At 56.3% G+C, this 67,685-nt stretch overlaps 4 protein-coding genes across 4 annotated transcripts; 3 read left to right on the top strand and 1 right to left on the bottom strand.

The window, feature by feature from the left end:
* Nucleotides 1-17,219: 17,219 nt before the first annotated feature.
* On the top strand, nucleotides 17,220-36,540 carry KIF1C (kinesin family member 1C). The gene is made up of 21 exons (XM_056863593.1): nucleotides 17,220-17,362; nucleotides 22,532-22,608; nucleotides 22,830-23,009; nucleotides 23,667-23,732; nucleotides 23,831-24,009; nucleotides 24,259-24,370; nucleotides 26,350-26,427; nucleotides 26,533-26,598; nucleotides 27,014-27,092; nucleotides 27,275-27,353; nucleotides 27,482-27,627; nucleotides 28,195-28,352; nucleotides 30,087-30,166; nucleotides 30,582-30,657; nucleotides 31,219-31,298; nucleotides 31,431-31,525; nucleotides 31,869-31,952; nucleotides 32,376-32,556; nucleotides 33,482-33,554; nucleotides 34,192-34,833; nucleotides 35,842-36,540. The coding sequence occupies exons 1-21, from the start codon at nucleotides 17,257-17,259 to the stop codon at nucleotides 36,538-36,540; spliced, it is 3,336 nt and encodes a 1,111-aa protein (XP_056719571.1). The 5' UTR covers nucleotides 17,220-17,256.
* Nucleotides 36,541-41,576: 5,036 nt separating this feature from the next.
* PCOLCE (procollagen C-endopeptidase enhancer) lies at nucleotides 41,577-47,930 on the top strand. The gene is made up of 9 exons (XM_056863136.1): nucleotides 41,577-41,686; nucleotides 42,401-42,509; nucleotides 43,437-43,698; nucleotides 45,689-45,813; nucleotides 46,013-46,149; nucleotides 46,385-46,680; nucleotides 46,899-46,970; nucleotides 47,195-47,371; nucleotides 47,761-47,930. The coding sequence occupies exons 1-9, from the start codon at nucleotides 41,577-41,579 to the stop codon at nucleotides 47,916-47,918; spliced, it is 1,446 nt and encodes a 481-aa protein (XP_056719114.1). The 3' UTR covers nucleotides 47,919-47,930.
* Nucleotides 47,931-50,047: 2,117 nt separating this feature from the next.
* Nucleotides 50,048-51,157, top strand: LOC130489796 (membrane progestin receptor epsilon-like). Its single transcript, XM_056863587.1, has one exon. The coding sequence runs from the start codon at nucleotides 50,048-50,050 to the stop codon at nucleotides 51,155-51,157; it is 1,110 nt and encodes a 369-aa protein (XP_056719565.1).
* A 4,654-nt stretch (nucleotides 51,158-55,811) lies between these two features.
* Nucleotides 55,812-66,067, bottom strand: FBXO24 (F-box protein 24). The gene is made up of 11 exons (XM_056863586.1): nucleotides 66,016-66,067; nucleotides 65,679-65,806; nucleotides 64,291-64,389; nucleotides 64,009-64,195; nucleotides 63,474-63,712; nucleotides 60,857-61,118; nucleotides 60,288-60,446; nucleotides 59,378-59,499; nucleotides 58,451-58,582; nucleotides 57,558-57,728; nucleotides 55,812-56,141 (listed from the first exon to the last, which is right to left on the bottom strand). Exons 1-11 carry the CDS (start codon nucleotides 66,065-66,067, stop codon nucleotides 55,812-55,814), a joined length of 1,881 nt encoding a protein of 626 aa, XP_056719564.1.
* Nucleotides 66,068-67,685: the final 1,618 nt, after the last annotated feature.

The following is a 67,685-nucleotide window of genomic DNA, read 5'->3' as shown; positions in this document are numbered from 1 at the left end:
CTGGTGTGCGGCTTGGCTTACTTGCTGGAGCTAGTCATTTTCCTGGCTGGTGGCCCAGAATCAGGCAAGTAGACAGTCCTGCCCAGCCTGGGGAAACTGGACAAGGGTCGCTTCCTTTCTCTGCCTTCCCACACCTCATAAAATGTGAAGGAAATTTCTAAGGGTGGTGGGTCCTAATGATGATGCTCCAAGCATCCCCCTGACTGGCGCATCCTCACCATTAGGCTGAAAGCCAGGTGCTCGTAGCTCATACCCACATCATTTCCTGTGTTTTTGAGGAGGCAGACTACCCCGGGAGGACCTGGGATTGGCAGCAGATAGTGAAAAAGACAGTAGACCAGATACAGGCTGGTGGAGGAAAACTGGCCATGGAGCTGTTTCTGCTCCCCCTCCCTTGTCACTAGGAAAGAGGTTGTGCAGACCCCCATCTGGCAGCAAACAGGCCCGATCCCACTGCCTTGTCTAGCTACGGGGTTCCCAGCACCGGATCTCTGAAGCTTGATGAAGCAAAAACGGGGGGGGCGGGGGGATGAGGATTGGAATCATAAAGGAGAACCGGCTTGTCAGTGGTTATTTTTAGAAGTGTGACCTGTTCTCGGCATTGGATGGGAGAACATAGAAATGTCCCTGAAATGAGGTGGAAGATACAAACTCACTGTGCGGAGAACAGGCTGTGACAGTCTCCTCCTGGGACTATAAAATGGGGAAAATGATCTCTCTCCTTGGACTAACGGAGGTTGATGCCGGAGATCACAAAACTCTCGAGTGGCACAGAACTCTTCATCCAGCACGGTCTCGAATATAGCTGGAGTGTGCGGGGTAGGAAGAGAGAGTGCGCATACCTGGTGCTGGTCACAGGCACTTTTTGAACCTCCCTTGTTTGCAAGGGGAGCCATGGGGACGGCCCTGGTCTGGGGGGCGAAGGCGCGTGGTGTTGGGAGGAACAAGGAGGGTCCGTGGGGCCCTGGGGCTCTTGAGTGATCTGTTGTTCACTTTGTCTGTGGGTGTTCTCTTCCTTGCCTTACAAACTCTTTTTTGTTGCTTAGGTTTCAGAAGAAGGAAACAGTTTCCAGAACCGGTGTCCAGAGGTGGCTTTCCCTTCTAACCCTGCTGCAGGCTAATGTGTTCAGAGGCCATCCTGTCGAGATCCAGATCGTGGAGTGGGTTGTCTGCGGCTCGGGGCCGGCTGCCATTTGGAAGAAAGGTGAGAGGAGGGAAGGGAAACCGAGTCTCTGTGGGGAAATGGGCTGCTTCAGTTACATCAGCCTCTGATCTGTTCTTAGTTCTGGGAAAGGCCCTTTTCATGTCTCTTGGTTGTGTCAGGAGGCTATCTGGAGATGTTTTTTTTTCCATGGTGGAAGTTCATTTCTGGCCGGTTTGTTTATATACTCCACCTTTCTTAGTGAGATTCAAAGTGGATTAACCAGTGTAAGTTAATACAGTTCATATGATGAGACATCTAATAAACAATGTACCAGGAACAGGGTTAGAGACATCTTCATAAGCTCAGCATTTATCATATAAATAACGTAGGAGGCTTTGCATAAGAACAGGTAAAGCAGAGTTATCAGAGGTGCAGTTTTACACCAGAGGTTAGGATACAAAACCATCATTACGCACACACTTGATCGTAGCCATCAGATCGAAAAATGGTAAGCCATACTTCTGCTGTTCTGTTCAGAATGGTTGAAGGTGGCCAGGATTTACCCCCCCCCCTTCAGTGATGGGCAGGATGGAGTCGTATGAGGACTCGCCTGCCTCCCTTCCAGTTGGGGACTTTGAATTGTTTTGCTTCTCAGTTTGGCCTCTTATGCTCACTTGCTCCAGTTAGCTGCAATCAGTTCCTACAGGGCAGTTGGTGTAGGCTTGGCAGCAGGGGTGGGAGGCAGGGGCCAGGGGATCCTCAGTGCAAGCTCTCTGCTTCTGGGAACTGGCCAAGGTGGCAGACCTGACCGACCTCCCCCCCCCACAGCCATTACTTACCATTGGGGAAAAGCCCCTACGTTCACAGTTCTTTTTTAGCAGAGCTCAAAGAGTCTCAGCTCCCTCCTTCCAAACGGCTGTTGAGCTTTTGAGATGTGCAGGCAGAGTCTTCTCATTGGGATTTTCCCTCTTACTTTAGGGGGTGGTATCCTGTCCTGTTTTCATCGGTCCTCCTGATCCCTTCCCTCAGGATTGCTTGTTGATGTCCCTACAGCTGATCAAATTTCTCCTGCTTTGCCAGGAGGTCTCATGCACCCCCCATGGAAAGCTTCGTATCAAGGGCTGAGCTGGCTTGGGAGCTTGCTAGCTGCTGGCCAGGGACTCTATTTTGCACGCTGGCATTCATTCTGGGTTGCTCAATGCAGGGAGGGTAAAGTGCCGCTCAGGAATTGGGCCACTGTTTGTAGGTCAGGGTGTGCTTCAAGCTTTGCCTGCTTGCTGGGTCTTGCTGGCAGTGCAGGGGGGCAGAAGCACTGCCTGCCTGCTTGCTCTACAAGGCAGGTCACAGTCAGATCCATGGCTTCACTGTGTGGGCCTTTCTCCTCCCTCTTTGACCTCCCAGGCTGGCCGTCCCCATGCTCCTTTGTCTACTCCCTGCCTGTCAGTGACCCTGGCCCGTCCTGCCTCTGGGCCCTCTGCAAGGTGTTCTCTCTGGCCGAGTCTTTCTTCTACCGTAGGCAGCCTCACATGAACACATGAAGCTGCCTTCTACTGAATCAGACCCTCGGTCCATCAAAGTCAGTATTGTCTACTCAGACCAGCAGCAGCTCTCCAGGGTCTCAGGCAGGGGTCTTTCACATCACCTTCTTGCCTAGTCCCTTTAACTGGAGATGCTGGGGCTTGAACCTGGGACCTTCTGCATGCCAAGCGGATGCTCTACCACTGAGCCTCAGTGTTCCCCCCTTCCCACCCTGCTTCTGGTTGTCTTGTGTTTGAGTCTGCTCGCCTGCAATGCTTTCCCCAAGCCCTGTATGTGTCACATAAAGACCTGGGGTCATCACAACACTCTGGGCTGCTCTGAAAGTCGCCATTCTTCAGCAAAAGAACTTCAAAAGATGAAACTGTAGAATTCACTGGGACAGGACCTGGGATTCCTTGGCTACGACTGGTTAGTTGGGTTAGCAAGACTTGGGGAGAGTGCTATGTTGCCAGTTCCCACTGTGGCAAACGGTCCCCTTCCTTTTCTTGTCTTTGCATTTTACCAGATTGCCCCTCCCCCTGTACGCCCTGCATTCCGTGCCCTTCCAGCCCCTTCCTCACCTTGTATGCTAAGTGAAGATCTGCTTCACACCCTTGTCAAAGTGGGCTCTGGTCCCTGGCTTGTTACGCTAGAGTTAAATCTTGATCATTTTTAAGACTCTTGCTTGTTTTGCTGTGGCACATGGGCACGGCTCCTCCTCTGGAACAGTGACCTCTGTTGCTGGCGTGGGGTCTAGAAACAGGCCCTAGGAAGATGGTTGCAGGTTGGCTGGTGAGCTGTGTTGGCCGCCCTTCCGCTGGAAAGAGAACTTGTGAACCTCTTAAATGGCTGCTTGTTTTTTTGGATGCCGTTCAAGCATTTGGCTTTTTGCTCTGTGTAAATACTGGGTGTGCCGGTTCTGTCTGCCTGCATTCATGAGCACAGAGGTGGTGCCCAGATCTGGCTCCAGCCACATCCCTGCCTGAGCATCTTTCTCTCTCTCTCTCTCTCTCTCTCTCTCGGGAGGGAGGGAGGGAGGGACTGAGAGAGAGTCAGTCCCTGCTGATGGTTCGTGTGGGAGGTCCATAGCATCTTTGGAGCTCTGCGTGTTGCCTGAAACCAGGACAGACGGGCAGAGGCCCTTTACCGAGAGCCTAGAGCTCTCAGAGTTCTCCCACCTCTTGCCGGTTGGTCTATCAAATGCAGTGCTCTGGATGCAGCCCTGATGCTGGGCCTCTGCCTCAGCCGTGCCGGGCTTGTTGTGAGGACCCCTGTGAGGCACGCTGGGCAAGACTTTCCATTGGCAGCCTTGCCAGCACAAGAGGCCGGGGTTGTGAAGGAATCCCTGGGCATTCATTGGTGTTCCCAGTGTTAGTTTATTTTTATTATATATTTACTTTATTTACATCCTTTCTTTCTCTCCAGTGGGAACCCAAAACAGCTCGCATCATTCTCCTGTCCTCCATTTTTATCCTCCCTACAACCCTATGAGGTAGGTCAGGCTGAGTGTGTGTAACTGGCCCCAGGTCACTCAGTGAGCTTCCATGGCAGTGTGGGGGATTCAAACCGGAGTCTCCCAGATCCTAGTCTGACATTCCAACCACTGCACCCCACTGGGGATTCTGCTCCAAGGTTGCCTGTATGTCTCAACTGCCCTTAAAGAGAGTGAGAGAGAACACGAACCGTGGCTCAGGTGTGGGGGGATTCCTGCTTGCTTCTTCGCATCCTACAGGTTTTGGAGTTGATACAGAATTGCTGAAGAAGAGCTGGATAATATTTCAACTTTCTCCATGCCGGGGTCAAATTCTCAGGCATCCTTGTGCTTGGGATTTCTTTTTTCAAGGTTTAGTGCCTGAGGGCATCTTTTTTAGAGAGGGAAATACTTCTCTGCCTACTGCCTGTGCATCAGAGGTAACCTCCTGGTCACTGCAGGAGAAGCACCATCAGGTAGTCTGGCCCGGTGTGATTCTGTCTACCCTTGAGTGTCTGGCAGGGTCCCTCGCCATGCAGGCCATGCTCTGCTGCAGATTGCCCCCCCATTTCCACTGTCATGTCCTCCCCCTGCTGGGTTGTAGCGCTGTTGACTTGCCTTTTCAAGCAGCTGGACTCCTCTTTGTCGCTTGCCAAAAGGCCAGATCAGTTGTGGGTGGGTGGGTTATGGGGGACCCCATCTGGCTAAACATGAGTGGCTTTATTTGAAAGGGCTGAAAGAGAGGGGCCGTGGCTCAGTGACAGAGCTTCTGCTTGGCATGCAGAAAGTCCCAGGTTCAATTCCTGGCATCTCCAGTTAAAAGGACTAGGGCTGTAGTTGGTGTGAAAGGCATCTGCCTGAGACTCTGCAAAGCTGCTGCCAGTCTGAGTAGGGAATACTGATCTTAATGGAACAACACTAGTTCAGTATAAGGTAGCTTCATGTGTTCATGTGCCTGGTTTTCAAAGCTCGGTAATTTTGTGAGGCAGAATGTCTCCAGAAAAGCAAATGAAAATGAGTTGTCTTGTGTTTACAAGCATCCACCCACTTTCAAGAATATTTTATTGATGTTTGGAGATCATTGCTGGCTCAGATTTGTCTGGGTTGGGGCTGGGGGGGAGTCTGGGTGCCTCCTCTTCGTGTTGGAAGGCAGGTGGGTGCTTTTGCACAGGGCGTGTGTCCTTTTTGGCCAGTAATTAACACTGTCTGATGGCCCAGAAGCCATAATTAAAAGCTTATCAGCAGAGCCTCTGTTGCAATTTGGGTGGCTCCTTCATGCTTCTGAGGCCACGGGAGAGACCAAGTTGACTATCAGCTTATAATGGCTGTTGTTGTCTGCGCATCAGAAAGCGGGCTGGCAGGTAGAGAGCCCTTAGTCTGGGGGCCTCTTTCCAGAATCAGCCGTGGCACCTCAGCTATCTTGTAGTGGTGGCAAACCTATGGCACACATGCCAGAAACTGCACTCTGTGGGCCCGCGCGCCATCACCCCAGCATGCCTCAGCCGCATCGTGCCTCCTCTTCCCATTATGCCTCAGTGGCCCCCAGCGGGGCCCTCTCCAGGAAGGCGTGGGCCGGAGCGGGTGGGCGAATGGCGGGAAGCCCCTGCGCTGGAGTTCAGCCCCTTCTCCTCCTGCTAGTTGACGGCATCGCCCGAGGCCTCAGCGTGGCCAAAAGCCCGCTGGGCTCCCGGCCTCTCCACACCCAGCGCGCTCTCCTCGCCAAGACGCACGTGGCACGCAGCCTGGCTCCAGTCCAGGGACCGCTGCCCCTGCCCCGCTGCGGTCCCTTTTCCCCCTCTTCTCTCTTCAGTGTCCCCCTCCTGCTTTTTTCGCAGGCGCTCCGGGGGCGGACCCACCGCTTTTCTCTACCCCGTCCTGAGAGCTGCCTTGGAGGTGTAGTATTGGGCCGGGCCTCAGGCTGAGCTCGCGTTAGAGCCTGCCTGTTGCTGTTGCTTCCCCCTTCCGTTCGGCCGCCTGGGCTCTGGCTCGCTGCAGCCTGGTTTGGGAGTTGCCGTCGCTCGGATCCCTGGCTAAGCCTTGAGCGTTCGTTACGGCTGGGTGCGCCGCTTACAACCTGAAACCATCGAACTTTAACGAGGGACCCTCAAAAGGGAAACCTTGGATTGCCCTTTTTCAATGGTTTTGCTGGGCCGTATGCTAAAGATCCCTTTTTCAGATTGGCTGTGTCCCTGCCTTCTTAAGTCATAGAATCATAGAGTTGGAAGTGACCACCAGGGTCATCTAGTCCAACCCCTTGCACAGTGCAGGAATTTCTCAACTACCTCCCCCCACCACATACAGTGACCCCTGCTCCATGCCCAGAAGATGGCCAAGATGCCCTCCCTCTCATGAACTGCCCAAGGTCATAGAATCCGCATTGCTGACAGATGGCCATCTGTGTGTGTGTGTGTGTGTGTGTGTGTGTGTGTTAAGTGCCATCAAGTCGCTTCCGACTCATGGCAGCCCTATGAATCAAAGTTCTCCAAAATGTCCTACCTTTGACAGGCTTGCTCAGGTCTTGCAAATTGAGGGCTGTGGCTTCCTTTATTGAGTCCATCCATCTCTTGTTGGGTCTTCCTCTTTTCCTGCTGCCCTCAACTTTTCCTAGCATGATTGTCTTCTCCAGTGACTCTTGTCTTCTCATAATGTGACCAAAATACGATAGCCTCAGTTTAGTCATTTTAGCTTCTAGGGCAGTGGTGGCGAAACGTACAAAGTATGAGCCACGGTTAGACAAATTATCAGCATTCATACAACAGCAAAAACCACATTAATTGTTCAAAAGCATGCCAAATGCAAACTTTTACCTTTCAATAAAAAGTTGTTTGTATCATTGAAAGCTCTGTTATTGTGTTTTTCTTTTAAGACAAAAGATGTTAATGTAGGAGTTGTTTTTTTCTAAACTAAAACCTCAGTATTCAGGTTAAATTGCCATAATGGCACTTTGCGATAAATTTTGGGTTGCAGTTTGGGCACTAGGTCTCTAAAAGGTTCGCCATCACTGTTGTAGGTCATCTCTACTTGTGGAAGATGGAGGAATGACTAGCTAGAGGTAATCTTCTGAAAGGGGCTTGGAAAGAGGCTGCGGAGGGTCTCGAGGCCAAGCCATGTCTCAGCCTCTTGGGACCAGAGGTGCTGGGGACACCTTTGGCTGTTACCGCACTAGGTATTCCCACCGATGTATTAAGAGTTTGAAACTGTTATAAAAAATACTGTTCGCACTTTGGCCCCTTTATCTGTGAAGACGTCTTCCAACCATTTTTTATCCGTGGCATCCAAAAACCCTTTTAAAGTGATGTTTTTTATAACATTTCCAAACTCTTGATACTTCGCTGGGAATACCTAGTGCAGTAACAGCACTTTCTCTGACTGAGTCCCTGGAGACCGGCTAGTCCGAATGGACAACCCTGACTTGGCTTGACCCTGTCTGAGGCTATTTCAGAGGTACTATGCTCAGTACTAGTTTTTGGGCCAAAGTTGTGCTTTGTTACTTATTCTGAGAGGCAGTATGGTGTAGCAGTGACAGTCGGACTGAGATCTGGGAGATCTCTGCTGCACCATGGAAAGTTGCTGGGGGGATGGGGGGGCAGTCATACCCTCTCAGCCTCAGAGTGCTGCTGTGAGATAACATGGAGGAGTGCCACGCAGGCTGCTTTGGGTCCCCACACAACTGGGGGGGGGCAGGAGCTCTTTCTTCCCACTTAGCAGAGTTCTTGGAGCCCCGTGGCTCAGAGTGGTAAGCTGCAGTACTGCAGTCAAAAGCTCTGCTCACGACCTGAGTTCGATCCCAACGAAAGTTGGTTTCAGGTAGCCGGCTCAAGGTTGACTCAGCCTTCCATCCTTCCGAGGTCGGTAAAATGAGTACCCAGCTTGCTGGGGGTAAAGGGAAGATGACTGGGGAAGGCACTGGCAAACCACCCCGTCAACAAAGTCTGCCTAGAAAACGTCGGGATGTGACGTCACCCCATGGGTCAGGAATTACCCGGTGCTTGCACAGGGGACCTTTACCTTTTCCTTTAGCAGAGTTCTGCGCCCATTTGGGCTCCCCTTTGTTTTTTAAAAGCCGTTTCCCACAGCCGCTGTGTGCCTGCAAGGAACCAGAGTCAGAACCTGGACCCAACTCTTTAAACCCCCAAATAAGTAGTTTGGCCCTCTGAATGCCTTCTTCTCTGATTGGCCAAGATTGTGGGGGAGGGGAGGCACCCATCACACGCACTCTCTGGACTCCCCCCCCCCAAAGAAGGCCAAGAAGGCCGGGAGAAGCTCTCTGTCAGCCCGTCCCCTGCCGGCCACATTGGGATTTTAGCTTGAGTCGAACGTGGTGCTGATTTTCTTTTTTAGAGCTTTGTGGACATGGTTGTTTTCTTTTGAAAGGAATGCCACAAGCCAAAAGGACATTGTTATTTCAGGCTCTCTTTGTCTCCTTTGCTTTCCCAGTTGGAATATTTTTGCAGCCAGGGGTGGCCGCTGGTGGGAAGTGGAAAAAAGGCTTGTAGCCGCAGGACGGCTCACAGAACAGAGCTGAAACAACCAATGCTTTAAACATACATGCCAGCGTTTTGGCTGTGAAAATCTGCTGTGGGGAAGTGGGAGTGGAGGGGGCCCTGGGAAAATCCTGGACTTCAAAAGCCAGCAGATGATTTTTTTCCAGGCATAAGGCAAGCGAGAGCAGGAAGGGGAAGCATTCCTGGATGCGCTTGGAAGTTGCAAGTGGGAGGAGGGGTGCAGAGAGAGCCCAGCGGGTGCTACTGCTTCAGGTGTGGGTGACCCTTTAGCCCCGGACTCCTTTCCCTCGGAGGCTTCCTGCCCCATCTGTCCAGGCAGTCTTGCCAGGCTGGGTAATGTGGTTGGCTGGTGCCCGTTTTGTAAAAAATGTGGCCTCCAGCCTCACTTGGAGGACCCTTTAGACTGCTTCTGGTATGTGTTGGCAGCTGCAGATCTGGGTCCAGGCAAAGACACAGGGGGAGGGGCTTGTTCCAAAGGGCCTGCTGCTTAAACTCCTTCCTCTGTGTGTTGAGGGACCATTCTCCCCATCTTTATCAGCCTGGCACAGAAATGGGTGTCGCTTGCGGGGCTAGCCGGGTGAGGCAGGTGGCCACAGGCCAGCCGGCCAGCCCTTCATCCTGAGGGTTGCATTGGGATGTAGGTTGCCAGGTCTGATTGCTGACTGATGATGTTTTATTTTGATGTCAGGATATTTTACTATCTTGTATTTTAAAGATTTTGTATGGTTATTATTGAAGGATTGTTTATTGAACTACTGTGAGTCGCCTTGAGCCTTGGGACCCATGGGAGGGGCGGGGTATAAGTCAAAAATAAAGTGTTGTGTCAAGTGTGTGATCTGGTGCCTTGCAGGGAAGGGGCCAGGGGCCGGGTGGGGGTGGGGGTGGTTCTCCTTGTTCAGGCTCTCAGAATCCGGCTGGGCTGGGCTGACTGCTGTGGCAGAGAGGAGCTCTCGATGCAGGAAGGATCTCTTTGTTGGGATTCCAGTGCCCTTACTCATTTTCACCACATTCTGTCTCTCGCACAGATAAACACACACCCCTCGGCAGGAATGCAGCTCTCTGGCTGGCTGTTCTTTGGCTCCACAAATGAAAATGGGGGGGTCTGACAGGCCTGCGGCTTCCGTCCCGGGTTCTGCTCATTTTTAGCTTGACCAAGAGGACATTTTAAAACATGGAAGCAGACAGTGTTGGGTTTAAGATAGCCTTTCCTTTCCGCCCCTGTGGAGTGGAGGAGTGGAGAATGAAACCCGGTTATCCAGATTACAGTCCACCCCTCTTAACCACTACACCACGCTGGCGCACTCGGAGCCTGGGATGCTGAGTTCTAAGGACATATTCAGTTTCTTACGTGGCCAGTACTTATGATTATGAAACAGTTGCTCCAGCTGCGCAGCTGGAACACCTGGTCTTTGCCTCCTTCCTGTACAAAGTATTTTATGGCCCATCCCAGTCTGGGGCAGACTTCTTGCCCTGTGGTCTTTACTGCCAGTTTCGTGTCTGCAGAGTGACGTGGCCCAGGCCACCTGATTTGCACAGAATTAGAGCATGAGCTGAAGATTTGGAATAGCCTCCTAGATCTCCTCCTCCTCTGGAAGTTTGCACAGAAGAAGAGATGACAAGTCTGGGATGTATCATGGGCGGGGGTTGGGGGCGGGACTCAAGGGCTGTCTTCTGCAGTCAGGTTTCTGCATGGTTTTCAAAATTTATTTGATCTCAGAGTTGGAAGGGGCCACCAAGGTCATTCTAGTCCAACCTCCTGCCAGTGCAGGAACTACTACTATAATATCCCTGAGAAGTAGATATACAATCGATACTTAAATACCTTATGATACCTTTGTTTGATTTACATCTGCTCCAGAGAAGAGGTGAAATAGAGAAGATGAAATCGGTCCCTTTGGGTCTGGGGGTCTGGTGTTGTAGGGGGCCAGGCGCTTTGCATGCAGCGGTTCAGGTTCCAGGGAAGTGCTCTGGAGGAGGGGAGATGTGGGGAAAGCCCTTTCTGAGCCTCTGGCCTTGGAGCATCACTGCCGGGTGCCAAGCTGGAGGGACCAAGGACCTGGCTTTGGAGAAGGCTGCTTTCTGTGTACGGGTCAAGGTGGGAAGAAGAAGAGTTGGTTTTTATACCCCGCTTTTCTCTACCTTTAAACCGGCTTACGATCGCCTTCCATTCCCCTCCCCATAGCAGACACCTTATGAGGTTGGTGGGTCTGAGAGAGTTTGGAGAGAACTGTGACTAGCCCAAGGTCACCCAGCTGACTTCATGTGGAGGAGTGGAGGAACAAACCTGATTTTCCTGATCAGAGTCTGGTGCTCTTAACCACTGCAGCGTGCTGGAGAGTGGTGTGCCCTGCTCTGGAGCCCGGGGTGAGCACTGGCCGGGCTCATCTCTCTTCCCGCCCTGGCTCTGCTGGGGAGCAGCTGTCTTGGCTAAAAATAATTCCTTTGGCGCTGTCAGCAGCCCTCATGTGAGCAAGCGGGTGGGTTTTGCTGTCTCTGCACTGCTCCTGTGATGTCCTTGGGGTCACATGGTGTGAGGAAGCAGCCAGGCCAGCGGGTGTGATGACTTTGAAGGGGTCTCAGCAGTGCAAGGAGGGGGAGGCGGCATCTTCCCACCTCCTTGCCCCTTTCATTATTATTTGGGGGTTGGGGCATGCTTGGTTTTTAAATTAGGGTTCTGTTTATGGTGAATTGCTTATCTTCGTCTCTTTGCAGTCTGCCTCCCCTGTGCCAATTTCCCTTTTGGAAAGTATCAAGCGGCCATGACCTAGATGGCCCAGGGCTAGCCCAGTTTCATCAGAGCTCTTAAGCTAAGCAGGGTCAACATAGTGGTTAAGAGCAGCGAACTGTACTTTGGAAAGCCGGGTTCGATTCCCCACTCTGCCACATGAGCGGCAGACTCTAATCTGGTGAACCAAGTTGGTTTCCCCACTCCTACACATGAAGCCTGCTGAGTGACTTTGGGCTAGTCACAGTTCTCTCCATACTCTCTCAGCCCCACCTGCCTCAAAAGGTGACTGTTGTGGGGAGGGGGGGAGGGGAAGGCGATTGTAAGCCATTATGAGACTCCTTAAAGGTAGAGAAAAGCGGGGTATAAAAACCAACTCTTCTTCTACTTGGATAGGATGCCACCAAGGAACTCCAGGGTTGCTGCTACAAAGAGGCAGGCAGTGGCAAACCAACTGTAAACGTCTGTTGCCTTGAAAATCCCACAGGGTCACCATAAGTTGGCTGTGACTTGACGGCCCTTTCCACCGCCAGAGTGTTAAACGGCTTAATGTAGATGCTGTACTGAAGGGAGGGGTTCATAGCTGACAGGAGAGGATGTCCTTTGCGCCCAGGAAGACCCAGGGATGTTGGCTGTCAGGGCTGGGGAAGCGAAAGCCCTGCCTGAGGCCTCAGAGGGCGGCTGGACCAGCACTCTTCCTTTGTGGAAGGCGTCTACCTCCCTCTCTTTTCCAGGCCAGCTGCTTCCTATAGCTTCTGTGCATTGCATATGTATGCGGTTATGCATAAATCCTACGTCGCTTGGAAGGAGGGGATGCCTGTTGGGGACTGTTTCCATACTCTGACCAGGTGGAGGAGGTCTGGGTGCAAATATGGCTGATGGGGGGGTGCTGTTTGGGGTCGTACTCTGGGGACAATTCTGACAATTCTGCAGTTTTGGAGACGCTCCTGGATTCAGCGTGGTGTAGTGGTCAGAGCGTTGGACTAGAAACGGAGAGACTAGGGTTCAAATCCCCCACTCATGCCACGGAAGCTGGCTGGGTGATCTTGGGCCAGTCACACACTCTTAGCCTAACCTACCTCATAGGGTTATTGTGAGGATAAAATGGAGGAGAATGATGCGAGCCATCTGGGATCCCCACTGGGGAGAAAGGTGGGATATAAATGCAGTAAAGAAACAGGTGTCCCTGGGTGTGCAGATGGCAGCAGTGGTCACAAGGACGTGTTCGGCTAGTGCGTCACCCGTGCCCTTCCCCAGCCTGGAGGGGTCTGGCCACAGTTCTCCCTGCTGTAGCACACGAGGCTCTTTTCAGCACTGCCTTCGAAGAGTGACTGCTGGGCGGGGGGCTCAGAGCCGCCTCCTGGTGAGCTCCTCAGTGCCATTGGCAGTGTGGGCTTGGGGCTCGAAAGCCCTCGCATTTCTCCGGGGCCACCATCTCTCCTGCAAACCTGTCTGGATGTTTGGATCATCCTTGGAGACCCTTCTTCATGTTCCCAAGCCCACTGACAAAATACCCTGTTGAGGCAGGTTTTCGGCGCCCCTCACTATTGGCTTTCTCACGAGACATTTTGGGAGGTCCTTTGGGCCGGTTTTCCCTTTCTGGACAAAGAGCATCTGTGGACTGTGTATGCGTATATTTACCCTGGGGGAGTGGTATGGAGAAGGGTTAAATTGCCCGCTGTGGTCCCACAACTACTATTAGAGGGATTGCAAAATGGGCGGTGGATCTCCTGATTCCCCCTCCAGCTTGCCGGCCTGTTTTTTCTGCTGCTTCTTCTTCTATTGACTGGCTGCAGTCCGCTTGTTGCCTCCAGCCCAAGGGTCTGTTTTGGATGGAAGATGAGCCTCTGAGCTGCGGCAGGCTCTGTTTCCCTCCCGGCTTAGTAATTGCCAGGTGAGCCTTCTTATCCTAGTAGCTCTCCCCTAGGCAGGAACCCCTGCCAGGCATCAGTGGCGCTCACTGCCCCTCCTGGAAAGGTTCACACAGAAGTCCCCTGTGTGTCAAGTTGACCCTGCCCTCCTGAAGTACAGGGGTGACAGGGGCTTGAAAGCAGTGCTGTGGCCCTGCTTTCAATTATTGGCATACTTGGGGCGGCCCAAATTATATTTTCAGTTTAGGCTTGGCTCCCGGCTCGCACAAGTCTAGTGCTGATGAGTTCAGTCCAGGTCTTGTACTCTTCTGGCAGAACCAAAGGACACAGTCAACAGGTGCATGGGTGTGAGAGAGGAGGAGAAGGTGCGCTTTGCGCTTGGCATCTGTTGTGACTCATGGCTGGCCTTTCCTGCCCTACAGCATGCCAAGCACTTGTTTTTTTTCAGATGGCTGGTACAGACTTGCTGGTTCTCTCCACCTTGATGCACGCAGAAACTGTCTTCTGAAGCTGGAGATGCTCTTGAGCGCTGTGTTGTCTGTTATGTGGGTACTGATTTCTCGTGCCTTGACTGGGTGCGTGGAAACAGGGTATGGGGCGAGACGCAAAGGGCAGACTTCTTGATTTATTTTTTATTTCAGGTGACGATTGTTGCCCAGTGTGGTGTAGGTCTGTTGTGAGTCTGCAAGTGACAAAAGACAGACAGGAAGAGTCAGGGGAGGGAATGGTTGGTGTGGTAATTTGTCTCCAGTGGGGACCCTCCCACATACCCTTCTTCCTGGGAAGGAGGCAGTGCGTCCTAATTAGAGGACTGGAGGACAGCTCATGTAACTCCAGTTTTTGAAAAGGAAGTTTCAGAGAAATAATAGAACGATCCTCTTACCTTCTCCCTTGGGTGAATGAGGAGCAAGCATTCGGTAAAGGTCTTATCTAACCCATAGGCAGTTAGTTCGGCAGAGGAGGGGTTGGCACGGCTTCTGCGAAAGACAGTCCTACTTTGCCAGCTTTGAAAAAGTTCTTTCAAGAGAGTCAACCAAGAATGTAGATTGGGATGATCGGGTAGACATAAAATGCCGGGATTTTCAAAGAGATGTTTCCAACCCCCCTGCCCAGAGGCTCCTGAGTAGACTTAGCAATGAAGCAATAGAAGGATCGATGCTCTGGTGGATTAGTAATTCATTCAACTCTGGGAAACCAAGAGTAGGAGGGAAAGGGCGGTTCTCACGATGGAGGGGAGTGAGCTGTGGGGTCTCCCAGACTGCCTTACAACTGGGGCTGTTTAAGGACTCATAAGTGATCTGCAGTCCAGGCTGGCCTTGAGCAGGCCAAGTGTGTGGATGGGGGACCATCCTCGCTCCATCCAAGCAGATCACAATGGGCAGAGCCTAAGTGGAAAAGGGGTCTGGGGGGTCCTGGTGGAGAGCACAGAGAACAGGTTAGTTCCATGTGCAGCAGCAGCAGACAGGACAAACTGTGCAATAGGGAGGATGAGGGCGGCAGTGGAGAGCAAAATCGCCAGAGTGGTCGTGCCCGGTCTGGATCTAGCGGTGGCCTCGCTGGGAATCCTGCATGCAGTTCCGTGCGCCTACCTCAAAAAGGATTTTGCAGAGCAGGAAAAGACTCTGCAAAAGAGCCTCTCGCATGAGCAAGGGCTTGGAGCACCTTCTCTGTGAGGACAGGCTAAGGAGTTTGGGGTGGTTTTTTTTGGGGGGGGGAGATTTCTGTTTAGAAAAAGGTGACTAACGGGGGCATGATAAAAGCTCACAAAATTTTGCCTTGGGTGTTGAAAGTGGTTATAGAGCTGTGGAACTTGGGAGGACATTGGAGGCTCCCTGAGTCCTTTCAGAGGACAAGGGGGGCGTCCCTTCCAGGTCCTGGGTGCAGCTGAAGGGGCTCTTCAGCTGATGGCCCCCAGGGCCATGCCTGGAATGACCTCCTCTCTCTCTTTTTCTCTGGGGGAGTGCTGTGCTGTGCTAGATAATCTTATGGGGGTTGTTAATCCCGGTTGGGAGCTTTGCGTTTGCTGCAGTGGCTGGGTATGGGGGGCGGGAACAGTGAGCCTGGTTTGGCTTCAGGAGCAGACGGGTATTTTGGTGTCCCTTCTGCTCCAACTTAGCCCCAGCCTCTCCCTTCGCGACAGCAGGGAGCTGAGGATCCCTTGAGCTTCGAAGCTGCGCCGCCGAGGAATGCCTGTTGAGATGGAAGGGCTGCTCATACCCAGCAGGGAATGTGCCTTAGCAGGCTTTGGGAGCTGGGTGGACCTGTCGCAGCAGAGGGAAATGTCTGGGGCAGGGTGCCAGGTAGACAAGGAAGGGCTGTGGCAAGTAGTATAATGACTTCATATTTGTGCACATTGGTGTATTGGGCAGAATTCTGCTTCTGTTGGTTGGGTGGCAGGGTGGATATCTAGGCAGAAAGCGAAATCCTGTACCTTGTCCAGGGAGAGCCCTGCTAAGCACCCCTTCCCACTCCCAGCTTGTGTCGATCTCCCAGGTGTGCCTGGCCTTGGGACATTCTGCACTTATCCGGTGCGACTGCCAAGGCTTAGGGCCCCCAGAGGGCAGGCTGCAAAAGAGCACCGACTGTGCTTGGCAGGTGAACGGCAGCTTGGCCAAGTCCTTCGAAGTGTGCTTGGTTGGGCCTTTCAGGAGCTGAGGCATTATCACTGGCTTCAGAATATTTGGGCCTTTGGAAATGGGGCTGTGAGTGGCTTCTGGACGCTGCAAAGTCATTTCCTTCCACGGTTGCTTTGTATGCTGACCCCAAGGAATGCTCAGTGTGGCTCGTAGGAATTTCTGGCGGCTGGTTTTTAAACACCTGGTTGTGTGCTGACATTCTGGAGTTGTCTCAGAACGCAAGGCCCCAATTGCCACTGTTGTGTCATAGCTGTTATTCAAGGTTTGGTTTCAAATGCAAGACAAACGTTTAATTAACACCGTAGTTCTTCCCTGGACTCCCTCCCCTTCTCCATTGTAGCCTTTTAATCATTTATTTAGGATGGGGATTGCAAGACACTTGTTTGAGGTGCCGGCTTTAATCAAAGGTTTCCAGGTGGTCCCCTGCACAGTTATAACAGTGTGCTCTCCCAGAACATGGAACAACAGGGAGAACCAGCACAGACCCCAACCCAGACACTCAGGTGTGCAGCCATACCACCACTGGCAAGTGTGGTTAAAGACCAAGGAAAATCAACACTCCTGACATTTTCTAAGCATAATTACATAAATGATCTTTAAAGCTAACCAGATGTCAAATAACTATCTTAGAATGCTTTTAAAAGCTTTGGAAACCCAATACACTGACACACAGAAATTCACGTATTCTCTTTGACACTCCATTTACAGAAACCTGAGTAACTTTTGTTATGTGACACTTTTTATAGAAAAGGTGACATCCACTGTCTTAGGGAAATCATAATTTTATCTTGAGATGATTCTACAGATAAATGGTTGGTTCTCAGTATGATTCTGTTGAGTCATCCGTAGGTGTGCTTAAGTTATCCCTGAACATGCTTGCTAACTGTTGCAGCAAGATTGAAAAGGCTATAGTTAGCACTTGACTAGTAATTGACTAGTAATCGAAAGACAATAATTTTTCTTTTATCTTTGACTTCATTAATTGGCTGTCAAAAAAGGTGCTGTACTTCTCTGGACTGGCTGGTGAACACTCTACAAAGGGTGTGAAAAGTACACAAGAACAGACATGTAGCGTGAATATCGTGACACCCGTGTCCCCCAGGGGGAGGGTGAAGGTGGTGGACCTGCTTGCCTTGCTTCGGGCTTGGGGTGGAGTGCTTTCTGCAGTGGGGCCCTTGTGTCATTTGCATTCATGGCAAACATTTTAAGCGCTTCCTATTACACAAGCTGAAGCTCTCGGAATAGCTCTGCTTCATGGTTCTCAGTGCAGAAATGTTTGTCGCTTGAGCTGGGAAAATAGTGTGAAATGCTTCACCTGTCTGTTGTATTGTCTCTCCCTCCCCAGCAGGTTATCTCATGGTGAGCTGCTGCTGAATCCGACCCACAATGGCCAGCGCTTCTGTCAAAGTGGCTGTCCGGGTGCGGCCTTTCAACGCCCGCGAAATCAGCCGCGATTCCAAGTGTGTGATCCAGATGCAGGGAAAAACCACCTGTAAGTTACCTCCCCCAAGCGAGTCTGTTCTCATTTGGATTCGAGGCTGGCCATGTGGATGAGCGTGTCTATGTATGTATGAGGGGAGGAATGCCAAATGAAAGGAGTCATGACAGACGCATGTCTTGAAAATCTGTTAAGTCTCTGGCTGGACCAAGGGACAGGAGAGGAATTTCAGTCTGAGCTTCCCCATGTGGCAGCCTGTTCAGCACTGATGAGCTAACCAGGGCTGTGGCTTAGCCAGTGAGAAACGTGTGGAAGGTCCCCTGCCCACCCCCCGGTGATGGTTGGAGAAGACCTTTCCTCTGCCTGAGGCCCTGGAGAGCCACTGCCCCTCTGAGGAGAGTGTGCAGATCTAGCAGGACCATGAGGGCCTGCCTGATGAGGACGGTGCTCACAAGAGTGGGGGGTTTGAACTTTGGTCTCTCGCCTCCTAGTCCAGCACTCGAACCACTGCCCTGGGTTCTGCAGGATGGTCTGGCTTTTCTTTTCCTTCCTTCTCTGTGGGTCTCTGAGGGCCAGTTTAAACACAGAGCTCAGGGAGCAGACTGGTTTCAGACAGATGCTGGCATGAAAGGAGAGAGCTTTTGCTTCACCAACTCTGCCCCAGAGGGTTTTAGAAAAGAGCCAGAGTCCAGTAGCACCTTAAAGACTAACAAAATTTCTGGCAGGGTGTGAGCTTTCGTGAGCCACAGCTCACTTCTTCAGATACATCTAGAATGTGAGTCCATCCACCCTTAAATAGAGACAAGTGAATTAGATACACAATGGCAGTGTACATGTCAAAATCAAGTAAATGGCATTAGCAGGCGTGATTGGATTAGGTGTGATATGCAGAGTGGTAGTAGGCTTGGAGAAATCAGCATTGAATCAGCGTTGATAATGAGACAAGAATCCCAGATCTCTATTAAGTCCAGGAGAATGCATAGTGTATTTGCATAATGAAGCTCAAGACTGGCCTGTCTCTGCCTGTCTCATTACCAATGCTGATTTCTCCACGCCTACTACCCCTCTTAAGAGCCCTGTGGCACAGAGTGGTAAGCTGCAGTACTGCAGTCCAAGCTCTGCTCACGACCTGAGTTTGATCCCGACGGAAGTTGGTTTCAGGTAGCCGGCTCAAGGTTGACTCAGCCTTCCATCTTCCGAGGTCAGTAAAATGAGTACCCAGCTTGCTGGGGGTAAAGGGAAGATGACTGGGGAAGGCACTGGCAAACCACCCCATAAACAAAGTCTGCCTAGTAAACGTCGGGATGTGACGTCACCCCATGGGTCAAGAATGACCTGGTGCTTGCACAGGGGACCTTTACCTTTACCTTTTTACTACCCCTCTGCATATCACACCTAATCCAATCATGCCTGCTAATGCCATTTACTTGCTTTTGAGTTTACACTGCCATTGTGTGTCTAAATCACTTGTCTCTATTTAAGGGTGGATGCACTCACGTTTTAGCTGTATCTGAAGAAGGGAGCTGTGGCTCACGGAAGTTCACACCCTGCCAGAAATTTTGTTAGTCTTTAAGGTGCTACTGGACTCTGGCTGTTTTCTATTGCTAGTGACAGACAAACACGGCTACCCATCGTGATCTATCCCCAGATGTTTTTTTTTAGTGAGGAGAGGGAGATAAAATGGGGGAACACCTAAACTGGAGATGGGGAGTCCTCTTGCAAGGAAAAGAGTTGGTGAGCCTGCATGCTGACTTCATGGAGCCCTCGGACTTGTGTTCCAAAGTGTGTCCTAGAGACACTCTGGGAGGAAGTTGCGACAGGGGGGCTCTGGCCTTGGCTGTGCTCCTGGCTGCTCAGATTTTACAGCTTATCAAAACAGGCCTACAATAACATCTGTGAGCGTGCAGTTAAGTTGAATTAATCTTGCTGCCTGGTAATGGGAGCTGTGGGGAGGGGTGGATTTGGTGACTGTCAGAGTCCCGGTGGTTTTGTGTCAATGTGCCCCTCCCCCCCAAAAAAACTTGTTCTGCTTCAAAGCCTGCAAAACGGTATGCATATGAACAACTTTCTCTCTAAAATCTCATCCCTCCTTCAGTGGAGGTGTAGCTTTCAGGGGATCCTCTACCAGAGAAAGGCTTGGGACTGATCTCTGTCCTTCCTCCCACCCCTACCTCAGTTCTTGTAAACCCCCCCCCCCACACACACACACACATCTTGCTGGGGTGGCTGTGGAAGGAGAGCTGGGCCGCCTCGCCAGCTCTCGGGTTGTTTGTCCTCTTCTATATTTAGCACTGCAGCCGCCGGAGAGGCCTTTGCAGGGGGTGCAGCCCTTTCCCACAGCACTCGCTGAGGCTCCTGGAGTCAGGAAGGGACGTCTCAACCCCCCACCTCCTTCCAAATGCATCATCCCAGATTGTATCCGCCCCAAACCTGCAACTATGGGCGCTATGCCTGGAATGTTTTCCCCTTCCCTGCAGCATGGGCCTGGGAAGCTGCCGTTTTCCTCGAAGGCTTGAGGGTGCGGCTGTGTTTGTCTTTCTCTTCTGACACCTTCCACCATCAGTAAGGCCAAAGTCACACCTAGGGGTTGCCAACCTCCAGGTGGGGCCTGGAGATCTCACAGAATTGCAACTGCTCTCTGGACTACTCAGTTCCTCTGGAGCAAATGGCTGTTTTGGAGGGTGGACTCTATTTGTATACCCCTCTGAAGTCCCTCCCTTCCCCAGACTCTGCCCTCCCAAGGCCCCACCCTCAAATCTCCAGGAATTTCCCAACCTGGAGTTGGCAGCCCTAAGCCTCCCATCTGCCAGCACCAACCACCAAAAGTAGCCCTCTTGGAAGGGTTTGGCTGAGCCTCCATGGCTGGGCTTTTCTCATGCTGTGCTTTTGGGAAACATTTCCACACCCGAGCCTTTTTCTCACACCAGGGGGAAGCTCTTGGAGCAAAGGGGATGTGCACCCATTAGCGGAACAGCTCTGTGGGACCTAGCTCCGTGGCTTTTGCAGAATTAAAGATGTGTGTGGATTGGAACGCAGCTTTTCCTCCCTGCCCTGTGTTAGCTAGTTTTTCAGTTAGGTAGATATGTGTTTCCAAATAGAGACCAGATTCTATCTCACGGAGGAAGTAGTCAAAGACCATTATCGTGGTACAGCCAGTGAAGTACAAAGGCAACAATCCTCGTCATGTATGTGGACTTGCGGTTGGAAAAAGGGGTGCGCTGGTTTCCAGGGGAAAGACTCTAGGGAGGGGTTGGACCCACACAGTGCCTCACCTGGGAAGACCTTTTTCTTGAAGAGACTCTGATCTGACTCCCAAGTGCGTCAACCTCCACTTCTCTTTTCTGAGGGCTGCGAAGATTGCGATGACATGAAGGTGGGGTGTGTGTCCGTTGTTCTGGGCCTTCTGAGGCATCGTCTGGAATTGGGCCCGGAAGATACGAGCTTGGAAGTATTTGCAGGGTCACCCATTCTGAGCAGGTCTCTACTCACTGTTTGACGCATCCGTCTGTCACATTTTTATCATCAGAGGACCTCCGGGTGATGTACGTGGTTCTCCCTCCTCCACTTTATCCTCGCACCAACCCTGAGGAGTGTGTGAGGCTGCAAGCGAGTGACCGGGCCCAGGTCACCCAGTGAGCTTCCTTGGCTGAGAGGGCATTTGGACCCGGCCTGCTCTGACATGGTTAATGGCAGTGCCCTGATTCTGACCGGGTTCTCTGCACCCAGTGGGTCTGCGAGCAAGGAGGTTGTTGGCTGCACCCCAGAGGAGGCAGCACGACCCTGCCCGGGCCCCTGTGTGCTGCTGAGTGAGGCTGCACCCCAGTGACCTGCACATGGCGGTGTGGATTGGCTTTCATGTGACCCAGATGTGGCTTCCTAGTGGGGAGGGATGGAAAGGCGGTTTGGGCCAAGCTGCTCCAAGCCCACCCTCCAGCCTGACTTTGCAGCTTCTATCCAGGAAGAACCCGCCTCAGCGCTGCCAGGGGTTTGCCAGCCAATGCTTTGCCGTCTGGTTCCACAGCTTTTGGCTGCCTGCCCAATCCTGCATGAATGGGACGCGTGTCTCCTGATGAAAAGCATCCCTTCTGTACGAGCTGGGGGTGTGGGGGAAACCCACAGATTAACCCCTGGTGTGCTGCCTGTCCTCGTAGACGAGAGGGATTGTGGACTGCCTGCCCTGTATAGAGCGCCCGCCAGCTCCTTGCAGAGTGGGCCTCTGTGTGAGTTTTCAGCTTGAGCTGTTTCAGGAGGGTTTGCAGGGAACCTGAAGAGTGCAGGGAAGAGCTGGCCTGGCCTGGAGGACTCAGGTGATCTTCTGCAGAAGATCCCCTGACGAAACTGTATGCGAAACGCATAGGGATCTAGAAGGGATAAATAATCCTGCCTTGTGGAAGGAGGCCCCAAGGGTAGGTGCCTGCCCGCCCTGCCCCTTCCTGCCCTTCTATAAATCCGGGGCAGCAGGAGAAGAGGCCCTGCGTGTTGCGGACTGGGTCCTTGAGAGCAGCCCCTGGTTTAATCCCTGGCACCTGCAGTGGAAAGGATCGGGGCACCGCTGATGTGAAAGATCCCAGCCTGAGACCCTGGAGAGCTGCTTCTTGCCGGAGTAGGCTAGCCTGAATGTATGAGACGTGTGTGTGTGCGTGTTTCCGACTTGGGAGAAGGCAGCCTCGTGTGTGAGTCTTGCCACAGTCTTCTGGCTGACTTTGGAGCACTCTCTTTGGCGTTGGTTGGTTGCTAATAGGAAACTCTGCTATGGCTTCTCTGGTGAAGCATAAAATACCACAGTCTGGAAAGGGAAACCACAAGTGCTTCCTCCTAAAGCTTGGCACGGGAAAGGGGGAGTGGGCACGTCTGTCCCAGCCCCACTATTTACCCAGTGAGTTAACCTAGGTTGGCAGTTAATGCTCTGCTTGGGAGATCCATCGTCCCACCATGCTGCTGTTCACCTTCCGTCTTCTGTGCAGTCCCACATTGGGGCTGCGCACGAGCAGGCCAGGTGTGTGCCTGCCTAGAAGACAACTCCGTGAACAACAGTTACAGGTAATTGCAGTACCGTTTTATGGGCACCGTGGATCTCTCTGTCTCTCATAATCACTCCTCCTCTTCTTGCGCGCAAGATGCTTTGCCATTCTTGAAACTGTTATGGGAGGGCAAGCTGCACAGTCGTCTCTTTTCCTCTGGACCGCTTCATGCTCATTGTTCATTTTCCTCTCCTCTCTGCAGGTATCACCAATCCCAAGCAGGCAAAAGATGCCCCCAAGAATTTCACCTTTGATTATTCCTACTGGTCTCATACTTCTGTGAGTGGGGCTGGGCTGGACAGGGGGGCGGGGGAGATGCAGGGTGGTGGTGGTGGTTATAAAGCAGTGTCAGGCCAAGGCCCGGAAGGTCTCACCAGCACGGCAGCTGAACTGGGGAAGGGCGGGGTCTGTTAACTGAACGTGGCCTTGGCGGAGAAGGGGAAATGACAGCTGCAGCCCCCCATGCCCCCCCCCCGGCAATGATGGCCTTTCTCCCCCAGGAGGAGGATCCCAGTTTTGCTTCTCAATGGCAAGTCTACAAGGACATTGGAGAGGAGATGCTGCTTCACGCCTTCGAGGGCTACAATGTTTGCATCTTTGCCTACGGCCAGACAGGGGCCGGCAAGTCTTACACCATGATGGGCAAGCAGGAGTCCGGCCACCAAGGCATCATACCTCAGGTACGAGGGGGGAGGGGGCAGGTGCTGGCAAGGGAGCCGGAGGGCTGCTATCCCCTGGTCAGAAGGGATGCCCCGCCTCATCCAGCACTTGGCTACTTGTTTCAAACCACAAAGTGTGGTGGGGGGGGAGATTGATTTTGGGCTTCTGTCAGGGACCAGTGGGGGAAGAGGGGTCTCCTTTCTGGACAGGGCAACTGTGCTGCTGACTCTAGAGGCTCTTGGCCTCCTGGGGAGACGTCCTCCGTCCTGGTTTGGCTTAGCGGGTGCCTTCCTGAGGTGCACGTGTGCTCTCAAAATGTAAAGCGGAGTCTCGCAGCTACTTAAAGGCTACCAAGTTTTTGTCCTAGCCTAGGATTAGGGTCCCTGAAAGCCGAGGCTAGAATCCAAGCCTGCCAGTCTTTACGGAGCCAGGAAGATTATTTTTGCTGCCCCAGACGAGGCTGGCTGTCCCTCTGGCATCAAGCCCCTGCTCTGCTCATTGTGGCCCAAGTTGACTGGACTGATGGGGGGGGGGAGTGATCTGTCCATTCTCTCGGAGGGCAGCGGACCTCTCTCTTCCTGCTTGCTTTGAGCTTTGCCCCCCTGCCAGCTCTCCTGGGTGCAGTCAGTCCTGCCTTTGGCCCTCCGCCTAGTCTGTTCTGCTCTCTCTCTCTGTAGCTCTGCGAAGATCTGTTTGCCCGCGTGAATGAGAACAAATGCCCCAACCTCTCCTACTCCGTGGAGGTGAGTGCTGGCCCCATCCCCTCCTCTCGTTCTCAGCCCCACATGTTTGCGGAGTGTCCCTTCTGTCACTTTCTCTCCCCGGCCTGCCTTTGTCCCAGGTGAGCTACATGGAAATCTACTGTGAGCGTGTCCGGGACCTCCTAAACCCCAAGAGCCGTGGGAATCTGCGTGTGCGGGAGCACCCCATCATGGGGCCTTATGTGGAAGACCTCTCTAAGCTTGCGGTCACCTCCTTTGAAGATATCGCTGACCTCATGGACTGCGGCAATAAAGCAAGGTTCGTTCCTTTGCTGGCTTAGGGACCCAGGAGTCCTGGTGTTGCTGGGGGCTTCCATTTGGGGCTCTCAAGATTGGCAGCAAGTGTAGGGGTGAGCTAGCCCCCTTTCCTCCCTTATTCCTACATTTGGAGGAGGCTGACCCACAAAACTGTCCTTGTACGTGATGCCACTGTGATGCAGAAGCCACCCATGCCTAGATGGGGCTAGGGGTGTCCCTCATGCCAACGTGTGCCCACGCCTTCTTCCAGGACTGTGGCAGCCACCAACATGAACGAGACGAGCAGCCGCTCCCACGCTGTGTTCACCATCGTCTTCACGCAGCACCGCCACGACGAGCTCACGGACCTGGACACCGAGAAGGTGAGGGGCCGTGGCAGTGGTGGGGAGGGAGAGCCACGCGCTGCCCTGTGGGGAGGAACAAGCACATCTCCAAACTGGACACTGTCAAGAAGTTGAGGTCCCTCAATTTCTTGGGTTTCATTATTTCCTTGGTTCAGGCCTGGAGGCCTATGAGTTTTGTGCTATTGGGAAGTTAGAACAGCAAAATAGTTCCATTTTGAAAGCTGCTTCTGGGGGGGAACAAGATAGGCAACCAGCTGCTTCTCGTTAAACCTTTCTCTCCCCTTTCTGGAATGCAAGGCTGTGCGTCGTCACGGTAACTAATCGGTCAGCCATCATGACGATGTCCAGGTGCAGGGAGTTCTGCAGGCTTCATCACCTGAACACGTCAATTAGTGAGTCAGCATTCTGACCAAGCAATTAATCAACCATTAAATTACTTTCATTTTCTCATTGGCGCTTGAGCTCACGATCATAAAACCAGATCAGTTCTGAGCCTAATTATGCTCGTTGGGGGCACAGCAAGAAGGCTGTGCAGGCGGCATCACAACCCATTTGATTTTGGCTCTTGAGGGGAAAACTGTGGTCAAGCTGACCTTTTGGAGAAACCTTTGGACAACCATTTGAAACTCTTGGATGCTGAAAGAACTCTTGAAACTGGTAACTATTGGAACATTGCTTTTGAGAAGCCTTGCCAAACCTCTTGAATACTAGAAACTGAAATATTGTATGAGTTAGCTATGCTAAATCATTTTGTTATTTTCTTGCTTAAAACTTCATGACTTTTCTTTTCCTGTAACCAGGATAAATCTTCTAAAATAAATCATTAGCCTTTTAAATTGGCTGTGTCTATGACTCTGGGATTTCAAGCCTAAATTTAAGTGCCTTGTGTGTGTGTGAAAACCACCTACCAAAAACCTAAGACAGTTTTGGGAAGTGTGAACAGTCCTGGCTAGGTCTCAGCCTGGCAGGAAAAGTGTCACACGGAATTTGGAGCTTGGCAGGGGTTACTCTGGACCTCTTGCCTGGAGGCTTAACTTTTGATCCAGAGTTGGTGGCAGCTACTCATTGAACTTGGGGTGAAAGCCTGGAGTTTAATTTTTGTCTTTTTGGGAAGCTTTTTGACCAAACCAAAGCAGCCTAACTGGTGGAGGCTGGTTGGAGCTCTTTGACAGACACTGCATTGGCTATTGCCCCCACATTGGCTATTGCCCCCTGCTCCTGGGCAGGCTGTGGCACTCCATTCCGGGAGCTCCCAGAGAAACCCAAAGAGAGTCAGGGGTGGTGGCTTGAGAGCGGGTTTTAACGGGCAAGCCTCAAATCTGTCTCTGGTCCTGAGGTCTCCTGCCAGTGGTGGGCTCGTAGTCTGTGTTGGACATGTTTATGCGCTAGATGGACAGGTGTAGCGGTTTGAGTGTTGGGCTAGGATCTGGGAGGCTTGGGTTCAAGTTCCTGCTTGGGCATGAAGCCTGCTGGGTGACCTAGGGCCAGATGTTTTCTCTGAGCCTGACCTACCTTGCAGGAACATTGTAAGGATAAAGTGGGAGAAGGAAAAAAGCCTTCCTTGCTGTCCTGAGTGCTTCGGAGGAAATACGCGGGAAATGTGTTTAAATAAGTGAACAATCCTGTCCTTCCTCTAAGGAGCTCAGGACGGTGCACATGGTTATCCCACCCCATTTTATCCTCTCAACAGCCCTGCGAGGAAGGTTAGGCTGAGAGAGAGTGACTAGCCCAAGATTACCCAGCATGCTTCCATGTCAGAGTGGGGGGTTTGAACTGGGGTCTCCCATCTGCCTAGTGGCTTGCGAGCGGGTTTTGACTGGCCACACTGGCTCCTGCTGGCAGGCCTTGTGTTCCACTGTGTTTCACTCCTGAGCTGTGCAGAAGGACACTCCATCTGCTGGTGCCCAGAGGGGGAAAGTGGGTCCTGATCCTGGCTAGACATTGTATCATACAACAGGGGAAGGGCTGTCTTCCCCCCCCCCCCCTCCGTCTTCCAGGTCAGCAAGATCAGCCTGGTCGACCTGGCGGGGAGCGAACGGGCAGATTCGTCTGGAGCAAAAGGCATGCGGTTGAAGGTGAGCATACACCTGCAGAATCAAAGGTTGCCATGCTGGGGGGCAGTGGAGAGGTGTCTGCCTGTATATGGGGCAGGTGAACTGTAATCCCCCCTTTTTTTCCAGGAAGGTGCCAATATTAACAAATCCCTGACCACCCTAGGCAAAGTCATCTCAGCGCTGGCAGAGATGGTAAGCAGTGCCCTTTGGCAAGCCACTAGGCCACTTGACAGAATTCCAGGTTCCTCCTAGCTTACTTGGGCAGAAGGCGCTGCAGGTTCAGGGGCAGAACTGTGATGTTGGGCCTCACAAAAAGCTTAGGGAAAGGGGTGGGGGCACGACAGCTCCCCCAGGCACAAAACTGTCCACAGTCCGGAGGAATGCCACGGAAAAGCATTTCTGCGGGAAGGAGGGCTCATAATTTCTCGTAGAGCTCCTCTAGAAGTTGTCACTAGTTGGTGGGTCAGAAGTGTTTGAAATAGAGGTGGGGGCGTTTTGTGTATCTCCCTCCCACTCCTTTCTGCCAGTCCTTTCCAGCTTAGCTGGGTGGTGAGCAGGGGTAGGGCCCTTGACTGTCGGCTCATCTCTCCCCCCTTTGATCTGCCAGCAAAGCAACAAGAAAAAGAAGTCTGAATTCATCCCCTACCGGGACTCGGTGCTCACATGGCTGCTGAAAGAGAACTTGGGTGAGTGGGCTGGAGGCAATTTGGATTGAGGCGGAGACTGGAAATGCAGGGTGGGGGGTGTTGAGCTAGAGAGCAGCTGCCAGTCTGACTAGACAGTATGGGCCTCAATAAACAAACTGTCTGATTCACTATAAGGCAGCTTCCGGTCATTTCTTCCGCCTCTTGTCTTGTCTGCTGCTCAGGAGGCAATTCCCGCACGGCCATGATCGCTGCCCTTAGCCCAGCTGACATTAACTATGAGGAGACGCTGAGCACCCTCCGGTGAGCCTGGAGAAGGGGAGACAGTGGGCATCAAGAATAGATCGCCCTGAGCTGGGGGCTGGTGACCTGGCTTTTCATTGAGCATCCTTGTCTCTTACACCTCTTCCCTGGGCCATCTTCTCTCGCAGTTACGCCGACCGCGCCAAGCAGATCCGCTGCAACGCGGTCATCAATGAGGATCCCAACGCCCGGCTCATCCGCGAGCTCAAGGAGGAAGTGGCCAGACTGCGGGACCTCCTTTGTGCCCAGGGCTTATCAGCTGCCACCTTTGCTGGTACGAGTGGCGACAATGGGGCAGGCTCGGTGCATGCTTAGAAGCACTCTCTTCTTGCTTTGTATGGCCCAGGGCTGAGAGGGAACTGGTGGGCAAAAGAGAGAGGGCCTTTTCAGTGTCAGCCCCGTAATTATGGAACAACCTCCCCAGGGAGGTGTGCCAAGCCCCCCCCCCCACTTTGGATCTTCAGGAGTTAGCTGAAGATGGTTTTATTTTGGACTACATTTGACTAATTTTGTTTTTATTCATTGGAAGTAGTCCTAATTGAGATTTTAAACTGTTGTCTTTCTTGCGTTGTATAATTGTCGCTTTATTTATACTGTAAGCTGCCTTGAGTGCCACCCATTAGAAAGATAGCTAATAAGTGTTCTAAATTAATTAAAGAGCCCCAAATTAAGCCCCTATTAGATTCTTGCAAGCAGAGGCCAAAGACCCGGGAGATCTCTCCCCCCGCTTCTCCCCCCCAGTGTGGGAGATGTTGGGTTTGGTTTCCTTGAGGAAGTACCTTCTTCCCACCGCTGGTCGGATGGGAGGAGGGTGCAGCTTTGGACTCAGTGTGCATTTCAGGTTCGAAGCCCGATGACCCGGGAGGTGGATCCAGCATTCCCACCTCCCCTTTTGCACCCATGGCTGAATCGCCCCTTGCCCTCAATGGGGAATCGGAGCCCTACTCCTGCGCGGAGGACGAGATTATCTGCACTGAGGAGGCCATGGAGAGGCTGCAGGTGAGACCTTCTGAGGGGGTGGGAGGGCTGGAAGCCATCGAGTGCAGCGCCCAGAGGCTGGTTGTCCTGGAGAGCCATGAGAACACCCCACACACATCCCTCTCTTGGAAAAGGAGGAGTGCAGAAGGCTCCGTGCATTGAGAAGTGGCCCGCACGGAGATGAGGGGACGATGGTTGACCTCGTTTCCCAAAGTGGAGGCTACCCTTTGGTAGGTGCCCCACGAGCTTCTGACTGGACTGGAGTCCCTGCTTGTGTTCTGAGAATGCCAGAGGAAAACCTTCTGTCTGGCGCTTCTCTACTGTAGCGATTAAGGTTTTTGCTTGCAACTTTAGAGAGCTGTGAACTGAAAATAACTTAAGGCTTTGCTTTTGGCTGCTATTTACAGTATTATAATTTTTCTTGTTTTATTAAATTAGAAAAGGTTTATACTTTATTTAACTTTTTTGATAATACAATTTTTTTTTGGGACATAGGTTTTTGGTTTTTTATTTAGGTAACTAGCAAATGAATTGACACCTGTTTGAATTTTTTAAACTTTATTAATAAAAGGAAAGGTTTTTTTAATAAACAAGACAGTATAAAATATAGTACTAATATTATTGAACTTATACAAAATGTAATTAAGCAGGCAAGTATAATCAATTCTCCTAACATTATTTTAATTCATATTAAAACTAGTTGTCTGTTAGAATAAATCAGAATTTAATCTCTTATTTATTGTTTTTAAGGAATATCAATTAAGCCAGAAGGATCCTAATACATTACCAAGCAAGGGTCCTTCAGTTTCTGAGCTTCAGTCCAAGGAAATCTAATTTGGTCCTCAAACTCATGCATAGTTATAGCAAAACATATCTATCTGATCAATCTTTGAAGTCACTTATCACAATCATGTGACTATTGCTAAGTACCTGGTTGGCTATCATAATAAGCAAGTCAGCATAAACACATTTGTTCACTTTATCACATGATCAATCCATATCTGAAATAGCTAGATAAAAGACCAGAAGCTATCTCATTAAAATAACCTTTTGAAACTTTCCCAAACTTTCCCAAAAACTTTCTCTGATTACATTAGCTAAAAACTAAAACTGCAAGCAAAGGATAACATAGCTTACAGGTGTCTCCTTGGACCGGGGATGAAATCATTGCTACTACGACTCTACCAGCTGGAGTCTGCGGAATCTCGGACACAGTCCCTCTGCCCTCTCCAGTTAGAGTGGCTCTGGCAGAGAGAGAGGCTGTCTCGGAGAACCTCTGCTGGCCGAGGCAGGTGCTACGGAGCTCAGTGGTTTGCCTTGGTAACAGAGGAAGTTCTTCATCAGCACCATCAGAGCCTTTTCTACTTTCTTGCAAGCTCCAAAACTCGGTGGCTCAGCAGCCTCAGTGGAAGTTCTCTCAGGAGGGCAGAGCCACCCCCACCCACCCCGGGATGTCTCTGGGGGCCTTTCTAGAACGGCAGGCCAGGCGACCTGCCTCCTACCGCAACCTGGAAGCCGGTCCTTCTCGTGGCCCCTCCTGCTCAGGACCCTCCCCTCGGAGGGGACAGGGCAGAGAAAGGCCCTTCCTGGCAGCTGTGGATTGAGCCAGGGGTCATTTGCACTCCAAGCAGGGGCTCGGCCTCTCAGCCCCTCCTCTTCACAAGTGATTCTATATGTGGTTGAAAGGACTTGGTAATGAATGCGGGGTGGTAAGCCCGAGAGGAATTCACCCTGGGTTACTTCTTGCTCTTGTAGGAGACTGAGAAGATAATCGCTGAGCTCAACGAAACATGGGAAGAGAAACTGCGCAAGACGGAGGCGATCCGGATGGACCGGTGGGTGCTGTGGTCCTGGCCATGTCCTACCAAGGCATTCCCCCTGTGTGTGCGTATGCGCAAACAAAAAAGTGTCCCTCCTTCTTAATAGCTGCCTGGAACCAATAGGAAAGGCAGGATATAAATTAAAGAAATTAACAAATAAACTTCAGGCCTTTAAGCCTGTGAAGATGAAGCCAAACGGGCTGAGCAGAACTGGTTGTCTCTGGCCTCAGCCTACGGCCAGGGTCTTCAGCCCTCCAGGCAGGTGGCAGAAGTGTGGTTGCAAAACATGGCCCATCTGCCGGTGCTTGCTTTGCAGAAGAAAACCTCTCTGGGGCAGTCCACATCCGCTCTGGGGGTGCTTTCCTCTGAGCCTCCCTTCTCAGGCATGCCTGTGGGGCTGAGTGGTCACCTCTGCTGTCTTTCCCTGCAGGGAGGCTCTCCTGGCAGAGATGGGTGTGGCTCTACGGGAGGACGGGGGCACTGTGGGAGTCTTCTCTCCCAAGAAGGTAAGCGCGTGCAGCAGGGGTCACACCCAGGCTGTGGCTGCTTTCCTGAGTCAGTGGTGGGGCTAAAGTGTTCCTGATTAATCTTGGGTGCCCCAAAACAGCTCTGACAGAGTGAGAGACAATATCAATTTAGCAGGCTTTTTGTCCAAGATAAATCAAAAGTCTGGGGCCACTTCAGACTAATAACATTTATTTCCAGATCAGCTTTCACAACTCACGTCTTCTGAAAATCCATGAAAGCTCATCTGGAAATAAATGTCGTTACTCTTTTTATGGTGCCCCCACTGGGGGGGGGTATTGTTGCAACAGTCTAACGTGGCTGTCCCTTTGCAGTCTGTTTGGCCCAGGCCTTTTTAAAGCCTTTGTGGTGGTGGTCCCAGTGCCTCAGTTGCTCCCCCAGTGCCTTGCCAGGCATTCTAACATTGTGGTTAGAAGGGTTCTTGGTGGGGGGGAGCGCGCACACGCACACACACACATGAAAGTGGCTCACCTGCAGAGTCAGTCCCCCTCTTGCCTTTCACTGTATCTCCTGCTTCTCCCTTGATCCTGTGTCTCACGCAGACTCCACACCTGGTTAACCTGAACGAAGATCCCCTGATGTCTGAGTGCCTCCTCTACCACATCAAAGATGGCATCACACGGTGAGAACCGCTGGGCTGGGCGGTGAGGATGGGGGCCCCTCGGAGCTGCCCCGACTGCTCCCTCCCTCCCTCTCCACCTCTCCCTCCCCCCCAACCACCGCCCCTTCTGGACCTGTCTTTTTTCTGCTGCAGAGTTGGGCAGGAGAACGTGGACGTCAAACTGACAGGGCAGTTCATTAAGGAGCGGCACTGCCTCTTCCGCAGTGTCACCACAGAGTCCGGAGAAGGTGGGCTGGGGGGCCTGGGGGGCAGGGGGCTGGAGGCTGAAGTGTCTCCAACGATGGCTCTAGAATAATGACATTTCCTCTCCCGTCTCTTGTGCTTGCGTGGAGCAGAGTGATGTGACTGCAGGGGAGTGCGCCAGCAGGTATTAGGTGGTTGGTGGGTCTTGGTAGGGCGTGGGGAGCCATTGCCAGGCGCCTCACTTCCTGCTTCCACTTCTCTCTGAGATGGGGCACGCCGGGGTTGGTTAGCCATAGGGCAAAGGCCAAGTGGACGCAGGTGGTCCTGGTGCCAGGGGATCTTTGAAAGAGTGGTGTTGATCTCCGGCCCCCTCCCCTCCCCTTTCAGTTGTTGTTACGCTGGAGCCGTGTGAGGGTGCAGAGACCTACGTCAATGGGAAGCAGGTGACGGAGACACTCGTGCTGAGATCAGGTAGGGTGTGCAGTGCCAGGTGGTGCTGAGCCCCTGGGCTTTGATGCCTGGAGCTGGGACCCAGGGCCGCGTTTTGCCATCAAGGGTCTGAGCTGAGAGAGGGGCCAGGGTCAACAGAAGGCTTCTGGGTGCTTTCTGGGAGAGGCCCCAGCTTTTCTAATGGACTCACCCGTTCTGCCAAGGGGCAGTGTGAGGCAGCCCCTCGGGTGGCAGAATGTGGGGCACTGAGACAGACAGACTCACAGTGGCGGGCCTGAATAATTCTGGTTCACTTCACGGGAGCCAGTGTAACAGAACAACCCCCCCCCCCCCGGTTGGATCCTCTCCCGTGATGCTGGCATGCTGTCGAGGACTGCCTCCTCTGGGTCGGCCCTTGTCCACTGGTATCCTGTGCCCCTCTGAGCATGATGGTGGTATCTCCAGGGAACCGAATTGTGATGGGCAAGAACCACGTTTTCCGCTTCAACCACCCGGAGCAGGCGCGGATGGAGAGAGAGAGGAACCCCCCCCTCGAGAGCCAGCCGGAGCCGGTGGACTGGAACTTCGCCCAACGGGAGCTGCTGGAGAAGCAGGGCATCGACATCAAGCTGGAGATGGAGAAGAGGCAAGTGGGGATGTGTGTGCGCACACTCACACACGTGTAGTGGGGGGGGGGAACGTGATGGGTGCTGGCCAGGAGAGGGGCCTTCCAAGCAGCAGAACCTGGGTATGAGGCCTTGGCTGAAGGTAACCTGGGCTTGCAGGATGGCCTGGGAATGCAGGCCTTAAAGGCTCCTCACCTGGCCCTGCTGGGAGGTGGGGAGTGGTGCCCCTTCCTGCTTTGGAAAGGGGTGCTCTGACCGGCCCCCACACCCTCCGTTAGCTTGTCCTGCGTAGACCCATGTATGAGGTGATCACGCTGAATGCTGAGGAGAAAACGCGCTTCCTCAGAATGGGGCCTGTGAGCCGGAAGGAGCCAGCCCGGTGTGATGGTTAGGGTGTTGGGCCAGGACCGGGGACTCTTGGGCTCGAAGCTTGCTGGGTGACCCTGGGCCAGTCGTGCGCACTCGGATTACGTGAGAATAAAGTGGAGGAGAGGAGGACCACATAAGCCGCCTTGGGTCCCCACTGGGGAAGGAAGCTGGGGGATAAATGAAGTACAGGAATAAAGAAGCGTTGCTGGTATTGCTTTGTTTTGGAAAACATTTCGGCTGCTTTTCCACCCTCAAGGTTAAAATAGAAAAAAAATCAATTAAAAGCCGCATCACCATCTAAAACGAGCCATCGGCAAAACACACAGCGCCGCCGCCCCCCTTTCAGTCCAGCTGGAAGGCCACCTAGAAGAGAATCGAGGCCCGGAAGGGGCCTGGGGGCAGCCCGTCTCACCTCCACAGGGCCCAACCTCTGCAAGGGCCAGTTCCCGCCTGGCACGGGGGCAGAGCCTGGGTCGTGTTGCCAGTTCCCGCCTGGCATGGGGGCAGAGCCTGGGTCGTGTTGAGGCCTGCCGCCCCTTGCCCTGACTATTTCTGCTCCTCTCCCCCTCCCTTTAGACTCCACGACCTGGAGAACCAGTATCGGCGGGAGAAGGAGGAGGCCGACCTTCTTCTGGAGCAGCAGAGGCTGGTACGGGGGCGAGGGTCGACCGGTCTCCATTTCCCAGGCAGCGGGGGGATGTTCGTTGAGCACCTCAGGGAGGCTGAGTGACTACTTCCGATCAGTGTTCTGCAGGGGGCGGATGTGCCCAGCATTGCTGCCACCCCTGTTTGCTGGCACAGCTGTGCGCCATCACACCAACAGCCTGTCAAGCTCAGGGGTCCCCAGCCTTTTCGAGTTAGTGGGCATGTTTGGAAACCTGACACAGTCACAAAGCAGCTGTTGCAGGAGGAGAGCTAACCACATCATTTCAGGGAGTGAGGTTATATATAACTCGGATTGTAGCCTATTGTTTAAAATTACTTTCTTGTGTACACACAAATATACATATTGAGTTAGCTAAGAAACAGTCAGCTGAGTATCTTCCATATCTCCAGTGGCCAAACAGAAGCTCTGCTGGCCCCACCAGCATGTTCTGAAAACACTCCACGAAAGGCATTGGTGGTGTAGTTGGGGACCCCTGGTCTCGCCAACAGATTGCTGATTCATGCAGGGTATGATACCTGCGCCCCACTCACTGCCCTTGGAAGGCCTACAGGCGGGGGACAGGGGCTCTCTGTGTGGTAATCTGTCCTCCGTCAGCCCTTCCCTCTTCCCTCCCCGGCAGTATGCAGACTCGGACAGTGGCGATGATTCAGACAAGCGCTCGTGCGAGGAGAGCTGGCGCCTCATTTCCTCGCTGAGGGAGAAGCTCCCAGCCACCAAAGTGCAAACCATTGTGCGTCGGTGCGGCCTGCCGAGCTCGGGCAAGAAGCGGGAGCCGTTGCGTGTTTACCAGATCCCGCAGCGCCGCCGGTTGGCCAAGGACCCCCGCTGGCTGACACTGGCCGACCTCAAGATGCAAGCCGTCAAGGAGATCTGTTACGAGGTGGCGCTCAACGACTTCCGCCACTCCCGCCAGGAAATCGAGGCCATGAGCATTGTCAAGATGAAAGAGCTCTGCCGCCTCTACGGGAAGCGGGACCCCAACGAGCGGGACAGCTGGCGGGCCGTGGCCCGGGATGTGTGGGACACTGTGGGGGTGGGCGAGGCCGATGGGACCGTGACCTACAGCAATGCTGGTGGGGGGGCCTCCGATGGCCGAGCCGGTGCCCCCGGGACTGACGTAGATGACCTCCGAGCTCACATCGACAAGTTGACCGATATCCTTCAAGAGGTGAAAATCCAGAACAACATGAAGGATGAAGAGATCCGCTCTCTGCGGGATCGTGTGGTCAAGATGGAGCGGGTTATCCCCATCTCTGCCCAGGTGAGCTGCTGCGACCACCGCCACACTTCCATCATGTGTCCTTGGTGGTTTCAAACTTGGTGGTTGTTGGTGGGAAGTGCCGTCAAGTGACGCCTCAAGGGGTTTTCAAGGCAAAAGACATTCAGAGGGTGGTTTGCCATCACCTCCTTCTGCGAAGCAACCCTGGACTTCCTGGGTGGTCTCCCATCCAAGTGCTGACCAGGGCCAACCCTGCTTAGCTTCCCAGATCTGAAGGCAGGTTAGCCTGGGCTGGGTTCAAACTTGGCAAGAATGAGTCTTCCACAAAGATCTGCAGTCTGATGGTTGCTGAGCAGAGGTCGCCTGTCTTTCCACCTTCTGAGCACCCAAAAGTCTCTTGTGATTTTTTCTCCCAAAACTACCCTTGCAGGTGGTTGTGGGGGGGGGGGGAGGAGAAAGCGTTGCCGAAGCCCCAGAGAAGCAGGCTGTGGAAGCTGGCCCTGAGCATTCCTCCTGGGTCTCTGTGTCTGGGTGCTGGACTCAGACCTGCCCCAGACTCCACCCTCTGCCCAGTTTTACAGCAAGAGAAGCTGAATTCTGCAACAGATCAATAACACGCCCACGGAGTGGGATGGGGTGCTTTGGGGGGAGGGAATTCTCTGACATGTATTATTCCCTTGGGGCAGAATTCCGTTGCTTGCTGGCTTTTGTTGGACGTGGCCCCTTCCCCAGAATGTTGAGAGCTGGGGGCAGAGATTGGGATGGAGGCCACAAAAGGGGGGACCGAGCAGACTCCCATGGAGGCCCAGGGAGCGGCTGTGGCTCTGTGGAAGAGCCTCCGCTTGGCTTGCAGAAGGTCCCAGGTGCCATTTCCGGCCGCTGTAGAAAAAAGAGCAGGCGATGGGCAGGACCTCCGTGTGCCTGAGACCCCGGAAGGCTGCTTCCAGTCAGTGGACAAGACTGCCTTTGATGGGACTGATGATCTAATTCTGTATATGGCAGTTTCATGCGTGTGCCCCTTTCTCTCCCCCCCCCCCCACTTCACCGCAGGAGGACGAAGACCTAGAGAACGAATGGGGCTCCTTGCTGCTTGCCGAAGACCTGGCAGTGGACAGCGAAGCTGCGGAGCAGCCGGGCAGCAAGGAGGAGATGGAGGCAACCTCCTGCTCTGACCGGGTCACCCGCCTGATGGAGAAGGACCCTGCTTTCCGCCGTGGGCGCCTCCGCTGGCTTCGGCAGGAGCAGGCCCGGCTCCAGAACCTGCAGCAGCAGCAGCTCAGCCGGTCCCTGCGCCGCAGCCAGCCGCAGGGAACCGCGCCTGGCAAATTCATCCCCCCGCAGGACTGCAAGCTGCGCTTCCCCTTCAAGAGCAACCCCCAGCACCGCTACTCCTGGGGGCCCAACACTGCTTTCATGGTGGGGGGCGGCGGCAGTGGGGAGAAGGAGCCGGGGGCCAGTGTGGAGGCCCCCCAGCCTCCGAGCCCCCAGCCCGCCCGTCGAGGCAGTCCCCAGCCCCAGCAGAAACGTGCGGCCCGCCCAGCCCGGCGCAACTCCCTGGAGGGCGGGCATCGGGGCCGGCGCGGACAAGGCCAGGAGCAGTACCCAGCCCGCAAGCACAACTACTACCCCCGCCAGCACCAGCCCTACCCCCAGCACCGGCCCGGCAACCCTGACAGCGAAACCCCCCCACGCATGCGCCGACAGCGATCAGCACCCAACCTGCAGCAGGAGAAGGAAAGCACTGTGTAATGGGGGGGGGAGTTGTTAAGCGTGGAGGAAAGGACGGCCCCCCATTCAGCCTGCGTGAACTCAAAAGGACAGGGCACTGTGTTGGGGGGGGGGCAACGGGGATGAAGGAAGAGCGGAGCCTGCTGGGGGAAAGGGGGGAGTGGAGGAAGGGGGGAAGCCAAAGATCCTGTCATGAGGAAGAGGAGGAGGCCTCGTGGCCCCTTTTTGATGGCTGTTGCAGGGAGGGAGCTGGGTGGGGTGGGGGAAGTGGGAAGGATTCTGCAAAGAAGTACGTGGGTGGGGGGAAGTTGTGAGAGCTTGTGTGTTGGCAGTTGTAGGGAATCAGGATGGGGGGGGAGGCAAGATCCTAATGTCCTCCCCCCAGTGATTGCCCTGTCCTGCCTACAGACAGGGTGGGGCAGGCGTGGCTGGTTGTGTGAGTGTGTGTGGGGGAGTGGGGGGTATATCCCTCTTGAGAGGTCCAGTGTGGAGCAGGAAGAGTTTTCTTTGGCTGGAGTTGGCATCTTTTCCTTTCTGTGTGTGGGTACCATGGGCTGGTCGCACGGGGGGCGGTACATTGTCTGCTTCCCTGTCTATGTATGTGTCTTTCAACCTTGGGGGGGGGCGGTACATTGTGGGGGGGGGAAGGCTCAGCAGCTGAGTGGCCCTTGTGGGCTGCACAAGGCAGGGAGGCATTTCTGTGCCCAGAAGGGAAGCCGAATTCTGTCCCGCTCTGGAGTCTCAAGCTGTGGTGACCCCACCAGCCTCAGCCCCCACCCTTTCTGTAGGGCTTCCTCTGCTACAGGGGGACGGCTAGCAGGGGTGTGCGCCGCACCCTCTGCCTGTTCAGTGGGGCAGGGTGGGGGGGCTGAGTTCTGTTGGCAACATCTTCCTCTGTGGTGATTCTGCCCATTCAGATGGTGGTGTGGCAAGCCCCCCCCCCGGTGTCACACACCCCCAGTTGTAATTGCTGTGATGCTTCCAGCTCGCGGTGGGGGAGATCCAGCCCTGAGATGTTGAGCAAGCCACAGTGACGGTTGCCCGCTCTGGGTCTGGCAATGCCTCAGGGAGGGAGGGAAGGAGTTGATGCCGCGGTGCCCCCCCCCCAAGTGGCTTTTCTGTAGGCTGGAGATCAGTTGTAATTCTGGGAGCCCCAGGCACAACTTGTCCCCTCCACACGTGCGTTTTGGGGTGTTCCGGCTGGCTGTGGCTCCGGTGTTGTGTTTATGGCTTCCTCAGAAGCAGGGGGCGCTGGAGTGCGTGGGGGGGGGGCACCTACACACAGGGCTGCAGCATCCTGTCCAATAAAGGTGGCCTCTCTCTGCCTCGGCTGTGCTCGTCTTCCTTGGGGGAATGGGGAGGGGGGCAAGGCAGGGGCTCTTCGGCCAGCGGGGTGGTGGGGACCAAGGAGAAGAGCGGCTGGAGAGGCCCGGCCACATGGAGGAGCTGAGATTTTCTGGCCTTGGTCCTGGCAGGAGGGCCGAGGAGCAGCAGAGTGTCAGCCCAGGTGGGGCAGTATTCAAGGGTTGCCCTTTGGACGGCGGGGGCAGGATGGTTGCAGCCCAGCTGAGTACTTTTCCTGCGGGGAAGAGAGGAGCACAGAGCAGGATTTGCAAACGCAGCCCAGCCTCGAGCTCAGCTGCCTCCCAGAGTTTGCACGCCCCAGTAGCGATAGCTCAGCCCTAAAAGAGCTGGGCAGCCGTTGGGGGCAAGGAAAGCACTCTGCACGTGCCAAGAGTGTGCTTTTTACTCAGCCTTGGCCCCACTCCCTGTTTTATCTTCACAATATCTGCCAGGTAGGTCAGCTGTGAGGCCGACTGACCCAAGAATGCCCATGAGGATCGCAGGAGAATGAGGGTGAACCTGGTGCCCCCTTCCCCGCCTAGTCCAGTTCAAGCCCTCTGGAGGCGGGTATTTGGGCTGCAGACACCAGGAGGCCCACGCAGAGCCTGGGGACAATCAGGCTCCGCCCCCATAGCGAACACTGCTCTCAGGTCCCTGCCCACAACTGTCCCTCCGATCTTGGCACTGCCTCTGCCATTCCCCTATTGGCTGAGCTCTGCTGGGCGCCCACCTGTGTCTTCGTTGATCTCTTCCCCTGCCTTCTGTCTGCAGGTAGACCCTCTGCCCCACCATGCCCTGACTGGTGGACAGCCCTTCGCCACATGCAACGGCCCCAATAACTCCATCTCAGGTCGGCCATATGCCCCTCGGCTGCTGACCCCGTCCCCTCACTATAGCGCCGCCCTCAAGTGGATGAAAGGTGATTTAATAGCCGGCTGGTGCTTAATTGAGCTTGACTGCATTTTGGTGTGTGCCAGTAGGCTGGGGTGAAGCTCCCTTTTATTTTTATTCATTTAATTTATTTAGACTTGGATCCCGCCCTCAATCCCCAGCCCTGGCCCTTGTCAAGCACACTTCTTGGGCTGGGGACCACCATCAAGCTGTTATTTGCAGAGTGCAGTGCTTTTTTTGGGGGGGGGACATACCAGGACAGGAAGTCCTGAAGGTACAAAGGTCCCAGAGCATGTAAGGCTTTAAAGGTGAAAACCAGCACCTTGAACCTGATCCAATAATCCAGCTAGAGCCAGTGCAGTTGATGAAACTCTGGCTGAATACGTTCCCACAGCGGGGTCCCCGTAACAAGCCTCAACTGCAGTGTTTTGTACCAGCTGGAGTTAGTAGTCTAGAAAAGGGTAGCTTGCAGATCAGTCTCCAGGGCAGCCCTACGTAGAGCGAGTTACTGTAATCCAGCCTAAAGGTGGCGGCTGCCTGGATCACTGTGGCTAGATCAGGGCAGGAGAGAGAAGGCACCAACTGCCTGGCCCGGCGGAGATGGAAAAAAGCCACCTTGACCACGGCTGTGACCTGAGCCTCCGTTGATAAGGTGGCATCAAGAATCACCCCCAGAGTCTTGACAGGAGGTGCCGGTGTTAGTTGCACACCGTCTGGAGCTGGGAGCTGGCATCCCGTCTCAGGGCAGCCCCAACAGAGCCACAGGACCTCCATCTTTGATGGATTCAGTTTCAGCTGGCTTTTCCTCAACCACCCAGTCATGGCATCCAAGCACCTGGGCAGTGTGTCCAGGGTGGAGGCCAGATGGCCGTCCATCAGCAGATAAAGCTGGGTGTCATCAGCGTACTGGTGACAACCCAGACCGAAACTCCTGACAAGCTGGGCAAGGGGGCACATGTAGATGTTAAATAACATAGGAGGATTGCACCCAAGGGGTGCCACCACAATACCTCCTCCCCAAGTGCCCCCCTCTGTCCCCGGTCATGGAGGAAGGGCTGTTCCCCAAATTCCGATGCCGCCGGTGAGGCGGTGGTCTAAAAGATTGTGGCCAGCCATGTCAAAGGCTGCTGACCTAGAAGTATTAGCAGCCACAACCCACCCTGATCCAGCTGTCGGCAGAGATTGTCTATGAGGGTGGCCAGAGCTGTCTCCATCCCATGGCCAGGGCAGAAACCTGACTGGAATGGATCAAGAGCTGACATGTCATCCAGAAAATCCTGTCGCGGTTTGGTGACTGCTCTCTCAACTACCTTACCCAGGTACAAGAGATTCGATACTGAGGTAGTTGGTAAGATCACTGGGATCTAAAGATGGCTTTTTCAAGAGCAGACACACCGCTGCCTCTTTCAAAGCCCCTGGGAAGGTCCCTGTGCTACCCCTGGGTTGACCATCTCTCCCAGGGGAGGCCCAAACTACACCCAGACCAGCCTTGACCAGCCAGGGTGGGCATGGGTCTAAGAGGCATGCAGTGGGCCTCACAGCTAACAGGATCCTGCAGCTGAAGTGGTCCAAAAGCAGACCAGAAGATGGGTGGAGGGCCTCTAGTCCCATCACTGTATCAAGGTTGGCAGGGAGGTCACAGCAGAACAACAAGGCTTCATCCGCAAAAAAAGGTCGCAAATGCCTCACAGCTATGGGTCAAATTCGTGGTTAAATGTGGCTGTCCTCCTAGGGACGTAAGAGATCTAGTTATCCTAAATAATTGTGCTGGGCAAGAGCTAGCAGACACGGGGGAGGCTGCTGCCGCATACTCCTGGGCAGCCTCCACCGCCGCCACCTCACAGGCGTTCACAAACGACGTCGCCGCCAAACTCCCTCTAGCTCTCTAAGCTCCCGGTCCATCTTCGGAAGCTCCTCGGTGTACCGGGGCCCCGTTTTCGGCAGGGGTGAAGAGGGCGGCGGGTGCACCTCCATCATTGGGTGCAGAGAGCCGGAGTCCTCCACAAGCACATCTGGAGAATCAATCGCGGCGGGGGGGGGGGAATAAGACCCCGCAGGGTCCTCTGGAATCCAATGGGATCTATGAGCCCCCGTGGGCGAGCGCAAATCAGCTCCTCACCCAAAGAGGGTAGAGTCGGGAAGTGAATCCGACCCTTCAGGACAAAATGGTCCGAGCTTCTTGGCATCAGACCCACACCGACCCCAGGCCCACAGATTGAGTCCGGCGTGCAGCCTGCTTGGCCTTGCTCAAGTTCCTGCTTTTCGGCTCACGCGGCAGAGACACGCGCGTGCAAAACAGCATCCGCTCACTAACCAAGAGAGGCAGAAACAATTGAGGAGCGGAGACTGCCCACCCCCCAGACTGACCCAACACACTGAGGCACCGACCTCAGTGGGGGATGGAAGACTCCGCCAACCCTCAGCTGATGCCTCCTTAGCGAGAAACAGCATCTTGCCCTACTTACCCATATCGATGCCACTCATAAGGGCGGGAGAACGTGTAGCACGTCTGAACGTACAACACGTGTCTCAGAGTCTGAGTCCCTCCCCCTCAGCGCTGCGGGTCGCTTGCGGGGGAGGCTGGGCGGGCTCTCTGCACTCGCTCGGAGCCCCGCTTGCCCGGAGTCCCGCCCGCGACGGCCCGCGGGGTCTGGCCGCCCGGCCCAGCCCGGCCCCCTCGCAGGCGGCCGACGCCTCCTCCCCGGAGCCCCTCCGGCCGCCTGAGCCATTCCTCGCGGCGCGGCGCGGCAGGAGCAGCTGGGACCGCCGCTCGTCGTCCGCCCCGTCCAGCGCAGCGCAGCGCAGCGCAGCGCCCCGCTCCAATGGAGCCGTCCGCCCTCGCCCCGCTGCTGATGCTGCAGCTGCTGCTCTGGCTGCCGCGGCTGAGCCGGACCCAGGACCCCCCGGCCGCCCCCGCCGGCAACCACACCAGGTACCCCCCCCCGACGCCAGTCGCCCCCCTCCCTCGGCCAGCCCCGGGGGGGCGCGCCCTCCGGCACATCTGGAAGGGCTTAGGCTGCGCCAGCTGCCAGCAGCCCAGCCCGCCGAGCGGATTCCCGGAATTCTTGGCCAGGCCGTCCGGCGCTACTGGGAAGGAGGGGGGTGGGGGAGCGCGGGCCCTCCAGGAGCGCGGGGGCGGAGGGCTGCGGCTCGCCTCCGGGGCGCGCGGCTTCCCCCCAGTCCGGCTCTGCTACCCGCCCGGAGTCCCCAGCACTAGTTGGGCCCTGCCTAGGGCGCGCCCTCCTGCTCTTTGGGGCCAGGGAAGCAGAGTTGGTTTTTATATGCTGACTTTCTCTACCACTTAAGGGAGACTCAAACCGGCTTACAATCGCCTTCCCCTCCCCTCAGCAGACACCCTGGGAGGGAGGTGGGGCTGAGAGAGCTCTTAAAAGAACTGTAACTTGCCCAAGGTCACCCAGCTGGCTTGGTGTGTAGGAGCTGGGAATCAAATCCAGTTCACCAGATTAGCCTCCACCGCTCATGTGGAGGAGGGGGGAATCAAATCTGGTTCTCCAGATCAGAGTCCACAGCTTCAAACCACCGTTCTTAACCACTACACCATCCTGGCTCTCCCCGACAGAGGGGGGGCTACAGCTGGCCCCTCCTGCCAGGCCCCACTGCTTCCTCTCTCTGTCCCTCTGCCCAGACCTGTCTTCCTCTGCGGGGGCGACCATACCGGAGACACCGGCTACATCGCCAGCGAGGGCTTCCCCGCCCACTATCCTGCCAGCAAGAAATGCACCTGGACCATTACGGTAACCACCCCTTGGGGAGGGGGGTCAGGGCCTGCAGAGCAGACCAGCAGAGCACTGGGGGTGGGGGCTGCTTGTAGTTTCTGGCTGGGAAAAATAAAGCACTCTGTGCTCACTCAGAAACACTTTGCCGGGATGGCACCAGTGCAGGTTCCCGCACTGGATCCTGTAACCCTCTCCAGAACTCCACACTGGAGGCATAAATGAATCCCTTGTGAGTCTGGAAGCCAGAAGCAGAGTCTGGGTGAAGCTCACAACAAGAGCCTTGGCAGGGGATACGATATGCTCCCCCCCACACACACACACCACTCCCCCAACATGTCATCCTCACATAACAGATGAAGGGGTTTTCCTTTTGTTCTCCATCTCAAAACATGACATAGAATAAAATCATAAAGTTGGAAGGGACCACCAGGGTCATCTAGCCCAACCCCCTGCACAATGCAGGAAATTCACAACTACCTCCCCCCCCACACACACACACAGTGACCCCCTACTCCATGCCCAGAAGATGGCCAAGGTGCCCTCCTTCTCATCATCTGCTTAAGGTCAATTCAATTCAATAACCTTAAGTAGGCATAGTACAAAAGACAGCTCATACAGATTCTCAAGATCAAAAACAGATCGCCTAAGGTCATAGAATCAGCATTGCTGACAGGTGGCCATCGAGCCTCTGCTGAAAAACTTCCAGGGAAGGAGAGCTCACCACCTCCCGAGGAAGCCTCGTTCCACCGAGGAACAGCTCTTAACTGTTAGAAAAAAACTGTTACATTTGAAAAGCCAGCATAATATGGAATGTCATTGGGGGTGGGGGTGGGGTGAGAATTAGGGAGGTCCCCTGCACTGTTTGGGGTTGAGTCTTGATGGGATTCCCTTCCTGTTCTCCTCCACGGCCTGATCCTGGCTCTGACCACCGTCTCGCTCCTCCAGGTGCCGGAGGGCCAGGTGGTGATGTTGTCCTTCAGGGTTTTTGACCTGGAGCCAGACCCCGTTTGCCGCTACGACTACCTGGACGTCTACAACGGGCACCAGGCGGTGGAAGGGCAGCGCCTCGGCCGCTTCTGCGGCACCTTCCGCCCGGGGGCCGTCCTCTCCACCAGCAACCGCATGATGCTGCAGATGGTGTCCGACGAAGGCACCGGTGGGCGAGGATTCCTGGTGTGGTACAGTGGCGGACTCCCTCACGTCAATGGTAAGGAGACCCTTCCTGCCGCTGCCAGGCCAAGGCGCCCCTGGCCCACCACTCTGTGGGGCTCGGGGCCTACGACCCCTCTCACGGAGCACCCAGCAGCCCTTCAGCGCCTTTGCCCGGAGCAGAGGGGATGCTGGGAAAACATGCTTCGTTTCCTGTGGGCCGTTTTATGTTTTGGATTCACGTTTGAATTCAATTAATCAGGCACTTCCTGTGTCTTGACAGCTACAGTTGTGCTGGAAACAAACTCTTTTCTCTTTCCCCACAAACGACCCACCGCCTGACCACGCAGAGCCGGTCGGTGAATTCTAGGAAGCTTTTCAGTATTAACATAAAGCCTGTTTAATCGATAAATTCTGGGGTGGGAAGGTTTTGGAATCTCTTACCGAACAGCTGGTTAAATCTGTAAATTGTCATGTTTCCATTCTGGAATAGCCGAATCCCCAGAGTTGGGCTGTGCCAGTGCCAAAGACTCTACAATTTCCTCCCTCCCATGAAAACGAAGCCCTGATGTGGGAAGATACAGATCAACCCTGTTGAGGCCCCCCAACCCCAATCAGGACTTGGAATGGGAGGAGGTGGGGGGGGTGTGCCAGGCCCCCCCCCATCTCATGTCGTTTGCTTGCTGTTGCCACTCCAAACCCCAATGTCCAGACCATTTTTTAGGGTGCCCATGAATCAATGGAAATGGGGTGCCCCTCATATCGACTCCTGGGGTGGTATGAGACTCTGGGACACACACACCCCTTTCATAAGTGCAGCTGCTGTGCCTCATGGCACAGTCTAGGGGGAAAGGCCAGGATGCTGCTTTGCTGGCTGGGGGTGCCTGCTTGGGAAACATCTCCATTGAATTGACAGTAGGGGAGGCCCAGCGTGAGGGGCCAAGCTGGGGTGACAGGGGGCCTGCTGGTATCTGACACCCCCCCCCCCATGATCCCCTGCCTTCTAGGCCAGGCTGGGCTGTTCCTGCCTTCCCTCTGTCCCCCCAGCTGGTGAAAGCTGGACTCTCCAATGCTGGATCCTCAACTCCCTTGTAACCCATCATTAGCCAGGACTCTGCACTCTCCCAAATTGCTGTTTTGCTGAGCAGCGTTCTCTTTCCCTTGGGGGCCTCCCCCCCCCCAGCTGCTCACCCCCCTCTCCTGCAGGATGCTGGCCCAGCCCTTCCCCCAAGTGCATGCCCAGGGCTTTGATCACTAGGGAAGGGGGAAGCAGCAGGCCCTAACAGCTGACCAGTATCCAGCACCCACACAACAGACCCTGTTGAGGAGGGCAGAACTAAAGACGTGTTTGGTTTGGAGCACTCCATTCCAGAAGAAAGGCTCTGCGAAAGAGCCATAGGCCTGCCAGGGAATGTGCAGCAATTGCCTAGCTTCTATGTGGTGGGAACAGTTTGCACAATTTCGGGTGTTTGTGTGAGTGTCCCAAGAGCTTTGTTATGTTATCTGTGTGCTCTTTTTGCACGTGGGTAAACAGCCTGGCTGTGCGTTTGCCACAGAGGGCGCATCATGCATCTGTTTGTGGGCTTGCTTGTGACAGGTGAGAAAGGCTGCCTTGCGGCCACTGGTTAATGCACAAAGTGCTTCTGTCTGCAGAGATTTCTACACAGGGAGATGGTTCATGGAGGAGGAGGAGCGCATCCTCGAGTTCATACCAAGGTTGTTCACCTGTGGAGAAATCTCAGCCGTTTCTTGCGCGTTTTTCAAACCTAACCTGGAACAGGATGAAGAGCCACACCAAGAGCACTCAGCCCCCCCTGCATTCTGAGAGATTCAAGAGAGAGCAATGGGGGGGGGGAAAGCTAGGCTGCATTTGTCTCCCCGCCCCACCTCCTTGCCACCAAAGCAGGTCCTCATATGCAACCCCCTGCCTGCCTTTCCTCTTTGAACAAGAAGCATTTGCAACGATGGTTTATTCACCTGCACACCTGAAGTCTTTGTCTCTCCCCCCACCCCGTCTCTGCCTCCTCTTCACTTCTTTCCTTTTGCAGAGAACCAGTTCTGTGGGGGGAAACTGGAGAAGCCCCATGGCAGCCTGAAGACCCCCAACTGGCCAGAGAGTGACTACCCCCCAGGCATCAGTTGCTCCTGGCACATCATTGCCCCAAAGGACAAGGTAAGTGTGTGTGTGGGGTGGGTGGGAGCCCAGTCCTGGCCCCTTAGCATGGCCTCCCCACTTTCTCACCCCCCATTCCTTGACAACCCACCCAACCCCCTTCCTTGTGCAGCTGCCCCCCCCCCGGTCATCGTTGCTAGCGCCCCCTTCCCAAAGGCTTCCGGGTGGGAGTTTGATTGTGCATCTCGGCACGCCCCAGGTGATCGCGTTGACCTTTGGGAAGTTTGACGTGGAGCCGGACACCTACTGCCGCTATGACTACGTTGCAGTTTTCAACGGGGGTGACCGGGATGACTCAAATCGGATTGGCAAGTTCTGCGGAGACAACTCCCCCAGGTACAGGTCCACCTTTTGGGGTCAAAACTTACTTGGGTGTCATTTCACAATAACTTTTCATCAGGGTTCCTGGGCAGGGGGAGAACACCTCAGACTCCCCCCCAGGGCGACGAGAGATTAGAAAGCCCAGAGCTCCAGAGAGAAGCCCGGACAGCTCAACAACTGTGTGCCCAAGGGGGGGGGTGTCCCTGGCTCCAGAGGGCAGAAACCCCTTCACTCCTTTTTCTCTCTTCAGCCCGGTCTACTCGGATGGAAATGAACTGCTGGTCCAGTTTGTCTCTGACCTCAGTGTCACGGCCGACGGCTTCTCTGCTTCCTATCTAGTGAAGAGCCGCAACGAGCTGGTGGACAAAGCTGCCCCCGAGCCCCCCAGCCGCGTCTTCCCGGGCACTAAGCCGGGTAGCAGACCCAGCCTTCCCAGGCCCAAACCCACCAGCAAACCAGCAGGGCAGCCCAGACAGCCGCCGGCCCAGAAACCAAAGACGAAACCTCGGCCCAACGGCGCAGTGCCCACAGCGACCAGCCCCCCCAGTGAGAGAGCCCTGGCAGAGCCTGGCTAGTGGGTCTCTGCCCTGGAAGGGGGTTTGAGCAGTGAAGGAAGCGGGGGGCATCCTGGGGTCCTGGCACAGGACGGGGGCCCTGAGCATGTGCAGAGCTCTGTCCCTTGGGAAGCCCAGGCAGGCACTGGGGCGGGGGCTCTGCTGGAAAGGAGGCGTGGTTACGACCCCCTTCTTTTCTGCTGCCTGCAGGTGATGTTGTGTGCCCGCAGCAATGCCGCCGGACGGGGACGCTCCAGAGCAATTTCTGCACCAGTGATTTTGGTGAGATGTGTGGGTGCATGGACGTGCGCCTGTGTGGGGGGGAGTGTGCTTCAGAGACCGGGGTTAGAATTGGCAATGCAGCAAGGCATGCGTGCACGTGAATCCCCCCCCCACTTCTGCCAGCCTGGGTGGCCGCAGCAGCCCCTGCTCCAAGGCAGTTGTCTGGAATGCCCCCTCCCCTCCACCGGCCGTTTCATGGCTCCCTCTTCTCTTGGCTTGTGCAGTGCTCATGGGGACCGTGAAAACAGCCGTCCGAGGTGCTGGGAGCAGAGTGACGGCCACTGTGCTGCTCATGAACACTTACAAGGCCGGCGCCTTGAGTCTCCCCCCAGCAGGAAGCGACGCCTCCGTCCTCCTCCGCCTGGAAGTGCCTTGTAGACAATGCCCCATCCTCAAGAAAGGTGAGTGCAGATCAGGCCACCTGGGAGCCAGCCAGCCACTTCCCTTTGGCTGGTGTGGTGTTCCAGGTCTCCTCTGCAGGCCAACATGTTCGTGGGGATGCCCCAGGGCCTGGGGACGGTCCTAAAGGGTCGCCAAAGGTCAAAGTTGTCGCCAGGGTCCAACTTAATTCTGCCCCCATGAAATTAGCTGGAGAAAAAGACCCACTCTGGAGGAAGTGTATAATCCGGAGGGAGGCAGAGGTGGCGCCTGGCTCTGCTGGAGGCAAGCCTGGGATTGGGGCCACGCCAGGCAGGAGAGAGACCCTGCAGCCACCTGGCTTTGTGGCCCGCGGGAGCCCCTGCACCCCTGGCGCGTCTCTCGGGAGCTTTCCGTGTCTCGTCCCTTGCAGGTGCCAGCTACGTCTTCATGGGCAAGGTGGGTGCTGATGGGCAGGGCCTCCTCCCCCCCGGCAGTTTTGTGGTTCCGTTCCGCCAGCAGCAGCACCAGATCCTCACCAACTTCAGCAGGCGCCCTTGCCCCGCCCCTGCGGCCAGGAACCGGACCTGAGCTCACCTGTAGGCCCTCTCCTCTTGCCCCGCCTCCGGGCCCCACACCTGGCTCACTATATCCAATAAAAGGGGAAAATCCTGCTCCTGGCCTCCTGGCGCTCATTTACCCCTGTCCCCTCCCACGCTAGCAGGGAGGGTCCAGAGCACCACAGCGGGGGGGGGGGGTTTGGCCTCGCTCTGCCTCTGTCCTGCTGTGGGCCTGGCAGATGTGCCTGAGCGGCGTGGCCTGCTTGCCTGCCCACTCGGCATCGCCAGGGTTTTCTCTACCCAGGGCAGAAGCCCACCCCACAGGTAGGGCTTGCTGTGGGAGGGGGGGTGGCTGGCTCTGGAGCTGAGATGTTGTCAAGAAGGGGGGGTCCAGTTCTGTTTGGGCCAGGAAGCGGGATGCCCCACGCTGAGAGGTCAGGGGAGAGTAGCACAGCCCCCCCCCCTCACTGGCAAAGGGGTGGAGGGGAACCACCCGCAAACACACCTGAAGCTGCTGCCGCGGCCTGGGAAGGGGAGCCTCGCCCACCCGCACTGTCGGGGGGGGGCCTTCCCGCCTGGCCAGCAGAGCCCCGCCCCACCCGAAGGGGCCGACGGGCGGGTCTCGGGCGGGCCCCCCGGCTGCCTCGGCGGCGCCCCCGCGGCCTCCCGGTGGCCCGGGGCAGGGGGGCGGAGGGCCGGCCAGGCCGGCGAACCCCCCCCCCCCGCCAGGGAAGCGCGGCGGCTCCAGGCCGGGGGGGGGGAAGGGTGCGAGCGGGCGACCGACAGGGACGGAAAGGCCGTGGGGGCGTCGGAGGGGAGGGGCGGCGCGTCCCCCCGAAAGCCCCCTCCAGCCCGCTCCCCCCGCCCAGCCTAGAGCTCCTGCCCCCAGGTCCCCCCCCCGCTCCCCTTCCCTCCGCCGCTCGCTCCGTGCTGGGGGGGGGGGCTTCTTCGACGGCCGCCTCCACCCGCCAAGCCGCAAGTCCCCGCCGGGCCGAGGAGCCCGAAGCCGCTTCGCCCGCCTTGACGCCCAAGCCGGCCCGCTCGCCACGCCCGGCCGCGGGGCCCGAAGGCCGCCCGCCCTCCTTGCCGCGCCGCGCCGCGCGCCCCCTCGGGGCTGCCGGCGCTGCGGCCACCTGGCGCCCGCGGGGCCGCTCACCGGGGGGGAAGGAAGGAGGACGCCGGGCGGGGGGGGCCGAGTCCGGCCGGCCGGCCGGCTGGCTCCCGCGGCCGCGGCCCCCAGGCGACCCCCGGGCGGGCCGGGCCCTGAGGCAGGGCGGCGAGGCGCAGGGGGCCCGTCGGCCGTCTTTCGCGGGGGGCGGGGGGGGGGCCGGCGCCGCTGCCCAGCATCCAGCCGGCAGGAGGCCCGAGCCGCGCGCGGGTGGCGGGCGCAGGCCGGCCCAGCGCCCCTGCCCGAGCTCGCTCGCTCGCTCGCTCGCGTCCCCCGCCATTGCTCCGGCCGGCCCCCGGGCCGAGGCGGCGGGCCCGGCCTCCTGGGCGGGGCTGCGGCGACGCCAAGCGGCACCTGCAGCCTCCCGGCAGAAGCCCGCCCGGGCAGGTGGCCGCCTCCTCCTCCTCCCCCCCCCCGCCGCCGCCGCCGCCGCCGCCGGGCAGCGCATCCCTCGGCCCCCCTCCCCTCCCCTCCCCTCCCCTCCCCGGCGCTCCCGAGGGCCGCGTGGCGGCGGCAGAGGCAGCAGCGGCAGAGGCGGCGGCAGCGGCGCCTCCCCCCGGGCGAAGCGGGCCGAGCTGTGCCCGCCGGCCGCCTCCGCCCGGCCCCTGGGCACCTGCTCCCCCCGCCCGGGAGGCCCCGGGAGCGGAACGCGCGGCGGCTCCGGCCCGGCGGCGGCAGCCCTCCCCGGCCCCCTCCCCGCGCCGCCGCGCTCCGAGCCGGCGGAGCGCAGGCAGATTTCAGCCTAGCAACGGTGCGCGCGCGCGCGCCCCCGCTCCCCCCCCCCGCAAGGCTGCCCGCCCGCCCGCCCGCCCGCCCGGGCAGCGCTTTTCGTTTTCCTCCCTGAGCCCCCCCCCGCCCCCGCCCCGGGGCGCGGGCTCCGAGGCTGGGCTGATGGCGAGGCTTCCCTGTGGCCCCCAGGCCTGCTCCAGCGCAGGAGGGCTGCCTCTGGGGCTGTGGTGAGGGCCCGCTGTGGGCAGGGGCTCAGCTGCCCCATGGGCGCGGGTGGCCAGATGCCCCGGCGGGCGGGCGGGCGGGGGGCCTTGCTGCTGCGCTCCAGCGAGGTGCCGGCCAGCGTGACGGAGAGCTTCATCCTGAGCGGCTACCGCTGCCCGGGCTACACCTTTGCCCAGTGCCTGCTCTCGGCCTTCCGGCCCACCAACGAGACGGGCAACTTCTGGACCCACTTCCTGGCCGTCTTCGTCTTCGCCTTCCGCTTCCTGGAGCAGTTCTGGGGCGAGGCCCCCGGCCCCCGGGAGCTGCTGGACCCTTTCTACTACCCGCTCTGGAACTACTTCCTGGGGGTCTGCGGCCTCCTGGTCGCCAGCAGCATGGCGCACCTCTTCAACTCCATGTCGCTGCCCATCCGGGAGATCTGCTTCTACGTCGACTACGGGACCATCAGCGCCTACACCGTGGGCTCCTCCTTGGCCTACTTCTACTACATCCATCCGCGAGGAGCCCCGGGAGCACCGGCTCCCGGCGCCACCAACCTCTCCTCCGGCCCCGGGCCGGGCGGGGAGGGCGTCGACCGGCTGTCTGCGCCGGAGGGCCGGGTGGGCGCCTGGTTCGAGGCCTTGTACGTGCCCACGGCTTGCCTCATCGCCCTCTTCTGCACGCTGGCCTGCTGCAGCACCCGTCACCAGTGGCCCCGGTACCGCTACCTGATCCGCACGCTGGTCTTCTTGCTGCCCTTCGTGGTGGTCTCCGCCCCCGTCTTCCACAAGCTGTGGCGGGCTGGCGGGGGCCCAGGGACCGGCCGCTTCTTCCTTCGGCACTGCTTCTGGCTGCTGGCCTCGGGGGTCTTCAACGTCAGCAAGATCCCCGAGCGCTTCAGCCCGGGGAAGTTCGACATCTGGGGCCACAGCCACCAGTGGTTCCACTGCTGCACCTTCATGAGCATCCTGGACGAGCTGCACATGATTCGAGGGGAGATCCAGGAGCTGGGCACGGGGGGCCCCCCGCCGCTGCCCAGGGCACCCACCTTCCTCTCCACCTTTGGAGTGATGCTGCTGCTGCTCCTGCTGCTGGCCGGCATCGTGGGCTGGTTCGGGGCCAGAGCCTACGCCAGCCAGCAGCAAGACAAGCCCAGGAAAGGGGACTGAGGCGGCCCAACGAGACTCGGGCGTACTGATTTGCATGGGTGCTGGGAGAGGCCGAGGCCGGGAGTGCTGGAAACCCGGCCGTTTACAGCTTACACTGGATTTGACTGTGGAGGGGCTGGGGTGTGTGTGTATGAAATGGAGAAGAATGGAATAAATGAGGAGGTCCTGCCCCCACCCTGTCTGTTGGAGGGGGCGGGTGCGCGATGGTAGCTGGGATCCCTGACTCCCTGTGCAAACAGCACTTCTGCAGGGAGTGGAAGGAGAGATGGAGACTGGAGCAGGGCTGATTTTCCAACAGGCAAATTTGTGGCCTTGGGGGGGTGGATGCTGCCAGGCGAGGTCTCCATGGGTGTCTGGGAGGCAGGATGTCAGGTTCTGCGGAGGATCCGGGGCCTCGAGGAAGGGCCTTTCCTTAGGGTTCTGCCTGTGCCCCTAAGGCCAAATCCTGTGGGGAGTCAGAAGTGGGCTGCCTTCTAGGGGGAAGCGGGGCGGGGGAGATTGGGAGTTGAAGAAGGGGCCACCTGGGCTTGGCAGTGGGGTTTGGAAGAGTGGCACGCTGCTGCGTTTCTTCTTTTAAAAAGCAAAACACTCCCCAAGGTCTTCCGAGAAAGTCGCCCTTCTCCTGACCTGCCTCTCTCAGCCCCCTCCCCGCTGTGCGATTCCCAGGCTCACAGGACAGTTTTTAATTCTTCCTAAATATATCCACGCACACATGGCGTTGTGTTTAATGCACAAAAAAGGGGGAGGGGAGAAAGGCGCAGTAAAAATAGCTGGAGTGGAAACTTGTGCCGGTCACCTCCAGACAGGCCCGTTCAGCAGCTGGGGGCCGCCCCGCCCCACCAAAGGACCACTGGCCCCTTCCCTGGCCCTGAGGCCGTAAAGCCATCTCCCCCCCCCCCCACTTGCACAGAGAGAAATTGAGGTCAGTGCTGTGTGGTGTGACAGCTGCAGAAGGTGGGGAAGACGAGCCGGCAGGGCCAGCGGGCCATCCCTTCCTGCTGTCTGAAACTGGCCGCAGAGGGGGAGGCTGCAACCCCCTCCCCCCCGCCACCCTTCCCTCTGGGATAATCCAGGTGCTGATGCTTGGGCTTTAAAAGTGGAGGCCCTGGGGCTGCCCTAGGAGGCCTCTTTTCTGCCCAGGGCGGTGCAGTAATAAGAAAGCCTTTGTGGATGTGCCAGAGATGGACACTTCACCCATCTGATGAAACGAGCTCTGCCTCATGGAGGCTCAATGTAGTTAATCTTTAAGGTGCCGTCTGACTCCTGTTTAGAAGAGGCTCTTAAATTAGGGATGAGTTATGTGTGTGTGAAAAAATAAGGAAAATATTTACACAAAAATCAGGGTTATCCAGTAAAACATGCAATAGGTCAGAGAAGAATGAAAGACAGTCTGTGAAACTCATGGCAGCAGGCTCTTAACAAAAGGATTAGATAAATCTATTGCCGATGGGTCTGTGTTTACCAGACGTGACAGCCAGAAAAAGAGCCTCCCTGTTCCGAAGCAGCGTGCCTCCAGTTGCTGCAGATTAACCAAGAGGGACTAGTAGAAACAGCCCCCAGGCAGCCTCCCCCTGCCCGGGCCACCCTGCTCACAGTGGTCTCCTCTGACTGGCAGAGAGAGGTCTTCTGCAGATGCCCTGGCTGCTGCCGACTTGGGCCCATCCCCTCAGCGGAGCCTGCAGGGCTCTGCCACTGGTCCCCTGCTGCCGGGATCCCACCTCCCCTTTCCCAGATGCAGCCCAGCCTGAGCAGAAAGAGGCGCCTTCTCGAGGTGGGCTGAGCGCAGAGGAGGAGAGCCGGCCGAGGCCAGGTGACCCGGGCAGTGGTCTTCCCCAGAAGCCCCTGAACTTCCAGAGCAGGCGGGGGCTCAGCCAGGCCCCCCTTCTGCTGGTGCAGGCGGAGCAGAGCTACTGCGCTGACTGGTGGGGTTTCGGCAAGCAGAGGAAGGAGACTTCTCCTTTCTGGGGCTAAAGACAGAAGGAGGAACACCCCCCCCACACACACACACCCCGTGTCTGCACTGGGAGTGCATCAAGGTGAAAGTGAAACCCAAAAGCCTCTAGGAGAAGGGCTGGCAGACATTCTGCTCAAGGGAGCCGGTTTGGTGGGGGTGGGGGTCTGAAGCCTGGCAGTGGGGAATCGGGCTCTCAGAAGGAGAAGACCAAACGGATCTGAAGCATGTCGGGGCTGGAGGGGTGGGGCTTGGCCCATGCTCAGAGCCGTTCTCCCAGGCCAAGTCCTGGTGCCACAAAGAATGTCCAAAGAGGCCTTCTGGGTCCGTCTAGACCAGTATCCTGCTTCTCACAGCAGCCCACCGGATGATGACAAGCAGGCGAGGGAGGCAGGTGCACTCTCTCTGAACATGGAGGCTCTGCTGAGCCATTAGGACTCCGATCCTCTGACAGACCCCTCCTCCTCCTCCAGGAGTCTGTCTCATGCCCTTTTAAAGCCACCTAAGCTAGCGGCTCGGACCACATCCTGCGGCAGTGAATTCCTCAGGGCCATTGCTCTCTGTGGAGAAGGACCGCCTCTGCTCAGCCCAGAAGCTGCCTTCCCAGCCCTTTCATTGGGCCCCCACCAGTTGTGGTACTACGGGAGAGGGAGAAAAAGGTCTCTGTACCCATTCGCTCCACCTCATCCACGATTTTATGGGCCGCTGCCATGCCCTCATCTTTTTCTAAACCAAAAACTCCTAAGCACTTCCCTGCAGGGAAAATGCTCGGCCCCTTGGTAATTCAGGTGGCCCTTTCCTGCAACAGGTCCTTGGGCCAAGCTCTAGTGACCCCAGGCCCAATTAAGCCCTGGGGTTACCGGAGAGAGCTAGCAGGATAGCCCTGGAGGAGGGAGGGATGCTTTCTCCCCCTGTGCGATGTACCCAGAGTAACCTCTTTCCCAGGCATCTGGTTGGGGATCCTAGCAATGTTTGTCAGGTGTGGTGAGCAATGCCCCACCTGCCTGCTTCTCCTCTTCTGATGGCCTTAGAGGGAGGAGAACGAGGCCTCTGAACTCCCGAGGTGGCCCTGCCAGGAGTCCCGGTCCTCACCTTCCCTGCTCCGCCTTTGGCCTCCCAAGAAATCTAAACACCCAGCCCACAAAGGCTTTCGGGCAAAATTGCACCAGGACAGGGGCCTTCAGGAACTAGCCTCGCACACCCGCGGAACCCAGCGCATGTAGACAGATCAATGGTTGGGCACGGCAGGAATGGCTGCTCAAGCCTTTCTAGGCCAGAAACCCGTGAGCGACCCCAGGAGATCGAGGGGGGAGACTTCACTGTGCAGCCGAGCAGCGCACGTCTCAGGGAAAAGGGGGAGTGGGGCCTTTGGGGGTTTCTTTCTGGTGCCTGCCTTCGGCTGTTCCTTACAGGCTGTACTTCAATCCCCACTCTGAGGCCTGAAGGATCATCTGGGGCTGCCGCTGCCTCCCCCACCTGCGCACCCTCCGGCCCCCTCTCTTTCTCCTTCTCTTTCCCTGTCCCCTCCCCCCAGTGAATGCTGGGAACTTTGAACCGGCCGAACTCCTGGTGATCCAGAAGCGCCCGCCTGCTTGCCTGCCAGCGTCCTTGGGCACTGGGCAGACTTAGTCCTGGGATCAGAGGGCAGTCCTCCCGGGGCCTTTGGCCTCCCCGTGAGAGACGTGGCACAGCAGGCCTTTTAAGCTGAGCGAGTTTTGAGCTGCTGCGGAGGATATGCGCAGTGCCCCCGGTATCACGTGCGCTAAAACTGGCACCTGGCTGCCCTTCCTCAGACTGCTGCCCTCTCGGTGGGGGAAAGATTTCTTCATTCGTTTCATTTATACCCTCCCGATGAGGACTCGGTGCAGCTTACAGAAACCTCCTCCATTTTATCCTCTCAACAACCCTGTGAGGTAGGACAGTTTAAGGGTGCGTGACTGGTGCAAGGTTGCCCAGCAACGCTCCACAGCAGAATGGGGGATTCCAACCTGAGTCTCCCAAATCCTGGTCTGGCACTCGAACTAGCATTCCCTGGGGGAGAGGCAGGGAGAGAGAGAGAGAGAGATTGCTCTGTGGTCTTTATTCTCCTGACTGTTAATAATTAATGGGCTGAGCAGCTCAATTCAAGTCCAGGAGCACCTTAGACACCAACAAGCTTTTCGGGGTATAAACCTTTGGGAGCCAGAGCTCCTTTCGTCAGGTACCAAAACTCCCTTTGTCAGACTCTCAGAAGCTCCTGCCCTGAAAATCTTTTTGGTCTCTAAGGCGCCCCCCCCCCCACCGGACTTCAGTCTCACTGGCCCACTGAGGACCAACCCGGCTGCCCTATGAAACTCACCATGTGTAGCCATATTACAAATAAAAATCCCCACCCGCACGCTTTATATATACGTGCTCTGAAACTCACTGGCTGGAGGGGATGCTAGAGCAGGTGCGTCAGAGACGGGCAGGCAAGGAAGGGAAGGACTGGCGCAGCTGCGTGGGCACACGAGGGGCATCCGGCCCTTCAGAGGTCCCAGGACGGCCGGTCATCGCTCCCCCCTGCCTGGTCCAGAGGAAGTTGCCGGACATCTGTGGTGCTTGTGTTTTATTTATTCCCAATGGTTCATTGTGGAGTCTTCTCTATCTCTCAATCATAATCCATGATGTGGGGGGGAGGGGCGGTAAGAGGGACAGGAGGAATGGGGGGGCGTGATCCGTGAGCTAGCTGGGAGTCGGGGCCTCGCGGAGTTCAGCTGCTCGCTGGATCATGTCCAAAGCCTCCCAGAAGAAATCCTTCTGGAACGTCATGAGAGGCATGCTGCCCACCGCCTCCTTCATCTTGGCCATGCGCCCCTCGAGCGTTGGGCACTTGTGCAGCTGGCTCAGGTACTCCTCGCATGCCCGGGCGGCCAGGGCCTCCGTGTCGCTGGAGGGCAGCCCTGCCTTGCTGGCGGGCAGCTCGCGGTAGGCGGGCACTTCCTCAATGTCGTGGCTAGACAGCATGTAGAGGCACTCCCGAGTGGAGCAGACGCGGCGGACGCATGGCGGCACCTGCAGCAGTGAGGCAGAGAGTGAGAGGCCAACACAGGAGAGGCCCTGCGTGCCAGGAGGAGGGGAGCTGCTGGGAGGGCAAGCCCCACAAGCCCTGGGGCCCTTTGGCAACTTTGCCTATATCTGCATACATTGCAAAAAGTGGGGGCCCATTTTTCTTGCCCAGTTTGGAGGAGTTGTTGTTTTATATACCAAATGATGATGGTTCCAGTTCAATGGTGCGGAAAGAAACAATTTTGGAATAATTACAGGGAGGGGTGGGGGAGGGGCTGAGTGTCTCCACTTTCTGACTATTAGAAACCTCAGGCAGCCTGGCCATGGACATCTTGGCCTGTGAGGGGAAAAGGCTCTGTTTTTAACTTTAGAAAGCTGCTCTTTGGGGGGGGGGAACAAGACAAAACTAAAAAGGCAAACACAGTCTTGGGCTGCATCAGCAGAAGTATAGTGTCCAGATCACGCGAAGTGATGGTATCGCTTTACTCCACTCTGGTTAGACCTCAACTAGAGTACTGTGTTCAGTTTTGTGCACCACAATTTAAGAAAGATGTAGACAAGCTGGAGCGTGTCCAGAGGAGGGCAACAAAGATGGTGAGGGGTCTGGAGACCAAGTCCTATGAGGAAAGGTTGAAGGAGCTGGGTATGTTTAGCCTGAAGAGGAGAAGACTGAGAGGGGACATGATAACCATCTTCAAGGACTTGAAGGGCTGTCATATAGAGGAGGGTGTCGAGTTGTTTTCTGTTGCCCCAGAAGGTCGGACCAGAACCAACGGGTTGAAATTAAATCAAAAGTGTTTCCATCTAGACATTAGGAAGCATTTTCTGACAGTCAGAGCGGTTCCTCCATGGAACAGGCTTCCTCGGGAGGTGGTGAGCTCTCCTTCCCTGGAGGTTTTTAAGAAGAGGTTAGATGGCCATCTGTCAGCAATGCTGATTCTGTGACCTTAGGCGGATGATGAGAGGGAGGGCAATTTGGCCATCTTCTGGTCACTAGGGGTGTGGAGGGGGGAGGTAGTTGTGAATTTCCTGCATTGTGCAGGGGGTTGGACTTGATGGCCCTGGTGGTCCCTTTCAACCTTATGATTCTATTCCTATTCTATTCTATTCTATGATTGGATGGGGAGGGGCTGGAGGGGGACAAAAGCTGAGGTTCTGGGGCTTGCCCAGGAATGCTGGGCTTCTTCCTCATAGAATCACAGAGCTGGGACCACCAGGGGCATCTAGTTCAACCCCCTGCACAATGCAGGACATTCACAACTACCTCCCCCCCCCACCCCCAGTGACCCTACTCCATGCCCAGAAGATGGCCAAGATGCCCTCCCTCTCATGATCTGCCTAAGGTCCTCCTCCGAAGGTGGCAAGGAGCCCCTAGGCCATGCTCCACCCACCCCTGCACTCTACACAGGGGGCACCCCTCACCTTGATGTGCAGCCGGATGAAGGAGGCGCTGCCCTTCGGCCACCCGGGCAGACGGCCCCCTGCCCCACAGCCGCAGCCCATGAGGTCCTTCCCCAGGTCTCCGCTGTGGCTCAGCACCAGGGTGTGGTTGAGGCCACACCAGAGGTCGATGGGGCACTTCAGGTAGTGCACCTGGATGGGAGGGGAACAGAGAAGGGGTCTGAGGAGGGCGGAGGCTTCTGTGCAACCCCCCCCCCCATCCAAGCTGCATTCAGGAACACATGAAGCTGCCTTGTACTGAATCAGACCCTTGGCCCATCAAAGTCAGTATTGTCTACTCAGACTGGCAGTGAATCTCCAGGGTCTCAGGCAGGGGTCTTTCACATCACCTGCTTGCCCAGTCCCTTTAACTGGAGATGCCAGGGATTGAAACTGGGACCTTCTGCATGCCAAGCAGATGCTCTACCACTGAACCACAGCCCCTCTCCATGGCTCTCAGGCAGGGGTCTTTCACATCACCTGCTTGCCTGGTCCCTTTAACTGGAGATGTCCCTGGGGATTGAACCTGGGATCTTCTGCATGCCAAGCAAAGGCTTTACCACTGAGCCACGGCCCCTCCTGTTTCCTGCTGCTGCAGGGATGGATGGGATTGAATGGCCCGAGGGAGAATAGTACTCCACCTGGTTTTCTGTATGGTATCTTTCGGGAAGATTCACCCCCTAAAGCAGAGCAAGGCCCAAACGCTGTTGCCAGGAGCCAAGGCTGAGGCTGGTAAACGGACGGGTCCGGCTCAGCAGTTGTGTCCCCCAGGAGCGCCGAGCCCTCGGAAGGCGGTTTGGGGACTTGGCAGTCTGCCGTTCCCCCCTCCCCTTGCCTCCCACTTGGCAGGCCCGTGCCCCTCCCTCCCCTCTCACCTGAGCAGGCTCCCCACGGTCAATCTTGTCTCCTGTGCCCAGCTGACCGTAGCGGTTATTTCCTTGCATGAAGATCCTGCCAAACTCATCCACCAGCCCCAGGTGGTTGTAGCCGAGGGCACAGGTGAGCACCTGGAGGGGGCAAAACAAGGGCTGAGGGCTGGAACGGGGCAGAAGGAGTGGGGCATCCCGGGTCTCGACCTGAGGCAGGGTTCCCTGCCCCTCTACCTCAGAGCCTGCTGCCACCGCCCAGCCTGGCTCCGAAGGGGCATCTGCCCACGTGCAGACTGCAGCTCCTCAGAGGCAAGGGGGAGCAGTCAGGAATACGAGGGGAGGCCCACGGTCCCAAGCCTCCCTTGACAGTCCTGGATCCAGGAGTCCAGAGGGCCGGGCTGGGTTATTTGCTCTGGCACTGCTGATGAACTGCAAGGGGGGGGGGCTCACCCACCGTCAGGCACACACATGGGGGGTGGGGAACCGACTGTCTGGCTGCCCACCGCTTGTGGTGGTTTCCAGGGCCAGACGGTGGAAAGCACGATAGCAACAGGGATAGGAAGGGGAAAGGGACAGAGCCAGCCAGCTCCCTGGTCCCTGGCGCTGAAATCCCAGAGGCCCCTCTCATTCCTGCTTCCTTCATTAGTACTACCTAAAGCTGGGGGTTCCCTGACCTGGATCTGCCCAGGCTAGCCTGATCTCGTCAGATCTCAGAAGCTAAGCAGGGTCAGCCCTGGTTAGTATTTGGATGGGAGACCACCAAGGAAGACCAGGGTTGCTGTGCAGAGGAAGGCACTGGCAACCCACCTCTATTAGTCTCTTTCCGTGAAAACCCCAAAAAGGGGTCGCCATAAGTCGGCTGTGTCTTGACAGCACTTTACACACACATAAAGCTGGGGGTGGGGTGGGGGTCATTGCCCCTCTCGGTGTTACCTTGGCTGGAAGGGAGAGGGCCAGGGGCATCTGCTGATCCAGTGGGTCGAAAGCATGGAGGGTGCCAAAGAGATCCCGGTACACGCCAGGCGAGTGGACCTCGAAGTAGACGGCCCCTTCCTCTGCAGAGGGGAGAGAGGAGCATTGAGGGGCCATCTCAGCCAGCCCCCCAGCTGCTCTTCAAAATCCCTTTCCAGAGTACGGCCTCCTTCCTCTCCGCCTACACCCATGATTGCTCTCTGCTTCACCCACACAAGTTCTGCTGTCTCCTGTTCTCGTCCCCATCTCTGCACCTTCTGCTAAGCAATTCCCCCACCCCACCCCCGGCCATGCCTGGAACAGCCTCTCTCGCTCTGTTCATCAGGCTGCGTCCCCCTCCCCCGGAAGGGGGAGGTCCTCCCTAGTCCCCTCTCCCCCGAATCTCCGGCTCCACCTGAGCTCCCCCTACTCAGCCCCCCCTGGCCACTTCTCAGCTCTTGATTTCCTCTTGTGATGCTTGTGACTTATTTACTTCATTTATACCTGGCCTTTCTCCCAAAGGCTGAAACTATGGGACCCAAAGCGGCTCACACCATGTGAATAAGGAACTGGGAATAAGGAACCAACTTCAGCCTCCTCTCCTCTCCTCCGTTTTATCCTCAAGACAGCGCTGTGAGGTAGGTTAGGTTGAGAGCATGCAACTGGCCCAAGGTCACCCAGCCAGCTTCCATTTGAACCCGGGTCTCCCAGACCCCAGTCCGACGCTTTAACCACCACACCCTGCTGAATCTGGCTGTGGGTTCAAGTGCTGCTCAGAACCTGTAGCTAAAGAGCCAGGGTGGGGGGCAGCAAGAGGAGACGGAGAGGCCTGGGCAGAGTCTGCCTCTCCCTTTGAGCTGGGGCCAGTCTGGCCAGCAGGGCTGTACGGTACCTGTGAGGTAGACTGCGCTGCTTTGGTTTGAGTGCACGTGGCGGATGGAGATGTGGGGAAGGCACTTGGAGACTTTGCGCAGAGCCAACTGCACCGTGTAGGAGCGCGGCTGGTCCAGCTGCGTCTCGTTCACCACCAGGCTGTAGATCTTCCCTTCCTCTGCAGAGAAGGGATCCACCCCGCAAGGGGAGAATGTCAGGCTGCCTCTGCACAAGCCGCACAAAGAGGCAGGGGCTTCTTTGGGGGATGGGAGAGGCTTGCTTCTGTGGGGCCTATGCGGAGGCCTGTCTGTACTTTCTCCCACAAGCCATGCGAGGAAGTCCCAGAGCGCCCCAATGCAGAAGTGCTCTCCGTGGTAGGCAGAGGCACTCTGGGAAAAGACGGCAGGGGTCCCACACTGGTAACATGATGAGGTTTGGGAGCAGAGGAGAGGCGGTCTTTCAGGAATGCCTCTCTCAGGGAGACCACAGCGGGAGTAAAAATGCACCCAAAGGAAGTGGCCGCTGTCTGTCTCCAGCTTCTGCTGTGCCCGTGAGGAGCAGCAGCTCTTCGGCGCTCTCTCCTCTCACCTGTCAGGAGGAGGAGGGACCTCTCAGTCTCCTGCCCCACCAACGCGATCTGCTTGAACTTCATGGAGAAGTGGAACGTCATCTTGAACACCCGCTGCCCGCTGGATTGCAGGTAGACCTCCACGCAGTCACAGAGGCGGCTGCCGGCAGCTGTTACAGGGGCCTCGCTGCGCCCCATCACGGGGGCTACCGTCTGTTCCCGGGTCGCCAGCACGTACAGGTATTTGCGGTACACCGTGTCACTCCTGGGGTCGGTGGCAAACTGCAGGCAGAAAAAGAAAGGATGCCAGGGATCAGAAAACGTGGCTGCAGGGAGCTGTGTTTAATGTTGCTCTAGAGGGGGAAGCAACAGGGCCCTGGATGTCGCCGTCTGCATCTGAGGACCCTGGAAGAACTCCTTCCTCTTGTCCCCCAAAAGGTATTGAAGAGTTGCCAACTGCTATGGCAAAGAAGACCGAAAGTCCTGGTCAAGTGATACAGTTTTTTTACATTGCAGCATGAGTCTCTGCTGGCCTAGGCGAGCCCACGTGGCAATCTATGGGGCACAGAACTATTTGTCAGCCTGTCCCTTGAGGAGAATGAACCTCCCCTATGTACTTGCCAATAGATGGGCATTCAAAGCAAAGTGTGGGTTCAGTCCCTCACCCTAAACGAGACGTCCAAAGGCCCTACACTCCCCATCTCTAGCTCGCCCCCTGGAGGTCAAAACAGTCGAAGCCCCTGGCTTGATTTAAGGGCAGATGTGGCGTAACAGCTGTGAGCGGTCATGGGGCTCCAGTGGAACCAGGGAAGCTGCCTCGATAGCCAGTCAGAGTTGCTGATCCAGCTGGCTCCCCGCGATCAGAATCGAGGGAGTCGGCAGGGACTGAACCCGGGGCTGCCTGCATCCCAAGGAGGGCCCCCGCCATTCAGCTCAAGAAGGGACTGGTGGGCCTTCGGCCAACCCCTTCTTCAGGCTCCGCCCTCCATCATTGTCATGGGATGAGATGAGGACGGATCCTGGAGCCCATCCGTTGGTTCTTCTTCTTCCCCATCTACACAATCAGTCTCATTATTCAGATCGCATTCCTGTACGTGTTTTTTAAACCATCAAGACGAAATTATATGGTTGACATGGCCTAGCTGTAAGGCCTGCCAGCTGCAGACTCTTCCTGCTCCGTCCTGCTTATACACACAAGGCACAAGAAGCTGCCTTGTGTGGAATCAGACCCCGGGCCCCTCGACATCGGTATCGTCTACTCCGGCCGGCCATAGAAAAGAGCCCGAGTCCAGCAGCGCCTTAAAGGCTGACAACATTCCAGGCAGAGGAGGGAGCTTCCGTGAGCCCCGGCTCCCTTCTTCAGAGACTCAGGCTGGCAGCAGCTTGCCAGGGTCTGAGGTGCAGGTCTTTCACCACCACCACCACCATCACCACCACCCTGGTCCTTTTAACTGGGGATGCTGCTGGGGACTGAAACGGGGACCTTCTGCAGGCTGAGCAGATGCTCCGACCACTGAGCCACAGCCCCTCCCCCCGCAGTTTCACTCTTTTAACGGAGTCTTTGGCCGTTCCCGGTCATGGCCCTCAGACAGGGAACAGGGGAAGGCTTTTGCCTGGCTGGAACCAAAAGTGCTGGGCAAAGCTTCATTTGGTGTAAGGTGGCCGAAAGTGGCACAGGAAGAAAGTGGGGGGGGGGGGCAGCTCTAAGCCCAGTTCCTGCACAGCTCATCTTGTTTCTCTTTCGCAGAAAGACGCTGCTGCTGCTCAGGAAACATAGCGAGGCTTGCGGTAGAAACAGAGAGCCACAGGGGATCTCAAGAGTCATCTAGTCCAACCCCTGCACAAATCAGGAAATTCACAACTACCTCCCCCCAACTCCCCCTGTGACCCCCTGCTCCATGCCCAGAGGAAGGCAGAAAGCCTCCGGGATCCCTGGCCAATCTGGCCTGGAGGAAAATTGCTTCCTGAGCCCAGAGTGGCGATAGGCATTACCCTGGGCATGCAAGAAAGAGCCACGAGAGCCAAGCACTGACACAACCCTCCCTGCCCTCCCTCTCATGATCTGCCTAAGGTCATAGAATCAGCCTTGCTGACAGGTGGCCATCTAGTCTCTGCTTAAAAACCTCCAGGGAAGGAGAGCCCACCTCCTCCCGAAGAAGCCTGTTCCACTGAGGAACGGCTCTAACTTAAGTCCTTCCTAGAAGTGACTGAAAAGGTTGGGGGACAGAAAAGTTTTTCCAGTGGCATAAGGAACACAGACCAGGACTAGCAGCAGGGGCTCTCCTCCCCAAGAGGGCTACGTGTGCTCCTGGAGAGCCCCTCCCCCTGGTAGGCCACAGACGCCATCTGACCTGGCCAGTTTTGAGCAGGGTGGGTCCACAGGAAGGGGCCTAAACTCCTCGGAGGTCCTTCTACTTGAGAGTGACCCTCAGAGCTGGGAAAGCAGCAGCAAGGTGCCGTTTCTCTGGAACGCGCTCACAAAGGAGACTCTCTCTTCCCCTGCACATTCTGGGCCATACCTGGTGCCCTCCCCGTGGTGAATGCAGTGCTGGAAGGAAATGCTGTTTGGAACTGCACCCCCCCTTTCGGCATCTGTCGCCAGGTGAGCGTTTCCCCCCCCCCCTCCCTGGCACGTACATCCTTGGCACTGCGGCACAGCACCATATAGCGGCAGGCCCGGCGCCACTGGATATGGCCCAAGGTGGAGGAGACCAGGGCGTTCTTGAGGAAGAAGAGGGTGCCGTTGTAGTCGAGGATGAAGACGTGGTCCTTGGTGGGCAAGAACTTCCGGTAGCCGTGCGAGAGCAGAGGGGCCACGGTCTTGCTGACAAAGTGCCGGCGGCCACTGAACATCTGGAAGTACAAGCCCTTGGTGTCTGTGGGACAGAAAGACCCCCAGGGCGGGGGAATTGGGTCTCTCTGCAGGAGCTGGCTCAGCAACCCCCTTCCCTTCCCTGGGTGTGTGTGTGGCGGGGGGGAGCAGAGGGCAAAGCCTACTTTGGGTTCACGCTGAACCCTTTTTTCTCCAAACGGCTGCCCTTCCTCCCCCTTGTGCAGGCACCCTCCCCCCCACCCTTTCCCCATGCACCAGACTCTCCCTGGTGCAAATACCCTCCCCCCCTGGAGCCCCCCAGTTCTCTCGGCACCTCATTTCACACCCAGGTATACTGACAGTTGAGGATGGCCGAGCGCTTCCAGGGCCGGCTGCCCCCCGAGTTCTCATCCCGCAGCCGAGGGGACAGGCGGCGGCAAATCCTCTGCCAGACACCCTCACTGTCGCACACCTCATAGAAGTACCGGCACGTCTGGCCCAAAGCGACCACGTCCTTCACGGGCAAGAAGGAGATGATGTAGTACAACTTGTGGGGGGGAGAAGAAGGAGACTCAGTTGCTGTGCAGGAAGGGTCACCCCCTTTCCCAAATCCCACTCCCCGCCCCCCCGCGGCTCCAATACCAGCTCTGGAGGGAAAAACTGGATGGTGGTGGTGTCTCCTCTGCCTGCCTTCTCTTCTGTGGTCTCAGTGGAGGAGCTGCGCTGCTTCTTCTTGGGCTGCTGAGGTGGGGGGAAATGAGGGGAGAGGGTGAGCAGGCCCGGACCACCTGGCTGCCAGCCCTGCAGTTTAGAAAAGGAAGGGGTGCTGGACCCCAGGTTTCGGCCAGAAACCAATTCTGATGAGTTTCGAGAACTGAGGCCTTTCGCTTCCTGGCATCATGGCTCTCCTACCTTTAGCAACAGCAGCTCAACGGCTGCAGGCAGAAAATGCTGAATTTCTGGCTGCTTGTACTCCTGTTAAAATGCACAGGAGGTTTGCCAGGGAAGGCCGAAGGAGATGTTCCGACTGACCCACAGCTCTCAGTACCCACCCAAAACAAGGGTTCATGGGGTTCAGAGGAAGTCACCGTCCTTAAAACTGATTTGAAAAGGCTTCCACACTAATTTAGTTTTGCTGGGTAAATGGAATTGGAGGAATATTATCAATACTCCAAGAGACGATGCACAAAATCTTTTATTATCTATTTTTACTACATTTACTGGTATACCCCTCCTTGCTCCCCAGTGGGGACTCAAAGGGGTTTACATCATTCTCCTCTCCTCCTTTCCCCCTCACAACAACCCTGTGAGGTAGATTAGGCTGAGATGTGCCTGGCCCAGGACCCCCCTGCCAGCTTCCATGGCAGAGCAGGGCTTCAAGCCTAGGTCTCAGATCCTAGCCTAAGGTAACCACGACCCTGCGGTGGTTCTTGGTGCATTTCCCTGGATGTGCACCAGGGGGCAAGAATTCTCTTCTCTAAAGACAGAAAACGGGAAGTCCCTGGACAGAATAGGGTTCCCCCCCCCCCCGCCCTTGATTAATGTGGACAATGAATGCTAGGAAGGGATTCCATGCAGTTCCAGAACACTCATGGAGTAATTACGCACAGGACAACGTAAGCATGAAATTGACTTTTCTCCGTGATGTTGTTTTGATCCATATTTGGGATGCCCGGAGATAAGTCCCAATTGTGACCCAACAGATCCAGCTCTGACGGACTTCTCTGAGATTTTACAGGACGTGCCGAGTGCCAGTGACATCAGGACAGCCAAATCTGCTAGGAAAAAAGTCAACCTGCGTGGAGTTTGCCAGTTTTGGTTTTTTTTAGGTGAGCCTTGGTCTGAAGTCCGGCCCTCCATCTGCTGAGTTGTAAACGAGGCTGTCTGTGTGCAACCAAGCAGAGGAAGGAGCCCCGCTGGGCCTGATCCCTGAGCTGCCTTCCCCAGCCCTCGGAGTAGGTCTCCTCCTCCTCCTCACACGTGCCCTGCCTGCTCTCGGCAGCCTCCCTGTGCAAAGGTCGCATGCTCACTCCAAGCGGTTCCTCGGCGCTAGAGGTGCGGGAGAAGTGCTGGAGCTGTCTTCTCCTGAATTTCCGGGCAACGTGCCTGTCGCTCATGTCTGCCCACCCAGCCAGAGCCAGTGCGGTGGGGGCGAGCGCTCAGACCCACCCTTGCTGCTGGGCCCAGCATGGCCAAGGCTTTGCAATGCCTCTGTCCACATGGTCAGGGACCCGAGGGGACATGGCACTATGTGATAATAGCAGGCCTGCTGGCTTCACAGAGACCAGGGTTCCCCTGGTAACTGGGGCACTGTGACATCAGCGCTCGCCCGGGGCTGTCTTTGTGACCCCTGTGCCAGGGGTCCACCTGCTCCTGGGCCCAAAGGCAGCTGCCCTGCGCCCCAGAGGGCCTCGCTCATCGTACATGCCACGCCACAGAGGCCCTCCGGGTAAGCAGACGGGCAGGCCAGGGACTGCAGACCTTTCCCGTCGTGGGTGGGGTGACGCTCCCTGTGAAGAGCCGGCTTCGCACCTCGGGAGCGCTGCTCAACACAGGGGTCGCTTTAGAAAACCAGGGGGCTGCGATGGTCCAGCATGCTTTTGCCCAGCTTCAGCTGGTGCGTCCGGTCCATTTGCTCCTGGGTCAGACAGATCTAGTCACAGGGATCCATGCTTTGCTTACATTCAGACTGTACTGCAGTGCACTTTACTTGGGGCTCCTCTTGAAGGGTGTTTGGAGGCTGCAGCGAGTGCACAATGCCCTGGCTGAACCGCTGCTCAGGGCCAACTACCGGGAGCACCTGACCCCCACCCCCACAGCCATTACCCGGGCCGTGGATCCACTCTCGAGCCCAGTTCAAGGCCTTGCAAAGCCCCGTGTGGCTTGGGACCAGGTTTATCTGGGGGTCTGCTTCCTCCCTGACCTGGGAACCAAGATCACCTGGAGGGAGGGAGGGAGGGGCCCTCCTGGCTGCCCTGCTAATCGAAGCAGCTTGTTTGGTGGCTGCAGGGGAGAGGGCCTTTTCTGTGGCAGCCCCGCAATTACGGAAGGACCTCCCTGGGGAGCTGCCCCCAGCTCTCCCTTTCAACCGGCAGGAGGCCGCTGAAGGCGGGTTTATTTAGAGCCGCATCTGGTCAAGTTTCCCAGCTGCCCTAAACTGCGGTTCTGCATTTTTGGCTTTTATGTACTCTTTTTTCTGCGGTCAGCTGCCCAGAACTTCGTAAAGAAGGAAGGGGCAGGGTGCCGAGTTGTTTTCTATTGCTCACAGAAGGTCGGACCAGAACCAACGGGGTTGAAATTAAATCAAAAGGAGTTTCCGTCTAGACATTAGGAAGAGTTTTTCTAACAGCTAAGAGCGGTTCCTCGGTGGAACGAGGCTTCCTCGGGAGGTGTCGGGCTCTCCTTCCCTGGAGGTTTTCAAGCAGAGGCTGGATGGCCACCTGTCAGCAAGGCTGATTCTATGAATTTGGGCAGATGATGAGAGGGGAGGGCACCTTGGCCATCTTCTGGTCACTGGGGGTGTTGTGAGTTCCCTGCATTGGGCAGGGGGTTGGACTAGATGACCCTGGGGGGTCCCTTCCCACTCTGTGATGGATGATTCCAGGAAGGGAGGCGTCTCCGGAGCCTCGCAAACAAACACGCGGACGGTGCGCCGGAGGCCCCCATTGCAAGTCGCCCCTTCCCGGTAGGGTTGCCAACTCCTGGGGGGGAAATCCCTGGAGCTTTGTGGGCGGGAGGTGTGGGGGCGTAACTCCCGCCCTCCGAAGCAGCCGGGGGAGGGAACCGATCCCTACAGCCGGGGGCAGCTCAGGCGGAATCCCGGGAGTTCCCCAGGCCCCACCGGGAGGATGGCAACCCCGCCAGCAGCCCGCGCCAGGCCTCCTCCACGCCGGCCCCGGCGTCTCCTTGCGCAGAGCCCCCGCCGAGCCACGTCATCCGGGTCTCGCTCGGGGCACCGCCCGGCCGCTCGCCTCGCAGGCGGGTCAGAGGCCTGCCAATCAGGCATAAACGGCCCGCCCTCCTTTCACTGATTGGCG

This window comes from Euleptes europaea, chromosome 18 (assembly GCF_029931775.1).
Source record: "Euleptes europaea isolate rEulEur1 chromosome 18, rEulEur1.hap1, whole genome shotgun sequence".
NCBI classification, from domain to species: Eukaryota; Metazoa; Chordata; class Lepidosauria; order Squamata; family Sphaerodactylidae; genus Euleptes; species Euleptes europaea.
This window is presented reverse-complemented; position numbering and strand designations above follow the sequence as displayed.

Coding starts and splice junctions, on each gene's coding strand:
- KIF1C (XM_056863593.1), top strand. CDS start 17,257: ATGGCCAGCGCTTCTGTCAAAGTGGCTGTCCGGGTGCGGCCTTTCAAC. Junction 23,733..23,830: donor ACCTCTCCTACTCCGTGGAG/GTGAGTGCTGGC, acceptor CCTTTGTCCCAG/GTGAGCTACATGGAAATCTA. Junction 28,353..30,086: donor AGGCCATGGAGAGGCTGCAG/GTGAGACCTTCT, acceptor TTGCTCTTGTAG/GAGACTGAGAAGATAATCGC.
- PCOLCE (XM_056863136.1), top strand. CDS start 41,577: ATGGAGCCGTCCGCCCTCGCCCCGCTGCTGATGCTGCAGCTGCTGCTC. Junction 45,814..46,012: donor TCATTGCCCCAAAGGACAAG/GTAAGTGTGTGT, acceptor GGCACGCCCCAG/GTGATCGCGTTGACCTTTGG. Junction 46,681..46,898: donor CACAGCGACCAGCCCCCCCA/GTGAGAGAGCCC, acceptor TGCTGCCTGCAG/GTGATGTTGTGTGCCCGCAG.
- LOC130489796 (XM_056863587.1), top strand. CDS start 50,048: ATGGGCGCGGGTGGCCAGATGCCCCGGCGGGCGGGCGGGCGGGGGGCC.
- FBXO24 (XM_056863586.1), bottom strand. CDS start 66,067: ATGAGCGAGGCCCTCTGGGGCGCAGGGCAGCTGCCTTTGGGCCCAGGA. Junction 63,713..64,008: donor GCGCTCGGCCATCCTCAACT/GTCAGTATACCT, acceptor TCTGTCCCACAG/ACACCAAGGGCTTGTACTTC. Junction 61,119..63,473: donor TGTGCCGCAGTGCCAAGGAT/GTACGTGCCAGG, acceptor TTCTGCCTGCAG/TTTGCCACCGACCCCAGGAG.